At 38.9% G+C, this 72,089-nt stretch overlaps 1 protein-coding gene and 1 pseudogene across 1 annotated transcript; both read right to left on the bottom strand.

The window, feature by feature from the left end:
* Nucleotides 1–30,451: 30,451 nt before the first annotated feature.
* ZNF112 (zinc finger protein 112) lies at nucleotides 30,452–71,624 on the bottom strand. The gene is given in 6 exon segments (XM_021681137.2): nucleotides 30,452–32,509; nucleotides 32,511–32,953; nucleotides 44,999–45,094; nucleotides 48,974–49,100; nucleotides 50,698–50,745; nucleotides 71,599–71,624. Coding segments are annotated over 5 exon segments (2,739 nt in total). The 5' UTR covers nucleotides 50,713–50,745; nucleotides 71,599–71,624.
* LOC110572752 lies at nucleotides 53,504–54,149 on the bottom strand (annotated as a pseudogene).
* Nucleotides 71,625–72,089: the final 465 nt, after the last annotated feature.

Here is a 72,089-nt window from a genome sequence, read left to right as displayed (position 1 = left end):
ATAAAGTGCTAAGCAGTGGTAAGACTGTGTAGCTTCAGGAAGCGGGGAGTAGGAGGATCTTAAGCTCTCCTTGTCCCACAGATACATCTAGATAACACCCACATCAGTGTAAATAACCCAGAAAATGACTCTTAGACTGGCAGAACAGACTCTCTACAGTTAAATGTAGAGAAGAGGACACATCAAGAAGGGTAGGAAGGGTGAAGATGTGGATAGGAACCAAACTGACCTGCAGGGCTGTACACGAGAGAGGATGCCTCAAGTAGAGAGAAGGGAGAGAAGCAGATCACATCAGGCACCCTAGGCATGGGGTAAGACAAATGGGAAGACAAATCCCAGTAACATTTGGCTTTGAAAACCAGAGTGGCTTAACCTCGTGAGTTCTTACAATCAGTGGGCTTTAATACCTGGAGCTTTAAAAATAAGTGGGGCTTGGCTCTGGGAGAACTGGAGGGTGACAGGTAGCAGAGCCTCCCCCCGCGCCCCCCCCCCGACTTAAAAAGAGCATAACAAACAGCCCCACTGAGATACAGCATAGAAGCAGAAGTTTGAAAAATGCCTGGGGTACATGGGAAGGAGATTTATTTATTAATCTCAGAACATGTGCTAGAGGGGCAGGGATTTTTAGGAGACTTCTGCAAGATCAAAAGAACTGGCAGGCACAATTTCCCTCCACTCCCCCAGTCTAGATACATAGACACCTGCAGGAACCGGTGCAGTGTGAACACTCTCCACCTAGCTTGCTAACAGTGTGCTCCACCACCACGTCTCCTGCAGATGACCCCCTCTAGCCCACCCTCAGCAGTATCCCAAAGTGGTTACAGGTCCCCCAAAGCGGCTACAGGTCCCCCAAAGCAGACCTGTGCAAACCTGGCTAACATCATGTGCCCTGCACTCTCCTGCACACACCCTCAGCAGGAGTCCATCCAAAGTGGTGACACAAACATGGCAGTCTGCAAGTAGCCACAACAGAGGCTGGTACCACTCCAAAGTAACTCCTTTTCCAGGGATAAGGAAAGATAAGCACACACATCCGTCCAACTGTGGCCCTAGCAATGGGCTGGGGGGCAAATATTTGGTCTGGCTGCAGGCCCTGCCAACCAATGAAAGCTTCTCAGGACACAACACAGGGAGAGTGCCTTGCAGTTCAGTACTACTGCATCTCTGGCAAATGCCTGATCTGACCCAACTCAAGCCCAAGGTGGCCTCAGACTTCTCACTAACAACACAAGGACCAAACCCTGCCCATAGCCAGGAAATAGAGGCACTGCACATGACTGGACTGAAGGCAAATGTAGCTCAGCCACAACAGTCGGGTGCACACAACACAGAGGGGACACACTTGAAGTGCCAGGTTCTGGTGGATAGGGGGGTATCGCACTGCAGGGCACTAAAGGACCTCTTCTTCATATGGTCACTACTTTCAAGATCGAGAGACATAGCTGACTTTCCTAACCCATAGAAACAGGCACAGAGAGTTAGACAAAATGAGGAGACAGAGGAATATGTCCCAAATGAATTAGGCCACAAAACAAGTCTCAGCAAATTCAAAAAGACTGACGTCATACCTTACATCTTTTCCAACCACAACACTGTGAGACTAGAAATCAACCACAAGAAAAAATTTGGAAAGAACACAAATACATGGTGGTTAAATAACATGCTACTAAACAATGAATGGGTCAACCAAGAAATCAAAGAGGAAATCATTAAGGAGGGCACGTGATGTGATGAGCACTGGGTGTTATATGCAACTGATGAATTACTGAACACTACATCTGAAACTAATGATGTTCTATATGTTGGCTAATTGAGTATAAAAGAGACCCAAACCCCAGGCACCACTCTCACATCTTGAGAGTATACTCTCACTTTAATAAACTTTCCTATTTGTGTTGCTCAAAAAAAAAAAAAAAAAAAAAGAGGAAATAAAAAAATACATGGAGACAAATGAAAATGAAAACACAATAGTCCCAAATTTTGGCGATGCAGGAAAAGCTGTTCCAAGACAGAAGTTTAGCAATACAGGCTGAACTCCAGATGCAAGAAAAATCTCAAATAAACAACCTAACCTTATACCTAAAGGAACTAGAAAAAGAACAAACCAAACCTCAAATCAGTAGCAGGAAGGAAATAAAGATTAGACCATGTATCATATGATCTCACTGATATGAGGAAGTCTTAATCTCAGGAAACAAACAGGGTTGCTGGAGTGGTGGGGGGTGGGAGGGATGGAGTGGTTGGGTGATCGACATTGGGGAGGGTATGTGCTATGGTGAGCACTGTGAATTGTGTAAGACGGATGAATCACAGACCTGCACCTCTGAAACAAATAATACATTATATGTTAAAAAAAAAAAAGAAAGAAAAAAAAGAAGATGGTAGGAAGGGAAAAATGAAGGGTGGGAAGTTGGAGGGGGAGACGAACCATGAGAGACTATGGACTCTGAGAAACAGACTGAGAGTTCTAGAGGGGAGGGGGGAGGGGGAATAGGTTAGCCTGGTGATGGGTATTAAAGAGGGCATGTATTGAATGGAGCACTGGGTGTTATACGCAATGAATCATGGAACACTACATCAAAAACTAATGATGTAATTTATGGTGATTAACATAATAAAATAAAATTTAAAAAAAGAAAGATATGGCCACAGTGATCACACCTTTAAATAATAAATATTTACTTCAAAGAAAATAAAAAGATTAGAGCAGAAGTGAATGAAATAGAAACAAACAGTAGAACAGATCAATGAAACCAGGAGCTGGTTCTTTGAAAAGATCAACAGAATTGATAATCCTTTAGCCAGACTCATGAGAGAGAGAGAGAGAGAGAGAGGACTCAAACAAAATCAGAAATGAAAGAGGAGAAATAACAACTGATGCCACAGAAATACAAACAATTATAAGAGAATATTATGAAAAATTATATGCCAACAAATTGGACAACCTAGAAGAAATGGATAAATTCCCTGAAAAATATAACCTCCCAAAACTGAATCAAGAATAAATAGAACATTTGAACAGACCAACTACCAGCAATGAAATAGAATCAGTAATCAAAAAAGTCCCACCAAACAAAAGTACAGGACCAGGCAGCTTCACAGGTGAATTCTACCAAACATTGAGAGAAGAGTTAGTACCTATTCTTCTCAAACTATTCCAAAAAATAGAAGAGAAAGGGAAGCTTCCAAATTCATTCTATGAGGCCAGCATTACCCTGATACCAAAACCAGATAAAGACATCACAAAAAAACCCTACAGACCAGTATCTCTGATGAACATAGATGCAAAAAATCCTCAAAAAATATTAGCAAACTGAATCAAACAATACATTAAAAAATCATTCACCACAAGCAAGTGGGATTTATTCCTGAGATGTGAGGGTAGTTCAGTATTCACAAATCAACATCCCATCAACAAGAGAAAGGATAAAAACCAAATGATCATTTCAGTAGATGTAGAAAAAGCATTTGACAAAGTACAACATCCATTCATGACTAAAAGTCTTAAAGTAGGTTTAGAGGGAACATACCTCAACATAATAAAGGCCATGACAAACCCACAGTTAAGATCATACTCAATGGTGAAAAATAGAGAGCTTTTCCCCTAAGGTCAGGAACAAGACAAGGACATCCACCCTCACCACTTTTAATCAACACAGTACTGGAAGCCTTTGCCACAGCAATCAGACAAGAAAAAGAAATGACAAGCATCCAGATCAGCAAGGAAAAAGTAAAACTTTCACTATTTGCAGATGACTTGGCACTATATATAGAAAATCCTGAAGCCTCCACCAAAAAACTACTAGAACTGATAAATGAACTCAGTGAGGTCATAGGATCCAAAATCAATATAAAGAAATCTGTTGCATTTCTATACACTAATAATGAAGTGGCAGAAAGAGAAATTAAGAAAACAATCCTATTTTACAAGATTTTTAAAAATACCTAGGAAGAAATTTAACCAAGGAAGTGAAAGAAGACCTGTACTCTGAAAACTATAAAACACTGATTAAAGAAATTGAAGATGACACACAAACAAATGGAAAGATATTCCATGCTCATGGACTGGGAGAATGAGTATTGTTAAAATGTCCATAGTACCCAAAGCAGCCTACAGATTATTGCAATCCCTATCAAAATACCAACAGCATTTTTCACAGAACTAGAACAAATAATCCTAAAATTTGTATGGAACCACAAAAGACCCCAAACAGCCAAGGCAATACTGAAAAAGAACAAAACTGGAAGCATCACAATCCCATATTAAAAGATACACTACAAAGCTATAGTAATCAAAACAGTACAATACTGACAAAAATAAACATAGATCAATGGAACAAAATAGCCCAGAAATAAACACATGAAAAGATGCTCAACATCACTTATCATCAGGGAATGTAAATCAAAACCACAATGAGATATCACCTCACACCTGTCAGAATGGCTAAAATCAAAAACACAAGAAACAAAAAATGTTGGCAAAGATGTGGAGAAAAAGGAACTCTCCTGCACTGTTGGTGGGAATGTAAACTCAAGCAGCCACCATGGAAAACAGGATGGAGGGTCCTCAAGAAATTAAAAACAGAATTACCATATGACCCAGTAATTCCAGCACAGGTTATTTCCCAAAGAGTACAAAAACACTAATTCAAAAACATATGTGCAACCCTATGTTTACTGCAGCATTATTTACAATAGCCAAGTTATGGAAGCAGCCCAATTGTCCATCCACAGATGAATGGATAAAGAAGATGTGAGAGATATATATATTCTCATATATATATGTATATATACACATACATATATATATGGAAGATGTGAGACATATATATATAGTCTCCATATATATGTATATATATATGGAATATTACTCACCCACAAAAAAAAAGAAAGAAATCTTGCCATTTGCAACAACATGGGTGGAGCTAGAAAGAATGATGTTATGTGAAATAAGTCATTCAGAGAAAGCCAAATAGACAAATACCATATGATTTCACTCATATGTGGAATTTAAGAAACGAAACAGAAAAAAGAGACAAACAAAAAAAGCAGACTCTTGGGGCACCTGGGTGGCTCAGTCGGTTAAGCAGCTGCCTTTGGCTCAGGTCATGATCCCAGGGTTCTGGGATCGAGCCCCACATTGGGCTCCTTGCTCAGAAGACAGCCTGCTTCTCCCTCTCCCTTTGCCTGCTTGCCGCTCCCCTCTGCTCGTGCTCTCTCTCAGTTTCAAATAAATAAATAAAATCTTTAAAAAAAATAAGCAGACTCTTTAACCTTAGAGAAAAACTCATGGTGACCAGAGGGGAGGTGGATGGAGGATGGGTGAAATAGGTGAAGGGAATTACAAGAACACTTACCATGATGAGCACTGAGTAATGTATAGAATTGGTGAATCACTATACTGTATACCTGAAACTTATATAAAACTGTACATTGATTGTACTGGAATTAAAGCAATAAAATAAATACTTAAAAAATAAAATATAAGCTTTTGGGGCAAAAAAAGACTGTAGCTTCAGCAGTGAATAATGTCTCTGCTCTCATAGAGCTTATATCTTAGTGCACAACATGTACACCTAATCATATTTTCTAGATTTATAAACACTTGTAAGTCAGCAACCATGCACTCTTTTTTTAAAAAGATTTTACTTATTTATTTATTTGAGAGAGAGAGCACGAGAGAGAGAGAACAAGCATGAGTGAGGGTCAGAGGGAGAGGGAGAAGCAGGCTCCCCGCTGAGCAGAGAGCTTGATGTGGGGCTCAGTCTCAAGATGCTGGGATCATGACCTGAGCTGAAGGTAGACGCTTAACTGACTGAGCCACCTAGGCACCCCAAGTTTCACTTAAGTTTCACTTAAGAATTACTTGATGAAATAGTAAACTTATAAATTTTATTGCATCTCAATCCTTGAGTATATGTTCTTGTAATATTCTGTGGTAAAATTTATGTTTACTTACTTATCAGATGAGCATAAAGCACTGCTGCATACAATGATTGTTCATAGGAAAAGCAGTTGTGCCATTCTTTGAGGTATGAGGTGAATTAGGCATCTTTTCCCATTGGACACCCCTCTCTTGAAAGAACTAACAAACTACAGTTGCTCACACCTAGGTATTTGGCAGAACTTTTGGAAATGAACAAAACAAGACTGTCACTTGAGAAAAAATTACTGACAGCATTTGTTGTCAATGACAAAATTTATGAAGTAAAGCAAATATCAGAACTTTGAAAAAATTGCACCATTGAGAGTTTGACAAGTTCCCATTACTTAAAGACTTAAGGTCTTTAGAAACAAAACTTTTCTGATAATATGAGTGGTGATATTGATGATTGTAATTTTTTAAAATATTGTAAAATCAAATGTGTCAGTATCTGAAAGTTATGCAAAACTCAGCCATTTAATATTTTCTAAATGAGCAATGCATAATGTCCCAAAAGCACGAATGTATAAAAGACTCAAAGTACAAGGGGTGCCTGGGTGGCTCAGTCGTTGAGCATCTGCCTTCCGCTCAGGTCGTGATCCCAGGGTCCTGGGATCGAGCTCTGCATCGGGCTCCCTGTTTGGTGGTGGTGGCGGGGGGGCCTGCTTCTCCCTCTCCCACTCCCCCTGCTGTGTTCCCTCTCTCACTGTGTCTCTGTCAAATAAATAGATAAATAAAATCTTTAAAAAAAAAAAAGACACAAAGTACAAGACAGACTAAAGGATTTTAATGTAACAGAGTACCAAAAGTACACTGATATGGTTTCAGATTCTACATTGCAATAAACTTTAAGAAACTATCATCTGTCAGTCTCTACACTGGGCACGGAGGCTACTTAAAAAAAAAAAAGAAGAAACTATCACTTGTGGAACTTTGGTGTAGTATCAAAGAAGATACTGTAGTGTATTAAAGTATTTTCCGGGGTGCCTGGATGGCTCAGCTGGTTAAGTGGCTGGCTCTTGATTTTGGCTTAGGTCATGATCTTAGGGTCATGACACTGAGCCCCTGGTCCGGCTCCACGCTCAGTGGGGAGTCTCCTTGAGATTCTCTCCCTCTGCTCCTCCCCCCACTTTCTCTCTAAAATTATTTAAGTTTGAAAAAGATAAAGTAATTATTTTCCAACTGTAACTGTGGGAGGCTGGATTGTCTTATCTTCTGTGTTCTATCTGTTGTGATAATATTGTTTTGGTTGAAATAATGACAATCCAGCTGTTTTTCTTAAAGGCAGAAAAATTAAAGAGATTTACAAAAATTTAAAACATTACCACCTTTCTCATTAAATTTGTTTTTGGAAATACTGTTTCCTCATAAATGCTGTTACTTATGGTCTCATGTTATAAGTTTGGTTTTTTTAAAAAATAAATTAATAAAGTAAAAGCTTAAGTACTAATTCCTAAATAGCAAAATACATTTCACAGCACCACTCTAAATGTAATTTGTTATTGTTGACCTTAAAAATAAAACAGCTAATTGAACATAATAAATAAATTTACAAAATAATAAGTTATTTTACTAGGAAAAATGGGTTTATTTGGGAATAGCAGACAAGTGCAATTTGGGACATGGAAGCTATGGTAAAACCATAGTCAAGAGCAACAAACAAAGGAGAGGCACGTTATTTCATAGAGAAGGAGGAAATTGGGAGGGGTTTTGAATGAAAGTCCATTGGAGAAAGGCAACAGTTCAGAGTGATGAGGTTTCTCATTGGCTAAGGTGTTGGGGCAATTTCTTGTAGGAGATGCAATGTACCTCTTTTCCTTTTGGGGCCTTAACTGATTCTTTCCTGTTGAAGATTCTTCTGTAAGGGTCTGTAGTTGACAATTCTTTCTGTGATTGACCTCAATTGGTATAGGAGGTGAGAGTTCCCCTTTCTGGTCTCCCCACTCCATTTTAAATGAGGTTTCCCTTTATTATTTTTCACAGTATAAAGAAAGCCCTTAGACTGGAACTTAAAAACTAAGGCTTACTTAACTGGCATTACTCATGACCAAGTACACATTCCGCATGTTCTCCAACTTACGTGAATATCTTTGTAGCAGAAGAATGCTAAGTCCTACTCACATGGGGCCCTGCTGCCAGGAGCCAAGGGGTCACTGCCTCCACTTCCACGCAGTCCTTCTTGAGAAATCAGGGCTGGGGAAGGAAAGGAGGCTGTGAAATATCACTATCGCCGGAACAAACCACACTGGCCATTCCAACACTATTAGCAAGGCACTATTCTCAACTTATTTTACAGATGAGGAAACAAAGGCACAGAGAGATTAAGTAACTCTTCCCAATGTTGTACTGTTATATGGCTGCTAGATGGGCGAGGCGGCGGGGAGTGGAATGCAGAGATAATTGCAACCCTAGCTGCACCACCCCAGGGAGGCAAGAACCTTCCCAAACGCGAGAAGGCTCCGTCTAAGTGAACTACAACTGTTCTCCCCATACCTCAAGCATCAGCTCTCCCTACCCCCCCCCCCCCCCGCCCCCGCCAACTGACTACTGAGTTGTTGCTGACTCAACAGCAGGTTTACAAAGTGAAGCAGGATACCGACTGACAACCACCGGGAGGGAAAACACAGCCACAACTTCGCCCACCTGAGCCGGAAGTGCCCGCCCCCACCATCGGCTCTAGATCAACATTTCCCAGAATTTCCCAGGACCGGCTTCTCGGGAACGGAAGTGCCTGAGACTACATGGAGTTCCGGGACTACATTTCCCAGAATGCCTAGGAGGACACCATCCACAGCCCCGCCCTTGCGGAATAGAAGTGCCTCCCACTACCCCGAGCTTCTGAACTCCACTTTCCAGAGTGTCCGGAGAGAGCAAGTCCACGGGTCCCGCTTCCCAGGGGCACAAGTGCTTGGGGCCACTGGGAGCGCCTGGACTCTGCTTCTTGCAATGCCCAAGGGCAGCAATGACTACAGTTCAGACACTCTGGCAGAGATGTGGATTACCACACCGAGTATTTGGGATTAAATTTCCCAGAATCCTGGAGGGGAAAATATTCCATAGACCTGTGTTTCTGGAGCCGAAACGTCTCCAAAAACCCAGAGCTCTGGTGGACTGAGCGCCACAGACACGCTTGCCTGGCGCAGAAGTGCTTCCTGCCAGGTGGCCCTTTGGTATTTTAAATACAGGTATCCCTTGTTTCCTAAAGTTCGCTTTGCCCCACTTTGCTTTTATAAAAGACTTACATTAGTACTGGCTTTGCTACCCAGAAGAAATCCAAAGAGTATTTTCACTTTTACGAAAAAAGCCATTACCATACTAATGTAAGTCTTTCATAAAAACTCAGTAGTTCCAATGTTCAGAAAGTGGGGGATACTCTTCTGTCATGCCATTTGGTTTAGGAAAGGTTTCGAAGGAACGCTGTACTTTTAGGTTGTGGGAACCTGTAATCAGGTTCATTTTGGATGAATTCTGCGCCTCCGGTCAAGCCCAGTCTTTCCTTTTTCTTGCTTTTTTTTTTTTTTTAAAGATTTTATTTATTTGAGAGAGAGAGAATGAGAGACAGAGAGCATGAGAGGGAGGAGGGTCAGAGGGAGAAGCAGACTCCCCGCCGAGCAGGGAGCCCGATGCGGGACTCGATCCTGTGACTCCAGGATCATGACCTGAGCCGAAGGCAGTCGCTTAACCAACTGAGCCACCCAGGTGCCCCCTTTTTCTTGCTTTTTAAAAAAATTATACATGTAACTATACTAATCAGCAATGGTCAAGAAAATATCTTGGATAGGAGAGAAAAGTAAAGTTTGAAATACATAAAGTAAAGACCATCATAAAATGGAAGCCATGTGTAGGTTAAAAATGGAGATCTTGAAGGAGGATTGGCCTGAACTGCACTGGACAACAAATTTAAGGAACACAATGTCAATCTTACTTGGACTGGACTTTCTTTTTTCCATGTGTAGCTGGATGCATCTGGAACTCTAACACTGTTAGCTGGCATGAGTTGTGGATTCCAAGGTACAAGAAATGACAAAAATGCAAACGTTAATCAGGTCATGTAGAAGCAGCAAAAACTTCTCGAATTTCCTTGGTTTTAATTGCTCACTCTAAAGAAATGTGGTCTCTTTAGATGAATGAAAGCTGCACTGGCAGAGGATTGGAGAAAGCATTGCAGTATCTAAGGGAGTAAATCCTGTATAAAACCTTGAAAATGGGGGCGCCTGGGTGGCTCAGTTGTTAAGCATCTGCCTTCAGCTCAGGTCATGATCCCAGGATCCTGGGATCGAGCCCCGAATCGGGTCTCCGCTCGGCGGGAAGCTTGCTTTTCCCTGTCCCACTCCCCGTGCTTGTGTTCCCTCTCTCGCTGTGTCTCTATCAAATAAATAAAATCTTTAAAAAAACAAAAAACCGTGAAAATGTTTCTTCTTTGTGTTCATCTTTAGGTATCACATCACCTACTTCTTTTTTTAAGATTTTATTTATTTTTGTGAGAGAGAGAAAGAGAGAGGGCATGAAGCCGGGGGAGGGGAAGAGGGAGAAGCGGACTCCCTGCTGAGCAGAGAGTCCAATGTGGGACTCGATCCCAATACCCTGGGATCATGACCCGAGCTGAAGGCAAACACTTAAGCGACTTAGCCACCCAGGCGCCCTAACATCACCTACTTCTAACCTATCCTTAATAACAAATAAAATAAATCAATAACATACCTTATTATTCCACAAACCAATTGAAATCAGTGGTCATGATTTATTCTGTGAGATATGGACTGAAGTCCAGAAAAATTTTAGAACAACCACCATTAAGAGAAAACACACACACACACAACCCAGAAAGATTGTCTTGTCTGCTTTTCTCTTTTTTTTTTTTTTTTTAAGATTTTATTTATTTATTTGACAGAGAGAGTTAGCGAGAGCAGGAACACAAGCAGGGGAAGTGGGAGAAGGAGAAGCAGGCTTCCCGCCGAGCAGGGAGCCCGATGCGGGGCTCGATCCCAGGACTGTGGGATCACGACCTGAGCCGAAGGCAGACGCTTTTAACCACTGAGCCACCCAGGCGCCCCTTGTCTGCTTTCCTCTTGCACAAAAATGCAATATTCTTCTATTATGAAAGCTTTAAAAAAACACATTGTGGAAAAAGTAATTAAATGTCCATAAATTCATCTTCCATATTCAACAATTATTGACACGTTGCCGCACTTCCTATATCTCACTTTGTTTTCTTTTTGTTACCAAACTAAATTAAATACAAATCCATGACATTTTATCAATTTTTTGTCATATATTTCTCAAAAATATAAGGACACTTCCTTACACAACCATAACACACTGAATGAAAATTAACCATACTTCCTTAACATTAATTTCAAATAATCCTTATTTGAAGTTCCAAATTCTCTCTTAAGTCCTTACACTTGGTTTGCTTGAATCCATATCAAAACCTGTCCATTCATTGCATGATTATTGTGTATGTCTGATGAGTCTGTTGTAATCTAGAACTGACCTCTGTCCCTCCTTTTTGTAATCCTCTTGACCTGCTGAAGAAGCATATCAGTTGTCATGTAGGATTCCCATATACTGGATTTGTCTGACAGTTTCCTGACGCATCTGTCATTTAACTTTCCCTTCAATTGTTTTATGTAGAGGTCTCCAAAGCAGTACACACTGAGAGTCACAGTGAAAGGGAAGTAGACCTTCAGCCCAGTTCCAAGTCATCTCTATCCACAAGAGTGTTTTCAGCTGATCCTGGATTTCTGATGGCCTCACAGCTAACTGGCAGCAGCAAATAAAATTTTCTGTGGAAGAAAGACATTATCATCCTTGGTTACAAATTATGACTACGTTTAAAACTACAACATAAATAATGGGCAAAATAAACTTTAAGGCAAAGGCACTATGCTGGAATTACTAATGGATTCATCATAATGAAAAAGAGATTCAATCTTCCAAGAACATAACACCAATGTGTACTTTTATACATGTAATAAGTGCCCTCAAATATTTTTTAAATAATTGGCATAACTACAAGGTGAAATATTCTCCAATTACCTAATGGAATAAACACAGGCATAAAAACAGTAAAAACACTAAGTATATGAAAGATTTGGCACTATCAGGAAATCTGATCTAATACTTTTATGCAGAATAGTATCTTCGGCTTGCATCTAGTTGGGCATATATAGGATGTTTATAAAATTTGACCATATGCTGGACCATAAAGCAATAGCAGAAAATTTCAAAACACTTTAATGATATAAGTATATTCTTTGGCCAAAATTCAATAAAGCTAAAAATCAGTAAAAAAATCCTTACTAGACAATTAGAGTGTGTCTGAAGATTTAAGAAAATCAGTCTTAACCGTGGATTCTTCATCCATGAGAGCTCAGTGGATGGACTCAGTGAAATCTGGAATATATTTTAAACTGAGTGGTAATAAAAATAACACATATAAACATTTATGGAATGCAACCAAAGCCATACTTTGAAGGAAATATAAATAATTAAATATGTATATTGGAAAAGAATAAATGCTGAAAGCCAGTAAGACACATATCCATCTCAAAAAATTTTAAAAAAGATAGCAGTGGACTTCTAGTTCTGAACAAGATGGACTAATCACATTCTACCCTATTCCTCCTGCTATTTACAAGTAAAACTCCTACACAAAAAAATAGGGCAACTAATTAAATCCTGAAAAGTGGAAAGAAGATGGCAGGTAAACTAAGACATCAGAACTTGAGGCATAATCTGAAGGTGAGCTCCCTGATGTGTGTGTGTGTGCCTTACAGGACAGAGCCCTTTTAACTAAATCCCTTCTCTTATAATGCCACCAAAAAAAAGCCAAACTTCTCCCCCACCTCATTCAGCCTGGCTCTCTGGGAGGCTGTGGGCAGAGCCTTATTGTCCATTCCTGCCCTGCACTAATGAGGGGCTACCTCTCTCTCCAGACCAGGAGCTACTATCCCTGTCCCTTGCACGGAGTGAATGTCAGCAAAGAGGCAGGACCACACCCCACCCCAACTAGAGAATGGGAGACAGATTTCAGAGAGGAGGAAGCTGAAAAAAAGGAACTCAACATATCTCAGCAAAAATGAATAAATAAGCAAATAAAGCAAATATGGCAAAATCTTTATTGTTGTGGAATCAGATGGGAACAGAGAAGTCCATTTTACTACTCTTGTTGAGTATTTGAAAAATTTACAGCAAAACTCAAAAGCAATCATAGCCCAATCAGTTCAGATTCTGCTATTTTTGTGAAATAAAGCGGTGAGCGTGTGAGTCTGTTTTTGGTTTTTGGTTTTTTCATTTCTGCAATTAGGATGTGTCCACTTTATCAGAATAGGAACACTACTTTTAGGAGAAATAATGGAAATCCCAAATTACCTGGAACTTAGGTAACATATCCTATTTTTTGAAAAAAAGCAGTGTAATAACAAAGCATAGCTGAGGAAGAAGGAAAAACCCATGACATCACTGTTGCCTGCTCTACCTGGATTAGATAGGTGGGGTCTACAGGGCCCCAGGATTAAAACATTTAACTAGCTGTGACTATTGGGTCTCTCTCACCTGCATGATTTCTTCACACATCATGTTGTTTTCCTTTTTCTCAATTTTCTGAATGCAATGACATCACCTAGGTCCTAAATAACTTGAATAGGAGGCCAGAGAACTGCTTCCTTGGGGATATCTCAGGGAAAACTCCTGTTACCAAGGAGTGGGAACTTCTCCTGTTCTCATTTTCTAGAACTCTACTATTGTTATGGTAGTCCTTTAGCCTGAGAAGAAACTTTAACTTAGTTGAAATCTTAAATCTTGGTTTTCAAAAGTCTCTCTCCACCAAAAATGTGATTTGTTTTGCCCATTTGTTCTGGAAACACTGACTACATACATACTGCATTTAAGGCAGATTGTCTAGCCTGGAGAAGCTTGAGTTACTGAGCTATTAACTTCCTAGAAATGTGAGTTATGGAGACAAGAGTGTAAACTGTACTTAATGTACAATTAAGTGCACAAATTTCTCTTTTTTTGACAGTTTCCTGACAAATCTGTCATTTAACTTTCCCCTCAATTGTTGTTTTATGTAGAGGCCTCCAAAGCGATACACACTGAGAGTCACAGTGAAAGGGATGTAGACCTTCAGCCCAGAGATTGCTGTCTGCTCCCCAAACCCACTTATTCCTTTGGGGCTAGACCACATCTCCCAGGTGCCCTTATAGTTAGATGTGGCCACATGACTGGGTTCAGGCTAGTGGAATGTGAAGGGAAGTCTTGGACACCATTTGTAAGCCTGGTCCAGGGAAACCCCAATGCTTGATCCTCTTTGTTCTTCCCACGTTTGCCAACAGAATGAAAAGGGCACTGAGAAGGCTAGAGCCACAAGGATGACAGGGCCTGGGTCTCTGACTCATCACAGGGGAGCTCCCCATTAACCAGTTGCTCTCCACTGGACAATGAGCCAGAAATAAAATCCTACTGTGTTAAGCCCCTGAGATGTGGGGTTGATTTACAAAAGTTGGCCTATCCCCACTAATACAGGTAGACAATAAAGGAGGTAGCTTTTGTTTGTTTTTTATATTTATTTTTATTTTTGGAAGATATCCAGAAGTAGAAACAGGCTAGATCATGAGTGTGGCAGAGGCCATGCTAAGAAAGCAAGGACTTTCAGTGATTCTGAAGTTTTTGGGGTGTTTGGAGTCAGAGATCCCTTTCTAGCAGCTGATGAAAGTTATAGACCCTCTTCCTCCCCAAATAAACATGCTCAGACAATTTTACAGATAATTTTGGAAGATTCTCTGACTCTCTGAAGCCCATGCATGGAGACTTAGATGGTCCATGGAATCCAGGTTGCTTTGGGTGATGAAGAACCACCTTTTAAAAAAATGATGTATAATTGACATACTATATTAGCTTCATGTGTACAACATGATTCAATATTTGTATATATTGCAAAATTATCAATAAGTTAGTTAGTTTAGTTTAGTTAGTTTTAGTTATTGTATTTTTTGGTTCTAGGGTTTCTATAGGAGTCCAAATTCTCGGTGAAACTTTCCATCTTTTCATCTGCCTTCTTGAATGTTTTAATCAATATTATTTTTAAGTTTATCAGATAACTCTAGTATTTAGATCACCCAAATTGTTTTTGTTCATCTGGTCCTGATTCCTGGCAAACCTGATGATTTTTTGAATATATTTTGTATGAACAATTATGAAGGTTCTAGGTGATTTTATCATGTTTCATAAATAATTAATTTTCTGGGGGAAGGTGGGAAAAGCAGATCACCTTTATTTGATGGGAAATGGATATCCATTGTTCATGAGGACGTGGGGAATGTGGATGCTCTTATGCACTTTTTGGAAAGAGGGTGTTCAGGAAACATCAAATTTAAAATATATATCTTTGGGCCCAATAATCTTTCTTTTAAAAATTTCTCCCACAAAAATGGAAAGAAAATAATTAATATTGGCCTAGTAACTCACCACGTCTCCCTGAACTATCTTAGGAATGGTGACATCAATCAGACCACCATGTAAAAATGCTAATAGTATTTACTAGCATGAAGATAATCAATAAATTTAAATTCTAATTTAAAAGTAAGGTTTTAACTGGGTATACCTGGTCTATCCAAATTGCCAATTGCAAATAAACTCAGAATTTATGTATATATGGAATATGGTTTGCTGAAGAAATAAAGTGCATAATGGAATCTCTTTATCCTTACATGAATGGTCAGATATAAAAATCTAAGAGTTCCCAAACCAGTTTCCTGTGAACTGACATGCATCACACACATTGTTGATGTTCAGCTGTTACTATGAAGCCAAATGCTACCTAGTGCCTAATTACAAGCTGTGCTTCATCATTTCAGGCTGCTCAAAAAAGGAATGCTACATCTGGACCTGATTTGGGCAAATATTGACACACATTTTTAGTGTTCATCTGTTATTCCCCAAAATGCTTTCCAGTGCAAGAACCAGGACTTGTGAGGAAAGTGTGTGTTTAATGGTTTTGAGGCCCTCCTAAAGGAAAGCTGCATTTGGATGTGATATTTGTGAATATGCTTTGATTCATTAATATCATTGTGTAAGAATTACGATTCATGTGAGTCTGCTATGACACTTGATTACTTTGTGTGACTGCAGGAGTTAACAGGAGAATTTAAAGAATATAAATTTTGTGCTTTTCAATTTTCCATTGACTTTTTGGAAGAGTGAAAAACATTCATCAGTAAGAAATAAGTAAGAATTGATACATAAGCATAGTAGAATACAGTGTAGCTAATAAAAGGATATAGTGGATTAATTTGTTGATAGGGTAAATGCTTGTAACATATTGATGAATTTTTTATAAGTTAGAAAGTAGTATGCATGCTATAATTGTAGTTTTGAAAAATATACAGAAGCATTTTCCTATGTAACACGAGGCATAGATCAAAGTATTCACAGTATGTATCTGAGTGGTGAGTTCGTGAGTTTGAATTTTCAAATATTTTCACTTACACGTTGAGTTTTTCTATACAATTTTATTTGCAATGTCCAGGCATTCATTTCAAGGCAGTTTATTGAGGTGTAATTTACATATGATATTTATTCTTTTTAGTATACAGTTCTATGAGTTTTGACTAACATGTGTCACTGAAATCAAGATATGAGACGCTTCCATCAGTCCCAAAAGTTCCCTCATGCCCTTATACTCACCCCCTTTCCCATCCCCAGACAAGCCATGATGTGTTACTAGTTTCTGCTATTTTGCCTTTTCCAGAATGTCATATAAATGGAACCACACGATATGTAGCCTTTGAGTCTGGCTTCTTTCCCTTAACATAATCTGAGATTCACTCATGCTGTTGTACCAACAGTTTGTTCTTTTAACTGCCCAGTAGTATTGCATTGTATGTATATAACAGTTTGCTTTTCCACTCTCCAGTTAAGGGATATTTGGGTTGTTTTGAGGTTTTGCAGCTATAATAATGTTGCCATACACTTTTGCCTATTTGCTTGAACCTGTTTTCATGGTATTGCTGTATTGTATGCAATGTATATGTTCTTTATAAGAAACTGCCCCACTGCATTTCAAAGTGGCTGTAGTATTTTGCATTTCTACAGCTATGTCTGAGAGCTCCACTTGCTCTGTATCCTTTTCTGCACCTGATATTGTCCAGTTTTCTCATTTGGGTCATTCTAATAGGTGTGTAGTTCTATCTCATTATGGTTTTAACTTGAATTTCCCTAATGACTAGTGATGTTGATCATAGTAGAATATGTTTATTTGACATCCACATATGTTCTTTGGTGAAGTGCTTGTTCAAAACTTTTGCCCTTTTTTAAAAAATGAGCTGTTTGCTTTCTTAGTATTGAATTTTGAGAATTCTTTATATATTCTGAATACAAGTCCATTTTATCATGTTTTGAAAATATTTTTTCCCAATCTGTAGATTCTCTATTTTCAAAACAGTGTCTTTTGAAAAGCAGAGGTTTTAAATTTTGACGAAGTACAGCTTACCAATTTTCTTCTATGGATCATACCAGGAACTCCTTGACTAACTCAATGTGGTAAAGAAAACTACCCTACATTTTCTAGACTTTTTATTGTTTAGGATTTACATTTAGGTCTAAGACCCATTTTGAGTTAATTTTTCATATGTTATGATGTATAGGTTGAGATTCATTCTTTTGCACATGGATGTTTAATTATTCCTGCATACTTTGTTGAAAGACTATTTCTCCCATTGAATTGCTTTGGCACATTTGCCAAAAATCAATTGACCACATATATGTGGGTCTATTTCTGGACTCTATTATGTTCTACTGTTTTTTTTTTAATTATTATTATTTTTTTAAGATTTTATTTATTTGTGAGAGAGAGAATGAGAGACAGAGAGCATGAGAGGGAGGAGGGTCAGAGGGAGAAGCAGACTCCCTGCTGAGCAGGGAGCCTGATGTGGGACTCGATCCCGGGACTCCAGGATCATGACCTGAGCCGAAGGCAGTCACTTAACCGACTGAGCCACCCAGGTGCCCTATGTTCTACTGTTTTATGTGTCTATCCTTTCCCCGATACCACACTGTCTTGATTATAGAGCATTATAGTAAGTCTTGAGATCAGATAGTGTGAGTCTTCCAATAGTGTTTTATTTTTTATTTTTATTTATTATTTTATTTTTTTTTTATTTTTTTTTTAAAGATTTTTTTTATTTATTTATTTGAGACAGAGAGAATGAGAGAGAGAGAGCACATGAGAGGGGGGAGGGTCAGAGGCAGAAGCAGGCTCCCTGCCGAGCAGGGAGCCCGATGCGGGACTCGATCCAGGGACTCCAGGATCATGACCTGAGCCGAAGGCAGTCGCTTAACCAACTGAGCCACCCAGGCGCCCCTATTTTTTATTTTTTATGCCATTCTTATTCCTTTGCTTCTTGCAGATTTTAGAAATAGCTTGTCAATTTCTGCAAAAATTCCCGTGGGGATATTGAGTGGGACTGTGTTGCATTTATAGATCAATTTAGGATAAATGGCTTAACAAAATTGAGTCTTCCATTCCATGAGAAGCTCTTATCTATTTGTTTGAGTGGTCTTTTAAATTTTTCATCAGTATTTTGTAATATGCAGCATAGCGATCACACACACTCATGTCCCCCACCGCCCCACACATATACTATATTTGGTGCTATTGTCAATGGTACTGCTTTTTTCTTTCTTGATTTCAATTTCCAATTGTTCAGAACAAGTAGTGATTTTTGTATATTAGTCTTGTATCCAGTGACTTTGCTAAACCAGTTTATAAGTTCTACTAGCTTTTTTGTTAATTCCTTGAACTTTTCTGCATAATCTTGGCATCTGCAATTAGAGTTTTATTTCTTCCTTTCCTATCTTTTTTTCCCTCATCTTAGTGTGCTGGCTACTACCTCCCATTATGATGTTGACATGGAGTGGTGAGAGTAGAAATCCTTGCCTTGCTTCCAAACTTCAGGTGAAAGTATCCAATCTTTTTTTCCTTTTTCCTTCTAGCAGTTTGTATTTTATTTATTTTTTACATTAACTAACTGGAATTAAAATAAAAACTTTAAAAAAGCATTCAATCTTTCGCCATTAAAAATGATGTTATCAGTATTTTTGCCAATGTTCTTTATCAGCTTGAGGAAGTTTCCCTTTAATTCCTAGGTTTGGGGGTTTTTTTTAAAAGTCATGAATTGATGTTCAATTTTGTCGAATGCTTCTTCTCCTTCTAACTGAATTAGACAGTTTGACTTCTGTATATTGAAACAATGCATTTTCAGAATCTATACCACTTGTGATGAATTATCATTTTTAGAAATTGCTAAATATGATATTTTGTTGGGAATTTCCATGTCTATGTTCATGAAGGATATTAGTCAATAGTTTCTGTTCTTATGATGTTACTGTTGGATTTTGTTATCAGGGTAATGCTAGCTTCATAAAATGACTTAGGTTTCATGTCTAATTTTTTTGAAGATTTTGGTTAGAATGAAAATCATTTTTTCCTGAAATATTTGGCTAGAATTTGCCAATGAAGCCATTTGCCACTAGGTTTTCTTTGCTGGATTTTTTTTTTAATTTAAATTCAATTTAATTAACATATACCGTATTATTAGTTTCAGAGGTAGAATTTAGTGATTCATCAGTTGCATACAACACCCAGTGCTAGATGGTTTTATTCTATACATTCAATTTGTTTAGCAGATATAGGACTATCCAAGCTGTCCACTTCTTGTGTATGCTTTGGTAATTTGTGTCTTTCAAGGAATTCACACATTTTGTTGAAATTGTTAATTTTATAGGCATAAACGTGTTCCTAATGTTCTCATGAAGTTGTTCCTAGTATTTACAGGGACCTGGACACCTGCAAGCCATGTAATGGGTTAACATTCTGGAACTGCTGCTCCTGGTGGTTGGCAACAGGTATCACTTGCTTGATACAGTTTAATTCCATTTGAACTAGAGAACATACTTTGCATGGTTTTACTTTTAAATTTGGTAATGGTTTGCTTTATGGCCCAGAATATGATTTATCTTGGCAAACGTTCCAAATGCCCTTGAAAGTAATGTATATTCAACCACTGTTGGACGAAGTGTTCTCTAAATGGCAAATAAGTCAAGCTGGGTGGTAATGTTGTTCCTCTCCTATATCCTTACTGATTTTCTGTCATCTTGTTTTGTCAATTACTAAGGGAACTATTTAGTTTTCCAAATATACTTAAGGTTTTCTCAGTTTTTGCTTCATGAATCTTGAAACTCTGTTGTTAGGTGCATACACATTTAGAATTGTATGTTACCGAGGAGAGGAAAGATGGCGGAGGAGTAGGGGACCCTATTTCAACTGGTCCCCGGAATTGAGCTGGATATCTACCAGACCACTCTGAGCACCCACGAAATCAGCCTGAAATGTAAGAAGATCTGGATCTCTTAAAACAGAATATCGCACGTGGTTGGTTTCCAGGTACGAATTGGGGAGCCGTGATTCCGCGGCCAGATACTGAAGGATAAACAGCAGCGGGAGGGAGCCTGTCCGTGGGGATCCTACACCGCCAGTGAGCGACAGCCTCATGCTCTGGGGGCGGAGCACAGACTCGCAGACCAGTAGCTGCGGGGAAGGGACTTTAGGGCAGCCCCCAGGGCGGAAACCCGGAGCAGTGGGGTCGTGCCCGGGCATGCTTACTGGGAGCGGCTGGCGGTTTTAGAAGCACAAAGGGCAGAGACATGCCCTGACCTGGAGGCAGGACTGGGAGCGCTGCGGAGGGGCACACAACACAGGCCGCTGCAGTTTATAGCAGCACGGACAGAAACGGAGACAGTGTGGCCTGGAGAGCTCACCAAAGAACAGACTGTGATCTCTCTGCTCTGAGGCAGAGGGTTGGAAATGGTCTCTTCTGCTCTGATTCGTGGAAGAGATGCGGAAAGCTGCCAGGGAAAGCCGCCAGAGGACAAGAGCCCCCAAAACTGATTCCCACTGAGCCCATCCCCCACCACAGGGGGGCAGGGCAACTCTGCCCAAACAGGGTTGCCTGAGTAACAGCGTGGCAGGCCCCTCCCCCAGAAGACAGGTTGGGAAAACAAGAGGCCAGCAACCCTAAGGTCCCTAGAAAACAGGTGCATCTTGCTTGGGTTCTGGTCAATAATTTGGACTCTATACATTCCCTCAACCACCCATCAACAGAATGACTAGGAGGAGGAACCCCCAAAATAGAAAAGACTCAGAGACTATGACTTATGCTGCAGATTTACAAATGGATGCACATATAACCAAGATGTCGGAGATGGAATTCAGGCTAGCAATTGTGAAGACAGTAGTTAGAATGGAGAAATCAATTAATGGCAACATAGAGTCTCTAAGGGAACAAATGAGAGCTAAATTGGCAGAACTTAAAAATGCTATCAATGAAATCCAATCCAATCTAGATAATCTAACAGCTAGGGTAAGTGAGGCAGAAGAACAAACAAGTGACCTGGAAGACAATATAATAGATAAAAAGGGAAAAGAGGAGGCCAGGGAAAAACAACTCAGAATCCATGAAAACAGAATCAGAGAAATAAGTGACACCATGAAGCAGTCCAATGTCAGAATAATTGGAATCCCGGAGGGAGTAGAGAGAGAGAGGACTAGAAGATGTATTTGAGCAAATCGTAGCTGAGAACTTCCCTAATCTGGGGAATGAAACAAACATCCGCGTCCTAGAGGCAGAGAGGACCCCTCCCAAGATCAAGGAAAACAGGCCAACACCCCTGCATGTAATAGTAAAACTTGAAAAACTTAGAACCAAGGAAACCATCTTAAGGGCAGTTAGGGGGAAGAGATCCTGACATACAGAGGGAGGAACATCAGAATAACGTCAGACCTATCCACAGAGACCTGGCAAGCCAGAAAGGCCTGGCAAGACATACTCAGGGTACTAAATGAGAAGAACATGCAGCCAAGAATACTTTATCTGGCAAGGCTGTCATTTAGAAGGGATGGAGAGATGCAGAGCTTCCAAGACTGGCAGAAACTGAAAGGATATGTGACCACTAAGCCGGCCCTGCAAGAAATATTAAGGGGGGGTTCTATAAAAGGAGAAAGACCCCAAGAGTGATATACAACAGAAATTTACAGGGACAATCTATAAAAACAACATCTTCACAGGCAACATGATGACAATTAATTCATATCTTTCAATAATCACTCTCAACGTGAATGGCCTAAATGCTCCCATAAAACGGCACAGGGTTGCAGATTGGATAAAAAGACAGGACCCATCCATATGCTGTCTACAAGAGACTCATTTTGAACCTAAAGATACATCCAGACTGAAAGTGAAGGGATGGAGATCCATCTTCCATGCCAGCGGACCTCAAAAGAAAGCTGGGGTAGCAATTCTTATATCAGACAAATTAGATTTTAAACTAAAGTCTGTAATAAGAGACACAGAAGGACACTATATCATTCTTTCTTTTCTTTTTTTTTTTTTTCAGACAGAGAGAACGAGAGAGAGAGAGCACATGAGAGGGGGGAGGGTCAGAGGGAGAAGCAGGTTCCTTGCTGAGCAGGGAGCCCGATGCGGGACTCGATCCCGGGACTCCAGGATCATGACCTGAGCCAAAGGCAGTCGCTTAACCAACTGAGCCACCCAGGCGCCCCGGACACTATATCATTCTTAAAGGGTCTATCCAACAAGAAGATCTAAAAATTGTAAATATCTATGCCCCCAACATGGGAGCAGCCATCTACATAAGCCAACTGTTAACCAAAATAAAGAGTCATATTGATAACAATATGTTAATTGTAGGAGACCTCAATACTCCACTCTCAGCAATGGACAGATCATCTAAGCAGAAAATCAACAAGGAAACAAGAGCTTTGAATGATACACCGGACCAGATGGACCTCATAGATATATACAGAACATTCCACCCTAAAACAACAGAATATTCATTCTTCTCGAGCGCACATGGAATTTTCTCCAGAATAGACCACATACTGGGTCACAAATCAGGTCTCAACAGATACCAAAAGATCGAGATTATTCCCTGCATATTCTCAGACCACAATGCTTTAAAACTGGAACTCAATCACAAGAAAAAATTTGGTAGAAATTCAAACACTTGGAAGCTAAAGACCACTCTGCTCAAGAATGTTTGGGTCAACCAGGAAATCAAAGAAGAACTTAAACAATTCATGGAAATCAATGAGAACGAAAACACATCGGTCCAAAACCTATGGGATACTGCAAAGGCGGTCCTAAGGGGGAAATACATAGCCAACCAAGCCTCACTCAAAAAAATAGAAAAATCCCGAATTCACCAACTAACTCTACACCTTAAAGAACTAGAGAAAAAGCAACAAACGATGCCTAAGCCACGCATTAGAAGAGAAATAATTAAAATTACAGCAGAAATCAATGAATTAGAAACCAGAAACACAGTAGATCAGATCAACAAAACTAGAAGTTGGTTCTTTGAAAGAATTAATAAGATCTGGCCACTGGCCAGACTTATCCAAAGGAAAAGAGAAAGGACCCAAATTAATAAAATTATGAATGAAAGGGGAGAGATCACGACTAACACCAAGGAAAAAGAAACAATTATTAGAAATTATTATCAACGGGGCGCCTGGGTGGCTCAGTCGTTAAGTGTCTGCCTTCGGCTCAGGTCATGATCTCGGGGTCCTGGGATCGAGCCCCACATCGGGCTCCCTGCTCCGTGGGAAGCCTGCTTCTCCCTCTCCCACTCCCCCTGCTTGTGTTCCCTCTCTCGCTGTGTCTCTCTCTGTCAAATAAATAAATAAAATCTTAAAAAAAAAGAAAAATTATTATCAACAACTATATGCCAATAAACTGAGCAATCTGGATGAAATGGAGGCCTTCCTGGAAACCTATAAGCTGTCAAGACTGAAACAGGAAGAAATTGACAACCTGAATAGGCCAATAACCAGTAACGAGATTGAAGCAGTGATCAAAAACCTCCCAAAAAACAAGAGTCCAGGGCCTGATGGATTCCCTGGGGAATTCTACCAAACATTCAAAGAAGAAATAATACCTATTCTACTGAAGCTGTTTCAAAAAATAGAAACAGAAGGAAAACTTCCAAACTCATTCTATGAGGCCAGCATTACCTTAATCCCCAAACCAGGCAAAAACCCCATCAAAAAGGAGAATTTCAGACCAATATCTCTGATGAATATGGATTCTAAAATCCTCAACAAAATCCTAGCTAATAGGATCCAACAATACATTAAAAGGATCATCCACCACGACCAAGTGGGATTTATCCCGGGGATGCAAGGGTGGTTCAACATTCGCAAATCAATCAATGTGATAGAACACATTAATAAGAGGAGGGAGAACCATATGGTCCTCTCAATTGATGCAGAAAAAGCATTTGACAAAATACAACATCCTTTCCTGATTAAAACTCTTCAGAGTATAGGGATAGAGGGAACATTCCTCAAATTCATAAAATCCATCTATGAAATACTCACAGCGAATATCATCCTCAATGGGGAAAAGCTGAAAGCTTTCCCTCAAAATCAGGAACACGTCAAGGATGCCCACTCTTGCCACTATTGTTCAACATAGTACTAGAAGTCCTGGAAACAGCAATTAGACAACAAAAAGAAATAAAATGTATTCAAATTGGCAAAGAAGAAGTCAAACTCTCTCTTTTAGCAGACAACATGATACTTTATGTGGAAAACCCAAAAGACTCCACCCCCAAATTACTAGAACTCATCCAGCAATTCAGTAATCTGGCAGGATAAAAAATCAATGCACAGAAATCAGTTGCTTTCTTATATACTAACAATGCAACTGTAGAAAGAGAAATTAGAGAAACGATTCCATTTACAATAGCACCAAAAACCATAAGATACCTCGGAATAAACCTAACCAAAGAGGTAAAGGATCTATACTCTAGGAACTACAGAACACTCATGAAAGAAATTGAAGGAGACACAAAAAGATGGAAAAATATCCCATGCTCATGGATCAGAATAAATATTGTTAAAATGTCTATGCTACTCAGAGCAATCTATACCTTCAGTGCCAACCTGATCAAAATTCCAATGACATTTTTCAAAGTGCTGGAACAAACAACCCTAAAATTTGGATGGAATCAGAAAAGACCCTGAATCGCCAAGGAAATGTTGAAAAAGAAAAACAAAGCTGGGGGCATCATGTTGCCCAATTTCAAGCTATATTACAAAGCTGTGATCACCAAGACAGCATGGTACTGGCACAAAAACCGACATATAGACCAATGGAACAAAAGAAAGAACCCAGATATGGACCCTCAACTCTATGGTCAAATAATCTTTGACAAAGCAGGAAAAAACATGCAATGGAAAAAAGACAGTCTCTTCAATAAGTGGTGCTGGGAAAATTGGACAGCCACATGCAGAAGAATGAAACTCGACCATTCTCTAACACCATACACAAAGATAAACTCAAAATGGATGAAAGACCTCAATGTGAGACAGGAATCCATCAAAATCCTAGAGGAGTACATAGGCAGTAACCTCTTTGACATTGCCCACAGCAACTTCTTTCAAGACACATCTCCAAAAGCTAGTGAAACAAAAGCAAAAATGAACTTTTGGGACTTCATCAAGATAAAAATCTTCTGCACAGCAAAGGAAACAGTCAACAAAACAAAGAGGCAACCCACAGAATGGGAGAAGATATTTGCAAATGACACTACAGATAAAGGGCTGGTATCCAAGATCTATAAAGAACTTCTCAAACTCAACACCCAAAAAACAAATAATCAAGTCAAAAAGTGGGCAGAAGATATGAAAAGACACTTCTCTGAAGAAGACATACAAATGGCTAACAGACACATGAAAAAATGTTCATCATCATTAGCCATCAGGGAAATTCAAATCAAAACCACATTGAGATACCACCTTACACCAGTCAGAATGGCAAAAATGGACAGGGAAAGAAACAACAAATGTTGGAGAGGTTGTGGAGAAAGGGGAACCCTCTTACACTGTTGGTGGAAATGCAAGTTGGTACAGCCACTTTGGAAAACAGTGTGGAGGTTCCTTAAAAAGTTAAAAATAGAGCTACCCTATGACCCAGCAATTGCACTCCTGGGTATTGACCCCAAAGACACATATGTAGTGAAAAGAAGGGCCATATGCACCCCAATGTTCATAGCAGCAATGTCCGCAATAGCCAAACTGTGGCAAGAGCCGAGATGCCCTTCAACAGATGAATGGATAAAGAAGATGTGGTCCATATATACAATGGAATATTACTCAGCCATCAGAAAGGACGAATACCCAACTTTTACATCAACATGGATGGGACTGGAGGAGATTATGCTAAGTGAAATAAATCAAGCAGAGAAAGTCAATTATATGGTTTTGCTTATTTGTGGAACATAAGGAATAGCATGGAGGACATTAGGAGAAGGAAGGGAAAAATGAAAGGAGGGAAATCAGAGGGAGAGATGAACAATGAGAGACTATGGACTCTGAGAAACAAACAGGGTTTTAGAGGGGAGGGGGGTGGGGGGATGGGTTAGCCCGGTGATGGGTATTAAGGAGGGCACGTACTGCATGGAGCACTGGGTGTTATACAAAAACAATGGATCGTGGATCACTACATCAAAAACTAATGATGTATTGTATGGTGACTAACATAATAAAATAAAAAAAAAATAGAATTGTATGTTACCTGCTGTACCCTTGGTAATATTCCTTGTATGAATTCTTTGTTGATATGAATATAGATAGTCCCAGCTTTCTTTTGATTAGTTTTAGCACAGCATACCTTTTTTCATCCTTAGTCTTTTAACCTACTTACCACTTTATATTTGAAAAGTTTCTTACAGAAAACATATAGCGTATGTTAGGTTTTGCTTTTTTATCCAATCTGACAATCTGTTTTAAATGGTGTGTTTAGAACATCTACATTTAATTATTGATATCACAGGATTTGAACCTGCCATCTTGCTAATGTTTACTATTTCGACCATGTGTTATTTGTTCAATTTTCTCGCTTTTGGATTGAGTTTTTTTTTTTAATAATTCCATTTTGTCTCTACTACAGGCTTATTAGTTATATATCAGTTTAAAATTTTTTAATGGTTGCTCTGGGGCTTATAAAATGCACCTATAATTTTTCACAGTCTACCTTCTAATATTATGCCAATTCATGTAGTGTAGAACAGTATACTTCCAATTTCTCTCTGCTCTGTTTTATGGTATTGTTACATTTTACTTCTTATATATGCTATAAACTCACAAAACTTTGCTCACATTTTTGCTTTAATGAATATTTTCAAGTGATTAAAAATAAGAAAAACTATTTTATATTTGGCTCAATTTTAAGCATTTTCAAAGTTCGTTCATTAATTCTCTTTCCATTTTTTTCTCTCCCTCCCTTCCTTTCCTTCCTTCCTCCCTTCCTCCCTCCTTCCTTCCTTTCCTTTCTTCCTTCCTTTCTTGCCTTCTTTCTTTTTCTTTCTTCCCTCTTTTGATCCAAATTTGCTTCTGGTATAGTATTCTCTGTAGAAATTCCTTTAATATTTCTTATAGTACTGTTCTGCTGGTAGTAAATTCTATTAGCTTTTATTCATCTGAAAATCTTTATTTGGCATACTTTTTTGAAAAACATTTTCATTGGGTAGGAATATTTGATTAACGGCATTTTGTTTCAGAATGTTAAAAGATATCACTCCATTGACTCCTGGCTTGAATGGTTTTTGATGAGAAGTCTGCTTTTTCTCATATCTGTTCCTTGTATTATGTGTCCTTTTTCTCTGCCATCAATATTTCCTTTGCCTTGTTCATTTTCAGCTATTTGGCAATAACAGATCAAGTTTTTGTTTGTTTTTAAATCCTGTTTGGGTACTCTGAGGTTCTTGGATCTGGTAGAGGTCTTTTATTATTTTTGGAAAATTCTCAGCTATTATCTCTGCAAACATTTTTCCTCTCATTCTTCCTTTCCTCTCTTCCTAGATTCCCAAGTACATATATTAGACCATAAAAAAAGTTTTCCCACAGTTCTCTGATACTGTATTCTGTGTTCTTCACACTTTTTGTTTTAGTTTGGATGATTTCAATTGACCTATATTCAAGTTCTGACGCTTTTCTCAGCTCTGTTGAGCCTACTCATGAGTCCTTCAAAAGCATCCTTTGTGATAAATTTTCTTTTCTAGCATTTCCTATTTGATTCTTTAATTTCCACTGAAATTCCCCCATCTGTTCATGTATATTGTCTGCCATTCTCACAAAAACACTCAACACATCAATCAGTTATGTAAAATTCTGATATTTCCAAAATATGCTCATCTCAATGTGTGACTTATTAGTCTGCTGTTGCTTGGCAGAGGATTGTTCTTTTCATCTTGTAATTTTTTGATTGCATGCCAAATAACAATTATGAAACAGTGGAGACTGAAGTAAATACTATTTTTGTCTGCAACTGGGCACTGCTATTCTGCTAGGATGTTAGGGTGAACCAATCTGGTCAGGAATTATGTTGGAATTAAATTCTGTTGTTGCAAAAGTTATCTTCAGTACACTTCAAATTTTTCTAATGTTACCTTGTGCTTAGGGTAGGGGCTGGAGTGCTGGAGGATTTTTCTCCATGTTCCTCCTTCACCCTCTGCTTTTGGCCATCCCTGTGCACCTGAGTGCCACAGGATTCTCTGTCCATGTTCTTACCATTTTCCTAATGTAGCAGGCTATTACTTAACGCTACGAGCAAGCTAGCCTATTTATGGGAAAGAGGGATATTCTTTATTGTCTTGGTTTAGTCTCAGTTTTGAGTGGAGATTGGAGGGGACAGAGATCATATGCATTTGGGGGAGCTAGGACTACATAACCGTAAAAATGAGACAGAAACTCTCTTCCCTCAGCTGTGAGCAAAAGAGGTGATACCACCATCTTGTGACCAATCTAAAGAGAAGAGTTCACACAAAACGACAGAAGTGAAAGAATTCAAGAAAAGCAATACAAAGTCTCCTTGGCTAACTCAGACCCAAGTCTTACCCTACCTGTATCTTTTCATTTATATGAACTGAGAAATATGTTTGGTTTAAGCAACTCTAAGTTACATTTCTTGTTACTTACAACTAAAAGTACCCTAAATGGGGGCGCCTGGGTGGCTCAGTCATTAAGCGTCTGCCTTCAGCTCAGGTCATGATCCCAGGGTCCTGGGATCGAGCCCCACATAGATATAGATATAGATAGTATTTCCATACATATGTATGTATGTAAAATGTGCATACTCACCTGGAAGTACTATACATACTATATATAGTATACATACACTATATATACATGTACATACATAGTAGGACTCTTCTCTAACAAACTTGTGTATTTTTCAATCCCACCAACAGGATGCATTGTTTTTGGAAGATAGAGACTAGCAAGTAAAAGACAAGCCTATCTTAATAACCAATACATTTGATAAGATGTTTAGAAAAATTTAAGATTTTTCCCTTATTTGTGTGAGTGGGAGAAGGATAGGGATGGAGAACTTGATAAAATTAAAGCCCTCCAAAAGCATCACAGATTCTGCCTAATGAGGTTTGAATTGGACAAAGGCTTTAACTTTTAGAAATTAGTCAGATCCAAAGAACTTTGACGTCAATATGGAGACTAAAGAACCAAAGTATTGTAATTTTGACATTTATTAAGAAAGTATTTTTTCATTAGTAACCATTTCTGACACTTTGCAAATATTACAGTAAAACTCTGCCTTAACACACAGGGTAGGAATAAAAAGTCAATTATGTAAAATGCAGTGTAACCAAAAACATTGTTTATCAGTTTGTACTGTCATTTAAAGTGCACATATGTGTACACACACACACACACACACACAGCGCTAAACTTAAACTGATGGTATACTGTATAGAAAGAGATCACATGGTAAGAATTCAGCTCATCCTCTTTAAGACAGGACAAATGGGAAGCAAATGGGAACCAATCCCCACAGGGTTACAGCCAAATTCATGTAATTTCAGACTGCAATATTGCTTGACATCCTACATTTCAAGGAATATTTTCCCATTTGAAGTGCTTGTATTAAGGTTACTTGCAGGATTCCTCCTCCAAATACATTTTTAAATGTTTTTTTTGGGGGGGGGGAAATGAGCTTAATAAATTTTTTAAATATGATACTTTTATACATTTTTAGCCATTAGGCAAAAAGTACTGAGCACCTACACTGAGTTATGCAATGTCATGGTTTGGTAAACTCAGCAATGAATGAAGCCCCTTCCCTCACTAAGCTTACATTAGACTGGTCATGGATTTAGGCACACTCATATTGTACTTTCGTTACTCTTATCTTTTATAAGCCCTAGTACAATGATAGTTAAAGTCATGTGCAATGCCTGTTAAAGTGGTGACAAAATCCCTTATGGAAACTCTCTTGTTAGATGTCTCTGCTGTGTGGTCTGACTATTGTGAATGTTGAGGTTGTGTAGAAACATTACATTTTCATTAAAGAAATTTTTTCTACTATAATAACTCTAGTGAATGGAAAATTTCAGTTCCTAATTGAGGACTTCAAAACAAATAGAACTGTTTTATAGAACTTCATTTCTGTATGGATTCTCTGATGAAGGATAATCCTTACCATACTCTTCACTTTTATAGAATTTATCACCACTATGGACTCTCTGATGAATAAGTAGACCTGAGCTCCAACGGAAACCCTTACCACATGCATCACATTTGTATGGTTTCTCTCCTGTGTGGACTCTCTGATGAGCCTGAAGGTTTGATCTCTGACTGAAACCCTTTCCACACACCTCACATTTGTATGGTTTTTCCCCAGTGTGGACTCTGTGATGAGCTTGAAGACTTGAAAATCCACTGAAACCCTTACCACACTGTTCACATTTATAGGGCCTCCCTTCTGTGTGGACCCTCTGATGTGCTTGAAGGCGTGAACTCTCACTGAAGCCCTTTGTGCATACCTCACATTTGTATGGTTTCCCTCCAGTGTGGACCCTCCGATGTGCTTCAAGGCGTGAACTCTGACTAAAGCCTTTCCCACACATCTCACATTTGTATGGTTTCACTCTAGTGTGGACTCTCTGATGACCTTGAAGATATGCTCTCTGACTGAAGCCCTTCCCACATACCTCACATATATATGGTCTCTCTCCAGTGTGGACACTCTGATGGCTTTGAAGGTATGATCTCTGACTGAAGCTCTTACCACACTCATCACATTGGTATGGCTTTTCTCCTGTGTGGACTCTCTGATGGGCCAGAAGAGTTGAGGCCTTACTGAAGCCCTTACCACATTCTCCACATTTATAGGGTTTCTCTCCTGTGTGAACTCTCTGATGAATTTGGAGATTAAAGCTCCAACTGAAGCCCTTCCCACACTCCTCACATTTGAATGGTTTTTCGCCAGTGTGGACCCTTTGATGGCCTTGAAGGTGTGAACTCCGACTGAAGCCCTTCCCACACTCCTCACATTTGTATGGTTTCTCTCCAGTGTGAACTCTCTGATGTCCTTGAAGGTATGAATTGCGACTGAAGCCCTTCCCACACTCTTCACATTTGTATGGTTTTTCTCCAGTGTGGACTCTCTGGTGGGCTTGAAGGTATGAACTCCGACTGAATCCCTTGTCACACTCCTCACATTTATAAGGTTTCTCTCCTGTGTGGACTCTCTGATGAACATTAAGTACTGACATATGACTGAAGCCTTTACCACATGCATTGCATTTGTATGGCTTCTCTCCAGTGTGGACTCTCTGACGATCTTTAAGTTTTGAACTCCAGTTGAAGCCATTCCCACAGTCCTTGTAAGCTTTCTCTCCAATATGAATTTTCTGATGACCTTGAAGATACGAATTTTGGCTGAAGCTGTTACCACATGCATAATGTTTATATGGTTGTTCCCTAGTGTGGACTATCTGAAGGTCCTGAAAATGTGAGGCCAGACTGAAGTCATTACCACATTCCTCAGAATTATAAGGAATCTCTTCCATGTGAACTCTATGCTGGATGTTAAGACTTGAGCTACAAATAAAACCCTTCTCATATTCCACATCTGTATATAGTTTCTCTTCAGTGTGGATTTTCTGGTGGACTTGAAGACAAGAACTCTGATTAAAGACATTCCCATTCTCCTCATATTCATAGGGTTTCTCCACAGTACAAACCCTAAAAATACTATTAAGGTCTAAGCTGTGACTGAAGTCTTTCTCATAAATATTGCATCTATAGGACGTCTCCCCTGTGTGAGTAAGTTCACAAGTGTTAAGAGAGGAGCACTTACTGAAGTTCTCACCATATCCACATCTACGTGGCTTCTCCTCTTTACATTCTCTCTGATGGGACTGCAGATGTGAACTCTCAAAAACACAACCATCTCCTCTATGAACACTTTGATGAATATGAAGAGCTGAACTATAACTACAGCCCTTTCTACATGGACTGTAGGAATGGGTCTTCCCTTCTAAGTGTAACTGCTGATAAACTTCTGATCTGGAGTCATCACTGAAGGCTCTTCTGTATTCATTACAGGGGTAGGGCTTTTGCCCTGTTTGAATTAAGTCTTGATTAAGCAATGAAACCTTCATGATGTTCCCTCCACAGTCATGGCAGCTGTAGTTTTTTTTCTGTTCTGTGTATTCCCACATTATCATTATGATGTGATATCCAACTGGTGCTGTCACACTTACAGAAATTATTTTTCATCAAAATTTGCTGACATCTACACTGATAATTATGTGACTCTGTCAGATACATTTTCCTCCAAGAATGCTGGGCTCTCCAAGATGGAAATTCTTGACTTTTTAGGCAATTGGAAACATCCTCTATATGAGTCAATATACAGTTCTCATCTTCAGAAATATGAATTGGCACTCCTGCCCAAAGCTGGCAGGGGAAATCACCTTGTTTTTGAAATTGAGAAATATTCCCTTGAAAATTTTTCATGGAATCTTGACACCTGGTTAACCCGCCTGCACCTTGTTGCCAGGTCTGCCGGGAAGAAAGCTCTTTGGGAGAAATGTAGCCTAATCCCACTTCTTGATTACTCTCCATAATGTGTTGACTCTTGGTTCCTATAATGATAAAGAGAATTTAGACATGTGCACAAGTGAATGTTTTTGTTCAGAGATTTCAAGATTTTGCACTTAGGTCATGAAATGAAACTTCAATGAACTACAGGAAAATTCATGTTACTACTTCTAAGAATACTTAGAAAGTGGCTCTTCTTTGGTTATATCAGGAATATAAGGAGGATCCACATAATTCAGGCTATCTGTATGCCTCAAAATCAGGGCTTTGCAACACAACCTGGAAATATCAAACATGGTGGCCCCGTTCAAAAGGCCCAGTAAAACCATATAAGTATTATCATGGGTTTATCATGGGTTGCCTGGAGATCCCAAGGACAAAATAGAAGGGGGTATTCTTAAACTGGAAAGAATATGATTCAAGCAGACAAATACTTTTTGTCCTGATAATAATTTTTGCTTTTTTCTCTGGCATGTGGGTATGGCAGTATTTTAATTTGTGTTAGGAGATAGTGTTAAATGCAGTTCAGAGAAGGGTCAACACAGAGGCATTATATGGTCTCTCTCTAATAAGCTATTTATCTTCATGAGAATAATAAACTCTTCTAAGTCACTGTATGCCATATCAGTTTCTTTAAAAAAAAGTCTGATATTAGTTTCTTTAAAAAAAAAAGATATTTCATTGGGCGCCTGGGTGGCTCAGATGGTTAAGCGTCTGCCTTCGGCTCAGGTCATGATCCCGGGGTCCTGGGATCGAGTCCCGCATCGGGCTCCCTGCTAGGCGGGGAGCCTGCTTCTCCCTCTGCCTCTGCCTCTCTCTCTCTCTCTCTCTCTGACTCTCATGAATAAATAAATAAAACATCAAAAAAAAAAAAGATATTTCACAATTAGCAAAGGCCATTGTATAGATCAGAATGTGAAACATTGTGACAGAATTCAACTCCAAAGACAGAAAAAAAAAATGGAGGGAGGGAGGAGGTGGAGAGAGGAACAGCCAAGTTCCCTGGCACCTTTAGGTGTCTTTTAAGGCAAATCATCAAAAACCAAAACTCAATGAACACTGACTTTCGCTTGTGTCATTTTACTGGAAAAATAATGTTTAGGGAATTAGAAGCACCAGGAGAGTTGAAGACAGGCACATTTGGGTGGAAATGGTCTGTCACTTAGATATTATCGCTCAGCTTATAAGCAGACAGCAAATCTTCATATCCTGGTAAGAAGTATCCTCCCTGCAGACACTGGATTCAGCAGGGTTGATGTAATAACATGTACTTTTCTTTTCTTTTTTTTCTTTAAAGATTTTACTTATTTGACAGAGAGAGAAAGGGTGGGGGCAGCACACGCAGGGGGAGAAGCAGGCAGAGGGAGAAGGAGGCTCCCCACTGAGCAGGAAGCCTGATGCGGGACTCGACCCCGGGACCCAGGACTCATGACTGAGCCACCCAGATGCCCCAACACGTACTTTTCTAACACTTGGCAGCACATTAATTCTCTACAGCATCCAGAAAAGAAAGCAGTAAAACAGGATTCTTTTCATACATGAATACTATCCTCAAACATAATCATTCTTCCTTTTCTATTTGTGTTTGTCTGTCTGTCCACACTGGAATGTATTATCTACAAGGATGAGCACTTTGTTTCCAGCAAATAGGAGTTACTCAATAAGCACATAATGAATAGATCACAGGGCGAGTCATTCTCACTCTCAGAACTAAAAGGGCATGTATATGTGTTGTTCATGGGAAAGAAACTGGTGATGGCAATTTTGCCACAAAGTTGAAAAGCTGTATAAAAGGCAGGGCTACACTTAGGGGATCACCTGCTGATGAGAAAAGCAAAGGTCACAGGAATCTCTTGTGGATTGAGTCTTTAATTTTTAAAATAAAATAGTGTATTTTTTCTTGCATAAAATCTTACAGGTAATCCCCCATTATCCCCAACTTAAAAAAAAAAAAGAAAAAAGAAAATGCCACACTGATGACTGGGTGGCATTAGGTTCTGGGGCACTGCAATGACTGCAGGTAACACTGTATGTCACATCCATTCGTACTCCTCTCGGTACTTTAAAAAAAATGCTAGTGAGGTGCGTGGATGGCTCAGTCAATTAAGTGTCCAACTCTTGATTTCAGCTCAGGTATTGATCTCAGGCTGTGAGATCAAGCCCCACATCAGACTCTGTGCTGGGCATGGAGCCTGCTTAAGATTCTCTCTCTCGGGGCACCTGGGTGGCTCAGTCGGTTAAGCGGCTGCCTTCGGCTCAGGTCATGATCCCAGGGTCCTGGGATCGAGTCCCACATCGGGCTCACTGCTCAGCGGGGAGCCTGCTTCTCCCTCTGCCTGTTCCCCTGCTTGTGCTCTCTCTCTGTCTCAAATAAATAAATTAAAAAAAAAAAAAGATTCTCTCTCTCTCCCCTTGCCCTTTCCCCCAACCAAAAAAATAAAAAAACACACACACTTAGTGATGGCTTTTAAAGCCAAGCTTCCAGTTATTACATTAATATTTTATCACCTAAAGATGAAGTGAAGGAACATACTACAGGAGGCAGATAAAATAAATAGCTTATGCATGAGAAGTGTGGCATCCAGCTAGAGTTCATCATAATGCTTACAGTTTTGTTTGGTATCATCAGAAACACTCAGTATACATCCATAAAGATACAGTTTAATATGTTCTATCTTTTGGGGCTGACATGGTGGCTTGAGGACATGACGGCGGCTTGCTAGTTAAAACCCAGTTTTTTTGGGGGCGCCTGGGTGGCTCAGTCGGTTAAGCGGCTGCCTTCGGCTCGGGTCATGATCCCAGAGTCCTGGGATCGAGCCCCGCATCGGGCTCCCTGCTCGGCGGGGAGCCTGCTTCTCCCTCTCCCTCTGCCTGCCTCTGCGTACTTGTTCTCTCTCTCTATCTCTCTGTCAAATAAATAAAAATAAAATCTTTAAAAAAAAAAAAAAAACCAGTTTTTTACAAAGCTGTTTCACTAGAAATTTGTACATCATTTATGACATGACCCCTCTCAAATATTTAAGAGATTAAAGTTTCCTTTTGACCAGTGGCTTTACAATGTTAAAGCAATACAGGAAGGGGGAAAAAAGGTCATTTCACTTAGTTTCAGGCTCTATGGAAAAAATCACATACTTAACAGTAACCTGAACTTCCTTTAGCCAGTGGTGCATACCAAAACACTTTGTCATTTCCTTTCCTTCTCTCAACATTTAAGTTCTATCTTAGTATCAAAGGCAGGGTGCTGATGAGAAACTGTGTTAAGTCAAATTCAAAAATGAACTTATTTGATGGAGAAAATATGCACTGCAAAAGAGCACTAAAAGACTTCATTTCAAGAGGGAAAGCTGAGAATTTATTTCATCTTCTTAGTGATCCTGCTTTAGAGTTGGAGAAAGTCAATCATTCCAGCATCCTCTATGAATGAATTTAACAACGAAAGTGTTATAGGTGTTGTAAGTACCAAAGAATTCCTTTAAATTTAATAGTTAGCTAGTTAGTAATAGCTAATAATGAATTAAGAGGAAAAAAACCCTCAATTTATATTTTCTTTTTCTCTCCTCTTTTAATAGAGACTAGTCAAGAATATCAATTCAGGGGGCACCTGGGTGGCTCAGTTGTTAAGTGTCTGCCTTCGGCTCAGGTCATGATCCCAGGGTTCTGGGATCGAGCCCCGCAACGGGCTCCCTGCTCAGCGGGAAGCCTGCTTCTCCCTCTCCCTCTGCTTGCTGCTCCCCCTGCTTGTGCTCTCTCACTGTCTGTGTCAAATAAATAAAATGTTTAAAATAAATAAATCAATCAATTAATTAATTAAAAGAATATCAATTCAGGTGACCCAGGCTGAGAAAGACCCTACATTCTTACTGACCCCCCCCTTTTTTTTAGTGTAGTGTTCAATGATTCATTAGTTGTGTATAACACCCAGAACTCATCACATCACATGCCCTCCTTAATGCCCATCACCCAGTTACCCCATCCCCCCACCCACCTCCCTTTCTACAACCCTTAGTTTGTTTCCTGGAGTGTTACTGACCTTTTAGATAGTAAGAGAAAAGAAGGCACTTTGAGGGCAGTAGTGGATACAGATAAATACTTACACAGCTGGTTACTCTCCTCACCACTTCTGAGACTTAGCTCTGTGAGAGTATATTTAACCTTTGGAGGATTTTTTGTGTCTCCACTGCTTTTCCTCACAATTGAATGACTCTATTTTTCTGTTTTGGAAGGTTATTAGTTATGGATTCAATTTCCTTAACAGATTGTCAATTTCTTCTTGTGTAAACTTTGGCAAATTAGGCTTTTCATGGAATTGGTCCATTTCATCTAGGCTTAGAGTTTGTCCACAGTATTCCTTTACTACCCTTTTAATGACCATAGGACCTGGGTGATGTCCACTCTTCCATGTCTGATATTAGTAATTTGTATCCTCTCTGTTTTCTTCTTAGTTGGCCTGGCTAAACGCTTACCGATTTTAATTTTTCAAAGAACCAGCTTTTGTTTTCATTTTTTTTCTCTATTGGTTTCCTGTTTTCAATTTGATTTCTGCTCTAATTCTTATTATTTCTTTGCTTCTGCTGACTTTGGATTTAATTTGCTCTTCTTTTTCTAGTTTTCTAAGGTAGGAGCTTAGATGGTTGATTTTAGATCTTTCTTCTCTTCTAATATATCCCTTCAGTGCTTTAAATTTCCCTCCTTAGATCCAATTTCTATTTAAAGGCTCCTTCCAGCTCTGATCGTCTGAATTGATGCTATTCTTATGGGCCTCCCTTAAATATGAGTGCTTCATGCCTCTTCCCTGTCATGTAGGTCATTAGCCATCAGGGAAATTCAAATCAAAACCACACTGAGATACCACCTTACACCAGTCAGAATGGCAAAAATGGACAGGGAAAGAAGCAACAAATGTTGGAGAGGTTGTGGAGAAGGGGAACCCTCTTACACTGTTGGTGGAAATGCAAGTTGGTACAGCCACTTTGGAAAACAGTGTGGAGGTTCCTTAAAAAGTTAAAAATAGAGCTACCCTATGACCCAGCAATTGCACTCCTGGGTATTTACCCCAAAGACACAGATGTAGTGAAAAGAAGGGCCATATGCACCCCAATGTTCATAGCAGCAATGTCCGCAATAGCCAAACTGTGGCAAGAGCCGAGATGCCCTTCAACAGATGAATGGGTAAATAAGATGTGGTCCATATATACAATGGAATATTACTCAGCCATCAGAAAGGACGAATACCCAACTTTTACATCAACATGGATGGGACTGGAGGAGATTATGCTAAGTGAAATAAGTCAAGCAGAGAAAGTCAGTTATCATATTGTTTCACTTATTTGTGGAACATAAGGAATAGCATGGAGGACATTAAGCGAAGGAAGGGAAAAATGAAGGCGGGGAAATCGGAGGGAGAGATGAACCATGAGAGACTATGGACTCTGAGAAACAAACAGGGTTTTAGAGGGGAGGGGAGAGGGGGGGATTGGTTAGCCCGGTATTAAGGGGTACCATGATGGGTATTAAGGAGAGCACGTACTGCATGGAGCACTGGGTGTTATACGAAAACAATGGATCATGGATCACCACATCAAAAACTAATGATGTATTGTATGGTGACTAACATAACATAATAATATTAAAATAAAATAAATTTCCCTCCTAGCACTGCTTTCTCTGCATCCCTCAAATTTTGATAAGTTGTGCTTTAATTTTCATTTAGTTCAAAATATCTTTAAATTTCTCTCGAGATTCTACTTTAATCCATGTGTTATTTAGATGTGTGTTGTTGAATCTCCATATATTTTAAGATTTTCCAGTTATTTAGTTTATTGATTTCTAGTAAAATTCAATTGTGGTCTGAGAGCAGACATTGTATGATTTCTATTCTTTAAAATTTTGTAAGGTATGTCTTATGGCCCAGAGTGTGGTCTAACTTGGTGAATATCCCAAGTGAGCTTGAGAAAAATTCTACCTAATTATTCATGTTAAAAATGGCTCCAACAACCCCACTCCATGACACAAGACTATAATTTTAGAATCACAGTTTTAATTCAGTCTGCAGGGGTAAACATATAATGTATGAAAACAAGAACAGGTTATATAGAATGGGAGCAGAGGGGCAAAATGCAGAAAACAAAGACGACCCTTTATATTAAATTGACTGGCCTATCACAGCTTGAGATCTGATATCAGAACCACTACTAACAATCAAAAAAGTTATAAGAAAAAATAGACTAAACATATATGTAATTTAAAAAACAGATTTGTATATTTTATTAGCAACATGTCATTTTCTCCACATCTTCCTTATGTCTGAAGTTAGTTAAGGCAAACATGGTAAGTTTTCTACTAAAAAGTAAATTTTGGCAGGGAATTGTAATTCCAAATACACATCTGTTTGGCACCTGTAAGACATCACTAAATATTTATGAAAGATTGTGTTAAAACTTAGGGTTTAGGGGCATCTGGGTGGCTCAGTCAGTTAAGCATCTGACTTTGGCTCAGATCATGATCTCAGGGTGCTAGGATCGATCCCCACATTGGGCTCTGCGCTCAGGGGGGAGTCTGCTTCTCCCTCTCTTCTCTGCCCCTCACCCTGCTCGTGTGCTCTCTCTCTCAATAAATAAAATCTTTAAAAAAAAAACTTGAGGTTTAGTTAAGGTTAACATATAAATTTAAATTACGGTTGCAGCAATTATTAACACAGTGATGTTTGATATCCTAGTAAGCCATAAGGGAATTAAAATTACTGAAGGAAAAAGCTGAGAACAGCTGAGACCCACTGATAGGAATGGGAAGTTTCTTTGTTCGGTGCCAGATAATAATAAACTAAAGAAAGCAGAATTAAAGATGAGGAATTCTTAGGGACTGTCTCTAAGAAAAACAACTTCTCAGCTGTTCTTTTTCACTGTGGGGAGTGACAATCAGGTTGGGACAGAGAAGGAGATCAGAGTGCAAGAAAATATCTATGAGAGATTATTTAAAGATAATGCTAAAGAAATCTGGCCCACAGTAATCTCATGATATTTTATTTTTATGTTTAAATTTTATTTATTTATTTATTTATTTATTTATTTATTTATTTATTTATTTATTTATTCGACAGAGAGAGAGACAGTGAGAGAGGGAACACAAGCAGGGGGAGTGGGAGAGGGAGAAGCAGACTTCCTGCCGAGGAGGGAGCCCTGTTCAGGGCTCAATCCCAGGACCCTGGGATCATGACCTGAGCCGAAGGCAGACGCTTAACCGACTGAGCCACCCAGGTGCCCCTTTTTTTTAAGTTTTTTATTTTTATTTTTGATTATGTTATGTTAGTCACCATACAGTACTTCATTAGTTTTTGATGTAGGGTTCCATGATTCATTGTTTGCATATAACACCCAGTGCTCCATGCAGAACGTGCCCTCTTTAATACCCATCACCAGGATAACCCATCCCCCCACCCCCCTCCCCTCTGAAACCCTCAGTTTGTTTCCCGGAGTCCATAGTCTCTCATGGTTCGTCACCCCCTCTGATTCTACTTTAACAATTATTTATTTAATGGTTAACCTGGAGGGAGTAAAGATGAGGAAATACATACTCATCTTTGAATACATTTTGAATACATACTCATTTTATAAGTCTTGTTTTTCTCACCCTGAATCCTCCTTGCCTGATAAGAAAAAGGGAATCTAGGGAATCTGTGTGTATGCCAATTTGGATAAGATGGATGGTCTGTAACTTAGAAAATCTTGCAAGGAAATGAATAGTTTAGAAACTGTTATTTATTGACATCTTTCTCTTTCCTATTGTAAATGGAGAGATTTCTTCTATGAGGGACCTGCCAAGAGAGTGGTTTTGAGAATACTAATTTTAGGGCGCCTGGGTGGCTCAGATGGTTAAGCGTCTGCCTTTGGCTCAGGTCATGATCCCAGGGTCCTGGGATCGAGTCCCACATCGGGCTCCCGGCTCAGTGGGGAGCCTGCTTCTCCCTCTGACCCTCGCCCCTCTCATGCTGTTTCTCTCTCGCTCTCTCTCTAAAAAATAAATAAAATCTTTAAAAAAAAAAAAAAGAATACTAATTTTAAAAATGTTTCTTTACCCAAATCAATTAAATCAGTTGCTATAGGCTGCAAGAAAGCCAATAGGGGATAATTATGTCTCTTTGGGTTATTATTCCAAAGTTAAACTTTGTATGGGACGGGTTTTCTCTTTGAATCTCTGAATCACCAGGTAATTTATTCCACAGAAATAAAATCACTAGTACGTAAGGACATTTAGATTGGGGTTTTATTGCTGTACTTTCTGTATTAGTAAAAAAGGGGGGATAAACTAATGCCCATCAATTAAAAAATGGTTAAATGATGCATGTTATAGCCACATATTATAATATTATATAGCCATGATTTAAAAAAAAAAGTTATAATCTCTGACTAGGTTGGATTTCCCCAAGGTATCATGCAAGAGAAAAATCAGTTTATTAAAACTAGTTAATTAAATTAAATAAAAAATTAGTATATTAAAAATACAAAGAATGTGTTGTATCTAAAGAATGTATTGTATCATGTGTGACCTTGAATCTTAACTAAGATGGCAGCAAAACATTATAGAAATGAAATAGTTTGCTTTGAAAATTTTTACTGACTCTTACCTACCCAGGAGCACCCTTAGCTACACAGTTGTCAGAGTCTTGTGGACTCCAAAAATATTACTAAAATGTTTGGACTCACGTAAATGTCTAACTTGAATATTCTACTTCAAAAAGAAAATTATAGGCCACTGGGTCTTATGTGCAACTAATGAATAATTGAAAACACTACACCAAAAATGAATGATGGCTAACTGAATTTAAAGTAAAAAAATAAATAAATAAGAAAAAATAAGAAAATTACAGGCCAATATCCCTGATGAACATAGATGCAAAAATCCTTAACAAAATATTATCAAACTGAATTCAACAATACATTAAAAGGATCATACACCATAATCAAGTGGGATTTATTCCAGGAAGGCAAGGATGGTTTGACATCCTCAAATCAGTCAGTATGATACACCACATTAACAAAATAAAGGATAAAAATTATATGATCATCTTAATAGATGCAGAACAAGCATCTGATAAAATTCAACATCCATTCATTATAAAAATTCTCAACAAAGTGAGTATAAAGGGAATGTACCTCAACATAATAAAGGCCATATATGAAAAGCCCATAGATAATATGATACGGTGAAACAAAACTCAGGAACAAGGCAAGGATGTCCACTCTCACCCATTTTATACAGATTTAGAGAAATTAGGCAAGAAAAAGAAATAAAAGGCATCCAAATTAGAAAGGAAGAAGTAAAACTGTCACTATTTGTAGATGACATATTATATATAGAAGCCTAAAGACTATACACACACACACACACACACACACACACAAACTGTTAGAATAAATGAATTCAGTAAAGTTGCAGAATAAAATATCAATATATAAAAATCTGGGCATTTCTTTAAACTAATAACAAACTATCAGAAAGAGAAATTAAGAAAACAATCCCATTTACAATTGCATCACAAAGAATAAAACATCTACGAATAAATTTAACCAAGGAAGTGAAAGACCTATATGTTGGGAAAATTACAAGGCACAAAATTAATGAAAACAAGAATTAATGAAAGAAATTGAAGAAGACACAAATAAATGGAAATATATTCATGCTCATGGATTGGAAGAATTAATATTGTTAAAATGTCCATACTACCCAAAGCAATCTACAAATCCAATGCAATCCCTATCAAAATTCCAATGGCATTTTCTGCAGAAATAGAACAAACAACCCTAAAATTTGTATGACAAAAGAACCCAAATAGCCAAAGCAATCTTGAGAAAGAACAAAGCTAGAGGCATCATACTCCCTTATTTCAAATAATATTACAACACAACAATAATTAAAATAGTGATGAGCACTGGGTGTTATACACAACTGATAAATTATTGAACACTACATCTGAAACTAATGATGTACTATATGTTGGCTAATTGAATTTAAATAAATAAATAATAAATAGTATGGTATTGGCATAAAAAAGGCACATAGATCAATGGAACAGAATAGAGCCCAGAAATAAACCCATGTTTATATGGTCAATTAATTTACAACAAAGGAGCAAGAATATACAATGGGGAAAAGAAGTCTCCTCAACAAATGGTCTTGGGAAAACTGGACAGCCACATGCAAAAGAATGAAACTGGACCACTTTCTTACACCATACACAAAAATTAACTCAAAATGGATTAAAGACTTGAACGTAAGACTAAAACCATAAAACTCCTAGAAGAAAAGACAGGCAGTAAGCTCCTTGACATCAGTCTTGGTGATTTTTTTTTATCTGACACCAAAAAGAAAAGCAACAAAAGCAAAAATAAAAGGTGGGACTGCATCAAACTAAAACGTTTCTGCACAGCAAAGTAAACCATCACCAAAATAAAAAGGCAACCTACTGAATGGAAGAAAATAACTGTAAATCATATAGCTGATAAAGGGCTAATATACAAAAATAGGAATAACTCCTACAACTCAATAGCAAAAAAACCCCCAAACGATCCAAATAGAAAATGGGCAGAAGATCTGAATAGATATTTTTCAAAGAAGACATACAGATGGCCAACAGACCAAGAAAAGATATTCAACGTCACTTATAATCAGGGAAATGCAAATCAAAACCATAATGAGATATCACCTCACACCTGTTACAATGGCCAGTATCAAAAAGACTAAAGAGAAAAAGTGTTGGCCAGGATGCAGAGTAAAGGGAACCCTCATGCACTGTCGATGGGAATGGAAATTTGTGCAACCACTACAGAAAACAGTATGGAAGTTTCTCAAAAAATTAAAAAGAGAACGACCATATGATCTAGTAATGCCACTTCTGGGTACTTATCTGAAGAAAATGAAAATGCTAATTCAAAAAGATATACACACCCCCATGTTCACTGCAGCATTATTTACAATAGCCAAGATATGGACACAACCACCTAAGTGTCAATCAATAGATGAATGGATAAAGAAATATATATATATATACACACACACACACACACACACAGGTATAGGTATATATACATCTATACCTATCTACCTATAGGTATATATAGATATATACATACCTAGATATACATATTACTATATCTATATATAGCAATATTACTCGGCCACAAGAATGTAATCTTGCCATTTGCAACAACATGGATGGACCTTGAGGGCGTTATGCTAAGTGAAACAAGTCACACAGAGAAAGACAAACACTGTATGATCTCTCTCATATGTAGATTAAAATACAACAAGATACCAAGCTTACAGATACAGAGAACAGATTGGTGGTTTTGAGAGGAGGGGGTTGGGTGTGGGAGAAATAGGTGAACTGATGGTTTTGGTGTTGTTGGTTTTTTTTTAAGCTTAAAGAAGTTGAATAAGAATTTTAAGAAAACTGTTAGCTAGGTCAAGAGACTCTTCAGGTGTTAGAGGATAAGAGGATGAAAAGAGAGGGCAGAATGGGAAGAAAAAGAGCCAGGCATCTGAATAAGGAAGTTAATGTAAGAGTGTCTCAGTTGAAATTGCTTTTCAACTTCCATGCGAAGGACCAGTTATGATGTTGGCACTGATCACTTTGATATTGACTTTAGTTGACTGGCTATTCTTCATCTTTTAAGGATAATGGCTACCTATCTATGCTCAAGGACACCTACACAATTAGAATTAGTACAGGCCTTCATCAGAAAACAAACAGCATTCTAGAGTATATTTCGATTGTGCGGATTTATTCGATGCCTACCAGCTGTCCCACGGAGGACTGAAGACAGTGAGGACCATGCATCTATTAACCAATTCATTCATTCAAGGCAAAGAGAAAAGCAAGTCAAGGAACCTAAAGCAGAAGCATAATTATGTTGGGTCTGAAGGGCAGCAATGGGGCAGTGCAGAACAGAATGAATGGGTGGAAATAAACAATTACAGATAAATATGGAAAGCCAGAGGTGGTTGAGACAGACACCATAGGGCCTGACATGTTCTGACTCGTCTGAGGAGAGGCTCCCTAGCTGCTGTGTTACTTACCACAGGATGGTTCTTACCTAAATATCCATCTCTCTGGGTTTCTGTCTCCATCATCAGAAGCTTTTCTTCTCTCTCCAGCTGGAATATAAGCTCTGGCTTGAAGGGCTGATTCCCTGCAGAAAGGCAAGGAGAGCAGAAGTTTTAAGTTTTGATGAAGTCCAATTGATCTTTTTTTTTTTTTCTTTTCTGAATCATGCTTTTGGTGTCTAAGAACTGTTTGCCTAACTCAAGGTCAAGAAGATTTCCTCCTGTGTTTCTTTCTAGAAGTTTCATACTTTTACATTTTCCATTAGGTCTATTATCCACTTTGAATCAATTTCTTAGTGAGATGCGAGTCATGGGTATAGATGCATACAGAAGTCTAAATGTTTCATCACCCTCTGTTGAAAAGACTATACTTTCTCCAGTCAATTGCTGTGGTACCTGTAATACATCTAAAATAGTTTCAGAATGGCTCCTTCCATCTCATTACAATAAGCAAATCCACTAGAAATTGTTCAGGATTGCAGTTTGTTTTCCCATCCTCCTCCCACTGTACCTAACACTAAGGGGATATAGTTATGTGCTGTGTTCCTTAGCTATTTCCGTAAGTTCTTTCTTTCTTTTCTCTCTTCAGTGTGATTATCGTATTAGTTTCAAATATAATTAATTTCATTTTTCTTTTAGTTTCAGATTATCATCCCTTTGCATTCTTACTTTTTTCTTTCAAGATTTTATTTAAATTCTAGTTTGTTAACATATCGTGTAGTATTAGTTTCAGGGATAGAATTTAGTGATTCATCAGTTGCATATAACACTCAGTGCTCATTACAACAAGTGCCCTCCTTAATGCCCATCACCCAGTTACCCCTCTTACTTTTTTCTTCTTATTTAATTTGTATGTGTTGAAATAATGGATTTTCAAAAGTCCAAACCAGACAGAAAGGCACATTCAAAGGAGTGTGACACATAACTTCCACACTCTTACTCCCACCCATTATACGAGACTAACTTCATGAATCTTTAATTAATCCTTCTTGGGTTTCTTCTTATAAAGACAAGCAGATATACGTAGGTTTCCTTATTTCCCTTCTTTCTTACATGGACTGTAGTATACTATTAATGCTCTTTTGCACTTTGCTATCTTTAGGGAAAATTCCTAGAAGCGAACTGCTGGGAATATTGCTGGATAATTGTCAAATTCTCCTCCGTCAGGACTGTTTCATTTTGCTTTCCTACTTTCAGTGCATGAGAGTGCTTTATTTCCCACAACTTTGCCCAAGAAAGTTCAGTGCTGAGTGTTTGAATTTTTGCTCATCTCATGGGTGAGAAATGGTATTCCAGGATAATTTTACTTAACCTCTCCCTTATGTTTAACGAAATTGAACATCTACTCATGTGTGCATATATGTATATGAATATACGCACATGCACATGCACGCATGCACACACACACTCCTACCTACTAGTTCTATCCCCTGGGACCAAGAAACAAAGCCACCACAGGAGCAGTGACAGTACCTAGCATTCAGACCTTGTTGTTAAATACCATTCTCCAAGAAACAGATGATTCCAGAGCTGGGGTATAAAGTAAAAGATGAACACAGAACAGCATCTATGCCATAAAGTAAGGAAATGCTAAAAAAAAAATAGTGGATGAGTAATATTCCATTGTATATATGGACCACATCTTTATCCATTTATCGAATGGATAAAGGGCATCTCGGCTCTTTCCACAGTTTGGTTATTGTGGACATTGCTGGAACACTACATTAAAAACTAATGATGGTGACTAACATAGTATAATATAATAATATTATAAAATAAAATAAAAAATGGTGGAGGCATATTACAAAAAACCAAATTTGGAACAATTTTAGCATCAAAATAATTATGGTAATATTAGAAGCCATTTTTTAAAAAAAGAGTTCACAAGTCCCTACAAATAAATAAATAAATGATTAAGGCATGTGGGATTCTTGCTTACTGTAGAATGCCAAGAGCTGATTGCTAATGCAATCAGGAGGTACTAAAGAGGTACTAAGGTAGAAAATAATTTTGTAACAATCATGGTAAAGACCAGGTAAGGCAAGTGATAATCACTGGATGCTAAATCTATAGGAAAATATTTGTGTGGTCTTAAAAAACGTTGCAATAAACAAAGCAATAATTTTATAGTGGAGAAACTGGACATCTTGACTGAGTGGTCAAAATCGGCACCACCAATGAGGGACAGATGGTGTACCTCTACATGTGATATTCTCAAAAGGACTACCAATGTCGAGTTCCAGCCAGAATGGATCCTCTGAATCTAAGTATAAGGAAGTATTAGGAATGTTATCTGAAAAATGGGGGCGGGGGCAGGGGGGAAATAACAGTATTCTTCCAAAATGTCTACTGTTATAAAAGACAAAGAAATTGCTGTGGAAATGCTCCAAATTAAAGGAGGCTAAAGAGACATGACAGTCAGACTAAACTCAAGACTAGACCTTACTCTGGAGAAAGAAAAATATGCTTTTAGGAATATATCTGGATCTACTGATAAAATCAGTAAAATACTTAGATAAAAGTATTATATTTGCACTGGGAATATGTAAGAGAATATTCTTATTTCTACAAAATACATTGTTCAGTGAAGAATAAAGCTTGCTCAAAGAGAGGTCTGGTCTTTGTCCTCAGCTCTTGGGAAGTGATCTCTAAGTCCTTGGGATTTCCTGTCTGGTAAGAGTGTCTTTCTCACGTGGAGGCTTTGGACAACACCAGATTGCTTACCAATGTGATTTATGGTGGGGCCCTTGGGCTACCTGCTGTCAGCTTGATTTCCAGAGGGGCTAGAAACTAAGGTCAGACACACAGGTGTCCAACCACATCTATATGGCCAAACCACAGTAAAAGCTCTGGACACCAAGGCTCATGTGAGCCTCCCTGGTTGGCAATACTCCATGTATACTATGACCTGTCTTTGCTGGGAAGAGTTAGTACTATCTACGACTCCTCTGAGAGAGACAACTACAAGTTGGTGCTGGAAATACCCTGGATTCTGCCCCAGGTGCCTCTTCCCTTGGCTGATTTTAACTTGTACCCTTTTCATGTAATAAAGGGTAACCATGAGTATATCAGCTTTCAGTGCCTTCTGACAGTCCTTCTAGTGAATTATTGAGGCCGAGGGTTATCTTGGGGACCCCTGAGCTTACAATTGGTGTCAGAGTAAGAGCAGTCTTGGGGACTTCCAAACTCTGCATATACACTGAAGTATTTAGAGATAAACGGCCATGGTGTATATAAATTACCCTCAAATGGTTCAGAAAAAAATATTATGAATATACATATGTTTTCATATATACACACAAATATATATGGAGAGAGAAAGAACATGGTCATAAATAAAATAAATGGGTAAAAATATTATTATAAGTGAATCTAGGTAAAAGCTATAGGGGTGAGGGGCGCCTGGGTGGCTCAGTTGGTTAAGCGACTGCCTTCGGCTCAGGTCATGATCTTGGGAGTCCCTGGATTGAGTCCCGCATCGGGCTCCCTGCTCGGCAGGGAGTCTGCTTCTCCCTCTGACCCTCCCCCCTCTCATGTGCTCTCTCTCATTCTCAAATAAAGAAATAAAATCTTTAAAAAAAAAAAATCTATAGGGGTGTTCTTATTCTTTACTTTTGCAAATGTTCTGTAAGTTTGAAGTTATTTACAAAAACACTGTTAAAGGAAAAACCCAAATACCTCTGAAAAATCAAGTTAATAAATAGTTATTGTTACTGGCACCCTGAAAAAACAAAAACAAAAACTAGGGCAACTCACTAAACTGACTTCATGACAAACAACAGCACTGGGCCACAATTTGCCCAGTTACATAGTTCAAAGGACAGAAACATCTTGTCGGTGTTGTACAGGGATTATTAGGACTCTTATTTGCCCAAGCTCAGGGGATGATTTCAAGAGTCTCAGAGCTTCAAACACCCAAGACACCCCAGGGGGATGACTTTCAGTCACCAAGCACCTATCCTCACCCACAGAGACCAGGTTCCTGAAGTTTTCCAGCATCACGTCTCGGTACAGCTTCCTCTGGGTGGAATCCAGCAGCCCCAGCTCCTCCTCACTGAAGACCACGGCCACGTCCTTGAACGTCACCGTCTCCTACAACACCAAACACATGCAGGCTATGTTTATGGAAAAGGGGCAGCACTGAGAAAGTGTCAGGGAGGGGAAGCTGTTCTAGAATCTGGGGGACGGAGTCAAAGTAGCTGCCTTCTACACCACTCACTCAATCCACCAAAAGGGCTGCAAGAAAAGAAATCCTTGCAGATTATATTGCTGCCAAACAAACAAACAAACAAACAAACAAATAAATAGCTGCCTTTTGTTAGCGCTCCTACAGGTAAGTCCCTGGAACTCTGCTGCATCATAGGCTGCTATAATTTTAAATTTTACTAAGAACGCCACTTGCCCCCAGAAAAGCTTTAGTTCCAATAGTGTGCGATGGATTCTCTGTTCTCTCTTTTTCACATGCACACATTTCACTTATTTAATTTGCCAAACTTAAAGGCTTTTGGTCACTCTTACTGTTGAAGTACGTAGTTCATCCTCTGTGTCCCATCTGCAGTGTGCAGCGGTGGTGTTGGGCACAGTCCAGAGCCTGGCTCCCTGTACTCACACTGGAATGCTCTGCCTCGTGCTAGCTATGTGCCCTTGGAGAAGTTCTTCATTCTCTCATCCTCATGCTGATACCTATATACCATAGGGTACTGATAATAACATGAGTGACTATAGGTAAAGCACTTTGGAGCAGTGCCTGGCACAGAGTACCCAATAAATGTTAGCTATTATGATTATTACTAGGATCATGTCTGCCATCCCACTGCAGCGCCGTATAGTAAGTCAATGATTTAGGATGTGATTAACTCATCCAAATAATGCGCACTTAGCTTTAGATTATCTATCATAAACAACGCTGCAACAAAAATCCTTTCGCATTGACCCTGGATTATGTCCTTAAATTCCAAAAAGTAGAAATAGTAATGCTGAATGACAACTTTCAGCATTTTGATTCAATGACAGGTGTTCCCTCCAAAGAAGATTTTTCCAGCTTATTCTTCTTCGAAGTATAAATCACGAAATCTCTATACCCTGGCCAACACCAGATATGAATACTTAAAAAAAAAAATCTGTGATAATCTCAGAAATAAATTTGGGAAGTAAAAACCAGTTATTTTGAAAATTTTTCACAAAGTTGATTAGTAATGAAGACCATTCTCTTTTCGTGTATTTGCTGGTCATCTTTTGTTCTTGTTGTATTCAAAATATTCATTTTGGGGACGTTAAGTCCTTTCTTCCAAATATGTTGCAAATATTTTTCATTCTACTTGGCTTCTTGCTTGTAACTTTTTACTGTAGGGAAATGTAAATGTTTTGTATGAAGACCTTTGTTCTGGCTGGAGATCCAAATGGCACAATGTCAGGCCTTGGTCTCTGAATGAAAACTCTGGTTTGGTTTTGGATTTTGTTTTGTTTTGCCCTTCTTTCCTCCAGTATCTTTTTCCTGATACTCTTTATCCAGAAGGGAAAGGCTTTGGAGTGGGCTGGACACTTGTCTGCTGTAGGAACTTGAGCAGGAGTTGAACTTCCACAAATCTCTTACCTTCATGTTAACAGTGCAGATTATTCTAAATCTAAAAGGTGTCCACCTAAGAAGTGAAATAAAATGTTCAGTGACAGAAATAAAAATCCAGCTCACCTGGAACTTGATCATTTTCTCCTCCTTTTCCTAGGGAAAGGCAGAGACCTGAGAAGGCAATACAAGGTAATAAGAAAGAAGCCATGAGAAAAAGGGAAATATATCTTTGTGTAGAATAGACAAAGGTGTCCCTTGCCCCAGCAGATGCTGCCACACACATCTTGGCAGGCCGGGTGTGGGCTGGATTCCAGCTACCATGAGGTTATCCTGGCAGGATGCCCTCATGCATGGGACAGTTTGCTCACAGACCTCTCTGCTCCTAAGGAACTTACTCTGATCCTGGGAAGTGTGGAAAAGGAGAGGCAGTGGAATGTACTGGTTAAAAGTGGACTCTGGGCACAAAATTCAGTTTCCAAATCTGGCATTGTTGTGTATTTGCTGTACATTTGCTATATGTTGGCGCTGCTACAGAATAAACATCTGTAATATATAATGTAGAGGACATATATAAGAGTACAACATATACTACATAATATGCACATATATTTAACCATGATTAATTAATTAACCTCTCTAGGTTTCATTTCTGTAATCTGAAGCATTAGGACCATAACAGAACCAACATTATCAGATTGCTATCAGGATTACATGTGAATAGCAGAAAAATGTTGTAATTATACCAATGTTTTCTAGACATTAAAAATAGAGCTACTCTACGACCCAGCAATTGCACTACTAGGTATTTACCCCAAAGATACAGATGTAGTGAAAAGAAGGGGCACATGCACTCCAATTTTCATAGCAGCAATGTCCACAATAGCCAAACTGTGGAAGGAGTCCTTCAACAGATGAATGGATAAAGAAGATGTGGTTCATATATACAATGGAATATTACTCAGCCATCAGAAAGGATGAATACCTACCATTTGCATCGACCTGGATGGAACTGGAGTGGATTATGCTAAGTGAAATAAGTCAAGCAGAGAAAGACAATTATCATATGGTTTCACTTATTTGTGGAACATAAGGAATAGCACAGAGGACCACAGGGGAAGAGAGGGAAAACTGAATGGGAAGAAATCAGAGAGGGAGACAAACTATGAGAGACTCTGGACTCCAGGAAACAAACTGAGGGTTACAGAAGGGAGGGGGTGGGGAGATGGGGTAACCGGGTGATGGGTACTAAGGAGGGCACGTGTTGTGATGAGCACTGGGTGTTATATGCAACTAATGAATCGTTGAACACTACATCAAAAACTAATGATGTACTATACAGTGGCTAACAGAACATAATAAAAAAAAAATCAGATACTATTCTCCATCATAAAACCGTCCTTATGAATGTGTCTTGTAAGACATCTGGGTGGCAAAGATGGCCTCTTACTTAATAATCTGTTGCCCCCATAACAACGTTTGTTTAGACATTGAGACCACCCTTCTGAAAAGTTTAATGACGGATGGATATTCTTTTTTAAAATTAATTTATTTTTATTTTATTTTATTATTTATTTCTTTTCATTTGAGTATAGTTGACACACAATGTTACATTAGTTTCAGGTGTACAACACAGTGATTCCACAAGTTTATACATTATTCTATGTTCACCACAAGTGTAGCAACCATCTGTCTCCATATTCTTCTTGAAGCCAGAGGAGGCTCAGATAGCATATCCCTCTTCCTACATGGATATAATGAAAGATTAAAGAAGCCTGTGATGCCACTCTATTTCTCTTATTTGTGTAAAGCATTGGCTCAGCACTTGATGCTTGCAAGGACTTGGGAACCAGAAGTTTAATTTCTTGGGCAAGGTTATTTATTGTTTTCAACAGGTATTTACTGTTATTTACTGTTTTTAAGCAACTTCAAGATCATTTGTGGAAGAGAAAGAACTCAAGAAGGGCTGATGGTGGCCTGTGAATAAGGTAGAGCCTTTTTGCACCACCTTAGAGAGAGGTTTCCTCCTCCAGTAGAGTCCCTTAGAGAGAGGTTTCCTCCTCCAGTAGAGTCCCCCTCTCCTCCTGAGTCCCTGCCCACATAGCCCACAGCTGAAGAATCCACAGAATGTATGTACAACTACCAAGAACAAGTATTGACTTGGCTTCGTAGTTAGCAGTGAAAGAGTTGAGTTTTCTTTCACTTACCCAATATTTATAGATCACCTTCTGAGAGGGATATAGTTCCTAGATCTCTAGTTGCTCAGAGCCTAAGTGTGGGAAACCAATTAGAAAATGAGCTATTGGGTGCCTGGGTGGCTCAGTTGGTTAAGCGACTGCCTTCAGCTCAGGTCATGATCCTGGAGTCCCGGGATCGAGTCCCACGTCGGGCTCCCTGCTCAGCAGGGAGTCTGCTTCTCCCTCTGACCCTCCTCCCTCTCATGCTGTCTCTCATTCTCTCTCTCGCAAATAAATAAAATCTTAAAAAAAAAAAAGAAAATGAGCTCTTACACACTGACAGATGCCAGAGTAGAGTGTAAACAGGGTCCTTTGGGGGAACATGGAAAGGGTCCCCAGACCTAGACTGGATAAGGGAGAGAGTTAGATGGACTCAATGAGGAAAATGAGGCCTGATGTTAGCCCTGGAGGATGACAGTGCCATATCAGCCACTCAGAGCTCAACAGGGTACTCAAACAGAACAGTACTCAAATAGACGAGTACTCAAACAGACAGTACCTGGGGCAAATGAGAAGCCGAAATGTGGTGAGAAGTCAAGAGCCAAATCACATGCTTTAGAGGAATTGCCTCATTTAACCCTCTCAACAACCCAAAGGATTAAGATAATTTTTACTGTTGAGAATATTGAAGCATCGAGAGGTTTTAGTTTTGGTTTTGGTTTTAATGGCAGCACCAGGGCTTCTTAAGCTGTGCCTTAGTACAGGTACTGGGGTTTGGCCATGATGCTCTTGATATAAAGTCCAGATGTTCTGTCAGTTCTTGAGCAAGGACACCAGGAAATTGACAGCTAAGTGGATGTTGTACACAAGCTCATCATCTGTCATCTTCACATGGCTAATGACCACTGCCAGACACAACACCTTCTTCATCTGGAATTTGACTGTGGACTTCACTTCATCCACTTTGGCCACCATGTTCTCATTGTGGGTCAACAAGGAAGGGAACTTGCCAGGCTTATTCAGGCCTGGGCCCAGAATTCGTGGATCTGCTTGATCAGGGACTCTGAAGCCAAAAGGGCATCATACTTCTTGGCCAACTTCTTGACTAATTTTTTATTCTTACTGAGTCTTCGGTGCCTCCATGCCCGTGCGGGGAATATCCACAGCCTTGGCCTCATCACAGTACTGCTGATGCCCTAAATCACACATGGAGAACTTAGGGCAAGGAGTAGACTTAAGCCTGATGGTGCCCAAGGAGCGTTTGTCCTTCTGAGGGTCATAGTTTTTCAGGCTGATTTGCAGCTCCACAGTCTCCGAAAACTTCCAGTGCTTGTGCTGGTTGCTGTGCAGGACTTCCCTCAATGCTTTGTACAGCTTGTCCCAGGAGACTTCGCTGCTCATGCTGCTGCATACTGCAGTAACTGGAAAAGCTGAAGCATTGAGATTTTAAGTTATTTATTCATGATTATCCATTCAGTCAGCAGAGCAGCCAGGATTATCATCCCAGAGTCCATGTTCTTAATTACTAGGATGGTGGCTTTCAATCTACCAGTTCACTGGTTATCGTTGGGAAGTTAATAAAAAAATGAAAACAAAACCAATGCCCAGGACTCAGTCCAGGGCCTATAAATTGGTATCTGTGGAGGAAGAGTTTCCATGAAAATGAATCCCCTTCCCCTCAGGTGACTATATTTTGCAGAAAGGGTTGCAAACATAGATTCTGAGATTAATAGAGGCAGTTTGCAAGCTGAGCCTAGGCAATCAACCATTAGATCATTCAGGCTCTCAATGAGTATAGGGGATGACTGGAGAACACATAAGCCAGGAGCAGAACAGGGTCTGGGACTCGGGCCTTGTGACTCCCAGCTCCCCACTGCTCCCCATTATAAGGTGCTCCTGGAGTTGTCTCTAAGGGTTGTGGATGTTTCTTCAGGCACATACTCAGCATGAATACAGGCTTCCAGTTTAGACTTGCCTGATCAGATTTCTCAAGCAATAGGAGTTACTAATCACCCAAGGGACTTTAAGAATTCAGAATACAAAGCAATTCATGTTAAACAGGCATTTAAACAGTGGTCATCCCACAGAATGTTCTTGTTTCTTTATATGTTAGAGTTAGTCTGATTATATCCCTTTCTTGGTTAAAACATGTGCATGGCTGCCCAGTGCCTTTAGAATAAAGTCTAGATTCTTAGCAAGCCATCCATAGAGGAATCTTCCATGTCTGCTCTCCCCTGTAAACTCCAGCTGTGTAAATCACTTGATCTCACAGGAAAGCCTCCAGGATTTTGTATGTGAAGAAAGGATTTACAAAAATGAGTATGGGCAGTAGTTTGCCCCCATGCATCCTAGATCTTCTTAGCTTTTTACATCAGCTTATATGTCCCCTGTTCTAAGATACCTTTTAACAGGCTTTGCTACAGCCGTATCAACTCCTAAAACCCATTTTGCCAGTCTAATAAAAGCAGAGTGTTTTGGCCAAGAGCCTAGGCTATAGAATCAGGTTACCAAGCTTTAATCAAGATTCTGCCACTTACTAGCAGAGTAAACTTTGCAAGTTAATTAACCTCTTGATGCTTCTGTTTCTTCATCTGTAAAATGGAAGATAAAAGTAGGGTTATTATGAAGAACAAATGAGCTAATGCATCCAAGCATTAGAAAGTCAGTGTAGTTCATAATAAGCACCCAAAAAATGTTAGCTGTTATTACTATTATCCTCGTTGTTGTCACCATGAAATAAATACAGAAGCCACATATCAGCCCTAGTTTGCTTTTAAGAATATTTATTTTACGTCAGTAATTACCAATAGGCATATACCACCTTTTGAACATTCTGAAAAAGTGGGTGGCTTCAGCATCCTACTCAATCTGATTGAGATAAAGGGCAGGAAATACTTATATTGTTTGTTTCTCCCACATCCATTTTCAGAAAATTTGAATATAACCTCACTGAGCTGAAGGTCCCTGTTCCTTGATCCCTGTTGGAAAGCTAGACAAACCACAAACAGGTACTGAATAACTCCTCTCTGCCGAAACCTATACTTGGCAATAAGCACAGAGAACTTGACGTAGTCCCTACTACATAGAAACCTGCACCTGACTGGGAGAGACAGAGCAGAAACACCAGTGAACTCAAAGACAGGTCAACAGAAATGATCAGAACTGAAGCTCATGAAAATTAGGTGCATTCTGTTGTTTATTTCATGTTGTGTTCTGGAAATGTTAATAGTATTGTTCAGATCTTTTGTATTCTTACTGAACAAGCCTGCTTGTTCTATCGGTTACTGAGAGGAGTACTGAAATCTCCATATGAAATTGTGGATTTCTCCATTTCTTCTTTTAGTTCTGCCCAGTTTTCTTCATGTAGTTTGAAGCTATGTTGTTTTGTGAATACACATTTAGGACTATTATGTCTACTTGATGAACTGACCCTTGGTGTAAGTGCCCCTCTTTATCCCTGGTAACAGTCCTTGGTCTGAAGTCTACTTTGTCTAATATTACTATAGCCATTCCAGCTTTCTCTTGACCAGTGTTTCCACAGCACACCTTTTTTGGGTAATCCCTTTAACTTTTAACCTATGTCCTTATATGTAAAGTAGGCTCTCTAGACAGCATATACTTGGTTCTTGTTTTTAATCCAATTTTATAATCTCTTAATCAATGTATTTAGACCATTAGCATTTAATGTAATTTTTTATATGGTTGGATTTAAGTCTACCATTTTACCCTGTTTTTCCTCCCTGATTTTTTTTTATTTAAATTCAATTAGCCAACATATAGCATATTATTAGTTTCAGACGTAGAGTTCAATAATTCATCAGCTGCATATAACACTCAGTGCTCATCACATCATGTGCCCTCCTTAAATGTCCATTACCCAATTACCCCATCCCCTCCAGCAACTCTGTTTGTTTCCTATAGTTAAGAGTCTGGATGTTATACTTAACTAATGAATCACTGAACACTGCATCAAGGACTAATTATGTACTATACAGTGGCTAACTGGACATAATAAAAATAAATAAATAAGTAAAATGAGAAGATACTAATAAATCAAAATATTGGGAGGTTTAGAGTAAAAAAAAAAAAGAGTCTCTCATGGTTTATCTCCCTCTCTGATTACTTCCCATTCAGTTCTCCCTCCCTTCCCCTATGACCCTGTGCTGTTTCTTATATTCCATATATGAGTGAAACCATATGATAATTGTCTCTGATTGACTTATTTCATTCAACATAATACCCTCCAGCTCCATCCACATCGATGTAAATGGTAAATATTCATCCTTTCTGATGGCTGAGTAATATTCCATTGTGTATATGTATATATAGAGGTGCCCCTGTACCACAACATTTTAATTTTTTTATTCTTTATTTAAATTCAATTTAGTTAACACATACTGTATGTTTAGTTTCAGGGGGTAGAATTTAGTGATTCATCAGCTGCATACAACACCCAGTGCTCATTACAAGTACATACCTGTCATGTCAAAACAAGAAGAAAAAAATAGACTTTAAATGTTGCACTTTTAAGACACATTGGAAGTGAGATATTTTGTTATTGAATTAGACAGCAAAGCCTTTTGCTTATTATGCAGTGACAACATAGCTGTGCTAAAAGAAAACAATACATGTCAATATTATCAGAGTGAGTATTCATCACAAATATCTTCAATTTGTGGTAAAGCAGTGGTCAGAAAAATTAGAAAATTTAAAATGTCTCATCAGAGCATAATTTCTTCACAAAAAAATAAGTAATGAAAATGAAGCTACAACCAAAGTAAGTTTATATTTAGATATTCAGCTTCTATTTCTAACCCAAGCAAAGAAAAGTAATTTACTGATGATGAGTTAATTAAATCTTGTTTGATTGTAGCAGCCAAAGAAATGTGTCCAGAGAAAACAAACTTAAGATTATTAGACCGGGGGCAAGAATAGTTGCTTGAAGAGTTGAAGACAATGGAAACATTATAGTCAATTAAAATACAAGGAAAATGATCCTGATATATTTGGCTCTTGATAATTCAACACATATTACTGACATTGCTCAGTAGTTGTTCATTCAAGGCATCAATGTCAAGTTTGAAGTGACTAAATAATTAGCCTCTAGGGAGGGATAGTCTGTGTGGAACAATTACAGTTAAAAATATGTTCTAAGTTGAAAAAATATTAACTCAAAATAACCTTAAGTGTAACCTAAAAGGATGTGTTAAAACTGATTACAAATTTAAAAGCTTATACAAATGTGTTTAAAGACTATGGTCATTCATTGTATTATTCAAAGCAGGTGCTTTGCAGAAAATATTGTAATCTATTATGTGCTACTGAGCCAGTAGTGTGAACAGTGAACTTCATTCAGTCTCATAGACTTAACCATCATCAGTTTAATGAATTCTGTCAGAAATAGCACTGGGTGTTATAAGAAAACAACGGATCGTGGATCACCACATCAAAAATTAATGATGTATTGTATGGTGACTAACATTATATATATATATAAATGAATGAATGAATAAATGAAAGAAAGAAATAGAAACCGAATATCCTAACTTGCCTCACCATACAGCAGTTCAATGGCTGAGCAGCAGTAAAATTTTTTTATGACTTTTTAAAAAAGTCTCAGAGCCGGGACTGAAATTTTCCTGAATGAGAAAAATTGACCCCAGCCATGCTGAATGGCTTTGGAAATTAGCTTTGGCTAGACTTGATGATGTTAATGAATCCAACCTATAAGTAGAAGTATGGTAGTAATCAAGTCATTTTGATAGCAACTGATTTTGTTTAAATCACAAGTAATGCCAAACTGCTTTATATATTTCAACCCTGTCAAAAGTTAAAATGAGCACAATCTCCATTCCCACATAAATTTGTAATATTTGTATTTTCTGAGCTTAAAGTACATCATCCCAGCAGTGTTTTCAGATCTTGATGCAAGTGCAAAGGAACTTTCCATATTTCAAAATTGGTTTAACTATATAATTGAGGAGTTTCCTCCTAACCTTCCGTTAGAAGTAATCTGCAATGTAATGACATACTAAAAGGCAAATGTCAAGAGAAGAACCTAAGAGAATTCTATAAATGCATTCGATATTAGTTTCCTATTGCTAGCACAAGTTACCACAAACTTGGTGCCTTAAAACAGTACAATTTATTCTTTTTTAGTTATGGAGGTCAGAAGTCTAAGATCAGTTTTTGGGCTAAGGTCAAGATGTCAGCATGGCTGGTCCCTTCTAGGGGAGAATCCATTTCCTTGCTTTTTCCAACTCCTACAGGCACCTGCATTCCTTGGTCCATGGTCACATCACTCCAATCTCTGCTTCTGTCATCCCATTGCCTTCTCCTGACACTGATCTCCCGCCTTCCTCCTATAGGGACTGTTGTGATTACAGCGTGCCCACTTGGATAATCTTGCCATCCCAAGATCCATAACTTAATCACATCTGCAAAGTCTCTTCTACCATGTAAAGTAACACGGGTTTTAGGAATTAGGATGTGGACATCTTTGGGGAGCCACTATTCAGGCTTCCAGTTGCATCTTCCAGTTCATTATTATGCACAATTAAAATTACAAACTTGTGGACTGATATCAGTATTTAGTAGTACTTATTTGTTTAAAAGGTCATTTTTCAGTAAGTGATAAAATGTATAAAATCTCATTACAGAGCAGCATAAACAGAAAAACATTTGCAGTCAACTTTGATGACAGGGGAATACTAACCTTGAAAGTCAGTTAAGTTAAATGTTATCCCCCAAAATATTTCTATTCTCATTAGTACACCTGTATTACCAAAAAAAAAAATTGTACTCAATCATTGTATTTTGGATTTTGTTAATAAAAATGCTGTGGATATTTCTCTCTTGTTAATACACAGACCTAAATAATATTCTTGAATCTGCTGCTTGACTGGAAAAGCTGAAAATATTTACAATCTGGGCCTTAATAGAAAAAGATTGTGAGCCCTGGACAAATTCAATTAAACCCAGAGTTCTTCAAAAAGATCAATGAAATTAAACTTCTTGCCAGACCAACAAAGAACAAAAGAGAAAAGACACAAATTATCAAAATCAAGAATGAAAGAAGGGATATCATTATAGACTCAACAGACATTAGAAGAATAATAAGGGAATGTTACAAGAAACTTTGCATTCATCAATTCAATATGGTAGATGAAGTTATTTAATTCCTTAAAAGACACAAAATACAAAATATTGAGAGAAACCAAAATTAAAAACTTTTGCTCTACAAAAGATGCTGTTAAGAGCATGAAAAGAGGAGTGCCTGGGTGGTGCAGTCTGTTGGGCACCCGACTCTTGGTTTTGGCTCAGGTCATGATCTCAGGGTCATGAGACTGCGCCCTGTCAGGCTCCACACTCAGTGTGGAGTCTGCTTGCGATTCTCCCTCTTCCTCTCCCCTACCCTGAGTGCTCTCTCTTTCTCAAATAAATAAATCTTTTTTTAAAAAGAACATGAGGGGTGCCTGGGTGGCTCAGTCGTTAAGTGTCTGCCTTCAGCTCAGGTCATGATCCCAGGGTCCTGGGATCGAGCCCTGCATCAGGCTCCCTGCTCAGCGGGAAGTCTGCTTCTCCCTCTCCCACTCCCCCTGCTTTTGTTCCCTCTCTCTCACTGTGTCTCTATAAAATCTTTACAAAAAATAAAAAATTTAAAAAGACCATGAAAAGACAAGCTACAGGCAGAGAAGAAATATCTGCAAATCACATATTTAACAAAGGACTTGTATCCACAATATATAAATAACTCTCAAAAATCAACAAGGAAAACACAACCCAATTACCCAAATTAAAACTGAGCAAAACGTATAGACAAAACACTTCAGCAAAGAAGATATAAGGATGGTAAATAAGCTAAAGAAAAGCTGTATCTGCTGAATATCACTGGTCATTAGGGAAATGTAAATTAAAGTCACAATGATATTGCAATACATACTTATTAGAATGGCTAAAATTAAAAATAAAATACAGACAATGCTAAGTGATGATAGAGATGTGGAGCAACTGGAACTCTCTCTCTCATACATCATTAGTGGAAATACAGGATGGTAGATATACTGGAGAGCAGTTGGGTAGTTTCTTATAATGTAAAACATACACTTTCCATAGGACCCAACATTCCCATTCCTGGTTATATACACTAGAGAAATAAGCACCAAAACCTTTACACAAATGTTTCTAGCAGCTTATTCATAATTGCCAAGAACTGGAAACAAACCAAATATCCTTCAGTGGATGAATGGGTAAACTACAGTATATACATTTATGGAAATGTAGTATTAACCAGCAATAAAAACAGATGAAGTATTGATACATACAATGTCAAAGGCATTATGCTGAGTGAAAGAATCCAGCCTCAAAAGTTTACATATGGCAAAAAAAGGTTACATACGATGAGTTCATTTATATGACATTCTCAAAAAGACAAACCTATATAGGGTTATAGTGGTTGCTGGTAGTTACAGATATGGTGAAGGGTGATAATAAAGGGAATATAGGAGGGAAGTTTTTGGGGCTAATGGGACTGCTTTGCATCTGATGATGGTGGTGATTATACAAATCCATACCTGCATTAAAATTAATAAAATTGCACCCCAAAAAGAAATAGTAAATTTTACTATAAAATCGTTGTTTTTTAAAAACCCATTTCCTCATCTGTAAAATAAGGGTAATAGGCTTGTTATGAAAACTAATTTAGTATACATAAACTATTAGAAACACTGCCTCCAGGCATAACAGTCTACAAATATTTGCTATTATCATTTCTACCAATGTGTTTCTTAGGAAATATGGGTTTTTTTAAAATGAACCCTAACCCTAAACCTAACCCTAACCATAACCCTGACACACATTGTTACTGAGTTGCAGGCATACAACATAACGATTCTTAGGAAATGTGTTTTAGGTCATCAAAATAATTGCCCACCAACTTTTCAATACTCTGAAATAGTTGGTGGATTCGATAGCTCACTGATATTAATGAATATCTCCATGGGTTATTTCTATTCCATTTTGCTACCTAATTCCAATTTCAGGAAATCTGCACTGCAAATGCTTGATACCAGCTGTCTGTTGAGTAGCTATTCTAAACACAAATCCTTGCCAATCTTATACTGAGAACTGGACACAGTTATGGAGAAAAATATGACATGGTCCCAGAAACACAAGAACTTCAAGTGTATGGGAAGAGAGGGATAACATACAAAGAACAAGAAGACATAGGTAAGTCAAATTCTATATGGGAAAACAAAATTCATCACCATCCCTCTCCAAAGTGCAATACTCTTATGTCCCGGAGCCTTCTCAAGTAAGTAACATTCTCCAAGCTGCAAAGAATGAAAACCTTAGGGTAGCTGCTAACATCTCCCTTTCTTGGTCTTGGATATATATAAAAAAAATGTTTGATAATCAATTTTTGGCAATTATGACAATCAACCAACCACTATCATACTGACTCAATGTTGGGAATTTGTGTTAAAATACTGAAACAAAAAGATTGGGGAGGGTGGGGGTTAGGGTGGGGGTGGTTAATACAAGACTGACAAATGTTAACAAGGATTAAATGTGGGTGATGGTTCCACTGGGGTTCAGCATTTTACTCTTATTACATCTATGTTTATAAATTTCCACAGTAAAAACTTAAGAGGGAAATAAAACCTATACCTATTTTGTAAAACTTAAGTAAAAAAATCCAAATATATACATATACATATATATGTGTATATATATATATGTGTTACACATATACAGAAAAACATTAAAACATTAATATGTTATCTCTACAACCTGTGGTTATAGACAATTAAACTCTTCTGTTTATACTTTTTATATCTTCTTAATTCTCTACAACATGCAATCTATAATCATTTCTATAATCAGAGTATGAACTATAAATTTCTTTCTAGGATTTAGCCTATTTTAATTAAAGTATAGTTGATATATTAGTTTCAGGTATGACACAATGATTCGACAATTCTATACATTATGCAGTGCTCCCCATGATAAGTATCGTTACCATCTGTCACACACAAATTTAATACAGTATTCTTGATTCTATTCTGTACTTTTCATCCCTGTGACTTATTTATTTTATAACAGGAAAGTTTGTACCTCTTCATTCCCTTCACCTATTTCACCCATTGCCCCCACCCCTTTCCCTTCTAGCAAACACCAGTTTGTTCTCTGTATTTATGAGTCTGTTTCTGTTTTGTTGTTAATTGTTGTTTCCTTTTGTTTTTTAGATTCCACATATACGTGAAATCATATGGTATTTGTCTTTCTCGGATTTTTTTTTTTTTAAGATTTTATTTATTTATTTGACAGAGAGAGAGACAGCGAAAGAGGGAACACAAGCAGGGAGAGTGGGAAAGGGAGAAGCAGGCTTCCCGCCGAGCCGGGAGCCCTATGTGGGACTCGATCCCGGGACTCCAGGACCATGACCTGAGCCGAAGGCAGTCGCTTAACCAACTGAGCCACCCAGGCACCCCGTCTTTCTCGGATTTATTTCACTTAGAACTATAAATATTATTTCAAATACAATACAATTATATTGCAGATAACTGAAAATATCTTAGCAAAAACTGAAAACTCATTGACATAGCTTTCATGGCCTTCTACAAAAATCTAAAACATGACTTCTCAACCTGATAATAAACACGGTAAGAACTAAAGCAATAGATCGAAACCTAAATTTAAATCCCAGCTCAGCCTACTAGCTGTGTGAACCTAGCATAAACAACTTATGCACTCTGTGTCTCCCTTTTCTCATCTACAACATGGGAATAACAGTATCCAGGAGACCCCAGAGGGCTCCTGTTAGGATTGAATATGTTAATTCATATAAAACTCCTAGAATAATATTTAGCACTAAATGTTTAAACATAATCGTTAGGAGACAGGAAGATGGCGGCAGAGTAGAAGTACCCCAGGCTTGCTTCATCCCACAAATACAACTAGATAACTATCAGATGATCCTAAATACCCCAGAAATTGACCTGAAGACTGACAGAACTCTCCAACCAAACAAAGAGAAGAGGCTACACTGAAGAAGGTAGGAAATGTGGAGATGTGGTTTAGGGGAGAAACAGATCCTGGTTGCTGTGGAGGGGAGGGAACCATGGTCACAGAGAAGGGTGAGACAGAGAAATGCACAAGAACATTTCCCCATTGCCATTGTCTTGGAAAGTGAGAGGGGCTGAATGTTGTGAGTTCTTATATTCAGTGGGGCTTAAAGCCCAGATCTTTTTGGTGGGTTGGTTTGTTTTGCTTTGTTTTGTTTTTGCATTGCACTTTTTAATTGCACAGGCAGTTTTAAATAAATGGAGAAAGCAACTTCCAAAAGCTACACTAGCAGGGAAATATTCCATCAAGTATTTACATAGTGAGCTTCCATAGTTTTACAAAAAATTCCTGATTTTACTTGAACTGTACATGAAGGAAAGGAGCCCCCTCAGGTAGGTGTTCTCTCTGCTTGCAAAAGCAAACTAAAGGACCTAAAACTGGAGGCAAGCCTGGGATGCCAAAAAAGGGGTTAAAGAAATGATAAAGGGCCATTCATAAATTCCATGTCTAAGACACTTATCCAGTGATCCTTACATAAGAACTTTAGGGCAAACTACTGCCCTTATGATACAGGTACAACCTCAAAAGCTATAATTCTGAATTATAATATCTCTGAGTACCTTGGATTTCTGGATGACAAAAGATAATACTGGGGGTGACCCATAAAGTTTGAACAAATACTTTAGAAGAATTCCCTAGGACTGTGCATCCTTTACTTTGAAAGCCTGGAGTTTTGTTTTGTTTTGTTTTTTAAAGATTTTATTTATTTATTTGACACAGAGAGAGAAAGCACAAGTAGGCAGAGAGGCAGGCAGAGAGAGAGGGAGAAGCAGGCTTCCTGCTGAGCAGGGAGCCCGATGCGGGGCTCAATCCCAGGACCCAGGGATCATGACCTGAGCCGAAGGCAGCCGCTTTAACCGACTGAGCCACCCAGGTGCCCCGAAAGCCTGGAGTTTTAAAGGTCAGCAGGCTTGGCTGGGATAAAGCCCAGCAGCACTGTGCTACTCTTGAGGAAAAGGCATGTAAATAAGCCAGGGGCATAGAGCATGAAAACCGTGATCTGAAGAGCACTTGGGGCACACAGTAGGGAGATTATTTGCTCTTCTCAGAGCATGTCCCTGAGAGGCAACATTCATGGAGACACTTGTCTGGGAACAAAGGAGCTGGCTGGTGCCATTTCCCTCCCTCACCCCTCAGCATAAACAGAGCCACCTGTGGGAAACAGTGTAATGCAGACACTGGCCCCCTAACTTGCTTACACCAAGCCCCACCCCACTGTGCTCCAGTGGAACTGCCTTTCTCAGTCATGCTTACCTCAGTGACAGCACAGCAGGCCCCTCCCCTAGAAAACCAACACAAAACCTGCCCATACCACATCTCTTGACCAGAGTTTTACAGGGCTTCAGTTCTGGTGGAGGTGGTGAAAACACCATGTCTCCTGACCAGAGAGTTTTACAGGGCCTCAGTTCTGGTGGAGGTGATAAAAAGTCTCATTTCATAAGCAGACCGAGCACCCAGATCAAACTTGCCACATTCAGGCCAGGGACCTATCACTGCCCACAGTAGGCAAGGAGAGCATCTGCAGACAATTGGCCTGAAGGATAGAGCAGCTAGAACGCAACAGCAGAGTGCATGCAGCACACACTGGAGACATTTCCTGAAGTGTCAGGCCCTGGGCACTACATGACCTCTTCTTCATAAGGCCATTACTTTCAGGAGCAAAGATTTTTCTTTTTTTCTTTTTTTTTTTTTAAGATTTTATTTATTTATTTGAGACAGAGAGAATGAGAGAGAGAGAGCACATGAGAGGGGGGAGGGTCAGAGGGAGAAGCAGGCTCCCTGCCGAGCAGGGAGCCTGATGCGGGACTCGATCCAGGGACTCCAGGATCATGACCTGAGCTGAAAGCAGTCGCTTAACCAACTGAGCCACCCAGGCACCCAGGAGCAAAGATTTTTCTAACACAGAGAAGCAGGCAGAGACTTAGACAAAGTGAGAAGATAGAAGAATTTATCCCAAATGAAAGAACAAGATAAGACCACAGCCAGAGATCTAAGTGAAACAGATATAACTAACATGCCTGATGGAGAATTTAAAGCAATGATCATAAGCATACTCACTGGACTTGAGAAAGAATGATACATCAGTGAGACCCTTAACACAGAGATAAGAGTTAAAAAAAGAATCAGAGATGAAGAGTGCAATAAACAAGATTAGAAATACCCTTAATGCAATCAACAAGAGGCTGGAAGAAGAACGAATTAATGACCTAGAAGACAAAGTAATGAAAAGCTATGAAACTATTAAAAAGCAGAGAAATGATTATGCAAAACGAGGATATACTTAGGGAACTCAGTGACTCCATCAAACATAATAACATTCATATTATTGGAGTCCCAGAAGAAGAAGAGAAAAAAAAGGGGGGGGAGAAAGTTTATTTGAAGAAATAATAGCTGAAACTTCCCTAATCTGGGGAAGGAAACAGACATCCAGATCCCGCAGGCACAAAGAACTCCCAACAAAATCAACAAAAGCAGGCCAACGCCAAGACATATTGCAATTAAATTTACAAAATATAGTGATAAGAAAAAAACTTAAAAGCAGTGAGACAAAAGAAGTCAGTAACTTACAAGGGAAAATCCATGAGGCTAGCAGGAGATTTCTCAACAGAAAATGCAAGCCAGAAGGGAGTGGCATGATATATTCAAAATGCTCAATGGGAAAAACTGCAGCCAAGAATATTCTATCCAGCAAGGCTATCACTCAGAATAGAAGGAGAGATAAAGAGCTTCCCAGACAAACAAAAACTAAAAGAGTTGTGACCACTAAGTCAGTCCAGCAAGAAATATTAAAGAGAACTCTCTGAATGGAAAGGAGAGACCAAAAGTGACCATATGAATGTAGGAAAAACAAAAGCAGTAAAAATGAGTATTTCTGTAAAAATATCAGTCAAGGAACTCACACATACAAAAAAAAAGGATATAAAATATGGTCATAGTTAAAGCATGGGGAGGAGAGGAGAAAAGAATGTGTTCAAACTTAACCATCTAGTTAATATAGACTGCTATATGCAGAAGAGGTTATATACAAAACTAATGGCAACCATATATCAAAAACCACCAATAAACATGCAAAAAATAAAGAGAAAGAAATCCAAATATATCACTAAGGAAAATCAGCAAACCATGAAAGAGAGAAAGACAAGAAAGGATCAGAGAAAATCTCCAGAAACAATCACAAAATAAGTAATAAAATGTCAATAAATACATATCTATCCATAATTACTTTGAATGTAAATGGATTAAACGCACCAATAAAAAAAACTCAGGGTGTCAGAATGGATTAAAAAAAAAAAGACCCATCTATATGCTGCCTAGAAGAGACTCATTTTCGACCTAATAACACCTGTAGCTGGACAGTGAGGCACGGAGAAATATTTACCATGCAAATGGATGTCAAAAGAAAACTGGAGTAGCAATACTTATATCAGACAAACTAGACTTTAAAACAAAGACTGTAACAAGAAACAAAGAAGGACACTATATAATAAAGGGGACAATCCAACAAGAAGATATTAACAATTGTAAATATTTATACCCCCAACATGGGAGCACTCAAATATATAAAATAATTAATAACAAACATAAAGGAACTATATGATAATAATACAATATTAGTAGGGGACTTTAACACCCCACTTATATCAATAGACAGATCATCTAAGCAGAAAATCAACAAGGAAACAATGGCTTGAATGACACACTGGACCAGATGAACTCAATAAGTATATTCAGAACATTCCATCCTAAAATGGCAGAATACATATTCTTTACAAATGCACATGGAATATTCTCCAGAATAGATCATATATTAGGTCACAAATCAGCCCTCAACAAATACAAAAACACTGAGATTATACTATGCATATTTTCTGACCACAACACTATGAGACTTGAAGTCAACCACAAGAAAAAATCTGGAGAGACCACAAATACATGGAGGTTAAACATCCTACTAAACAATGAATGGGTCAACCAGGAAATAAAGAAGTTAAAAAATACATGGAGACAAAAGTGAAAACATGATGGTCCAAAACCTTTAGGATGCATCAAAAGCAGTCCTAAGAGGGAAGTATATAGCAATAAAGGCCTACCTCAAGGAGCAAGAAAAATCTCAAATAAACAACCTAAACTTACATCTAAAGGAGCTAGAAAAAGAACAACAAAGCCTAAAGCCAGCAGAAGGAAGAAAATAATAAAGATTATAGCAGACACTTCTCAAAAGAAGACATACAAATGGCTAACAGACACATGAAAAAATGTTCATTATCATTAGCCATCAGGGAAATTCAAATCAAAACCACACTGAGATATCACCTTACAACAGTTAGAATGGCAAAAATTGACAAGGCAAGAAACAACAAATGTTGGAGAGGTTGTGGAGAGAGGGGAACCCTCTTACACTGTTGGTGGGAATGCAAGTTTGTACAGCTGCTTCGGTAAACAGTGTGGAGATTCCTAAAAAAATTAAAAATAGAGCTACCCTATGACCCAACAATTGCACTATTGGGTATTTACCCCAAAGACACAGAGGTAGTGAAAAGAAGGGCCATATGCACCCCAATGTTCATGGCAGCAGTGTCCGCGATAGCCAAACTGTGGAAAGAGCCAAGATGCCCTTCAACAGATGAATGGGTAAAGAAGATGTGGTCCATATATACAATGGAATATTACTCAGCCATCAGAAAGGATGAATACCCAACTTTTACATAAACATGGATGAGACTGGAGGAGATTATGCTAAGTGAAATAAGTCAAGAAGGGAAAGTCAATTATCATATGGTTTCACTTATTTGTGGAACATAAGGAATAGCATGGAGGACATTAGGAGAAGGAAGGGAAAAATGAAGGGGAGGAAATCGGAAGGAGAGATGAACCATGAGAGACTATGGACTCTGAGAAACAAACTGAGGGTTTTAGAGGCGAGGGGGGTGAATGAAACAGCAGAAAGAGAAATCAACGAATCGATCCCATTTGCAACTGCACCAAACACCATAAAATACCTAGGAAAAAATCTAACCAAAGAGGTGAAAGACCTGTACTCTGAAAACTAGAAAAAAACTGATGAAAGAAATTGAAGAGGAAACAAAGAAATGGAAAGACACTCCATGTTCATGGACTGGAAGAACAAATATTGTTAAAATTTCTACACTACCCAAAGCAATCTATGCATTTAATGCAATCCTGATTAAAATGCCAACAGTATTTTTCACAGAGCTAGAACAAACAATCCTAAAATTTATATGGAACCACAAAAAAACCCCAAATAGCCAAAGCAACCTTGAAGAAGAAAGCAAAGCTGGAGACATCACAATTCCAGACTTCAAGTTATATTACAAAACTATAGACATCAAAACAGTATGCTACGGCACAAAAATAGACACACATATCAATGGAACACACCAGAAAACCCAGAATTGGACCCACAACTATATGGTCAATTAACCTTAGACAAAACACGAAAATATATCCAATGGAAAAAAAAAAACAGTCTTTTCAACAAATGGTGTTGGGAAAACTGGACAGCACCATGCAAAAGAATGAAACTGGACCGCTTTCTTACACCATACACAAAAATAAATCTAAAATGGATCTAAGACCTAAATGTGAGTCAGGAAACCATCAAAATTCTAGAGGAGAACAGGAGCAGTAATCTCTTTGACATTGGCCATAGCAACTGCTTTCTAGATATGTCTCCTGAGGCAAGGGAAACAAGAACAAAAATAAACTATTGGGATTACATCAAAATAAAAAGCTTCTGCACAGTGAAGGAAACAATCAACAAAACTAAAAGGCAACCTATGGAATGGGAGAAGATATTTGCAAATGACATATCTGATAAAGGGTTAGTATCCAAATATATAAAGAACTTACACAAATCAACACCCCCCAAAATAATACAATTAAAAAATGGGCAGAAGACATGAACAGACCTGTCTCCACATAAGACGTCCAGATGGCCAACAGACACATGGAAAGATGCTCAACATCACTTATCATCAGGGAAATGCAAATCAAAACTTACAATGAGATATCACCTCACATCTGTCAGAATAGCTAAAATCAACAACACAAGAGACAATTGTTGGCGAGGAAGTGGAGAAAGGGGAACCCTCTTACACTGTTGGTGGAAAAGCACTCTAGTGTAACCAATGTGGAAAATATATGGAGATTCCTCAAAAAGTTAAAAATAGAACTACCCTATGATCTAGCAATTGCACTACTAGATATTTACACAAAGGATACAAATATAGTGGTTCAAAGGGGACCATGCACCCCGATCGATGTTTATGGCAGCATTTATCTACAATAGCCAAATTATGGAAACAGCCCAAGTGCTCAAGGACTGATGAATGGATAAGGAAGATATGGAATATATACACAATGGAGTATTACTCAGCCATAAAAAAGAATGAAACATTGCCATTTGCAACGATATGGATGGAGCTAGAGAGTACTCTGCTAAGTGCAGTAAGTCAGGCAGAGAAAGATAAATACCATATGATTTCCCTCATATGTGGAATTAAAGAAACAAAACAAACCAGCAAAGGAAAAAAGAGGGAAAGGCAAACCAAGAAACAGACTCTCAACTATATAGAACAAACTGACGGTTACCAGAATGGAGGTTGGTGGAGGGATGGGTGACACAGGAGGTGGGGATTAAGGAGTGCACTTGTGATGAGCACCGGGTGATGTATAGAAGTGTTGAATCACTATATTGTACACCTGAAACTAATATTACGCTCTATGTTAACTAACTGAAATTTAAATAAAAGCTTTAAAAAGGTAAGTATAATTGTTATTATTCATGCCCAAGTACTCCCCCATCCCTTTCTGTATTTATTTATTCAACAAAAGTCAGGGCATCTTCGCGGTAGAAGAATTTGCAGATGAGTTAAGGAAATACCTTCTCCCCTGAGAGGAGATAACATAAGAGGAAGAGAGATGCTAAGACCTACTCAGGCGAGGCTCTGCTTCCAGAAGCCAAAGCACCATTCCCTCCTCCCAGCGGCTTTTTTCAAGAAGTCCGGGCTGGGGAAGGACAGGAGGCTGAGAGAAATCACAGCTTCATTAGAACCCCCGCATAAATTACAGTGGACATCCCAGACAACACCCAGGAATGACCCTCTACAAAAACTTAAATGTAGATTAAAAAAAAAAATTGGAATCTGGGTGCAGCCTCCCCTCCTTCAGGACACTGCAGCAGGAGCTCTGACCCCATCCCAGGTTCATAGATGCTTTCAGGGAACTAAGCGCTTCTCCAGAAATTACAAAGTACTGCTATTAAGAGACGTATTTTTTGTTTGTTTTTTTTTTTTACCCCAAGCCAGACTTTAAGTCTTTCTCTTCTACATCCTCATTTAACTCTCAAAATAACTCTATTAGGTAGACACTAATACCAACTTAAAGAGGAATGAGGCAGAGACACGAATTCTCCGAATATTATACGGCTGGGAAGCGGCAGCACTGGCTGGTGGTCGGGGAAATGCAGAACCCAGGAATCCCTCACTCCCAGCGACCTGGGAACCTGGCCCGGGCCCCGAGCCCGGTCTGCACCCAGCGCCCCGCACTCCACAGAGCTCATTCAGAGGGAACACAAACCCCGCCCTTCGCCGCAGGCGGATTCTCTTCCCCAGGGTCGAGCGCCTGATGACCACCCGCCCACCGCAAAGTGAGGCCAGGTCAGTGCGGCCGCCAGGAGGGCGCCGGGGGTGGGTGGGCTCACCTTTCGCAGAGGAATGAAGGCCGCGGCCTCGCGTACCTGGAGCGGAAGCGACTCTGCCTACATAGAGCTCCTGGACTACGCTTCCCAGAATTCCCGACGGGAGCAGGAATGCAGACTCGGCCTCCTGCAGCGGAAGTTATCCTGCGGCACTGTGTTCTTGGACTACATTTCCCAGAATTCCCAGGCCCCCTCGTCGTCTTCCTCGGGCGGAAGTGTTGGCTGTCGCACCGAGAGGCTGGATTGTATTTAAAGCGTGCGGGTCCGGCGCGAATTCCGTAACGCAGAAATGCTGCCAAGTATACAGAACTCTTTTATGTACTTCTGTATTTTCTCCAGCCAACGATGCATTCAGGGCGTCTTTCCGGAGCTTAATGCGTCTGACCTTGTGGATCTTGTGGACTACAAATCCCGGAATCTCCTGCGGAGTGGTCCTTTCCTGAAGGCTCTTCTCTTTTTTGGGACAGTCAGTATTTAGATAGTCGGTATTCTCT

The sequence above is a fragment of the Neomonachus schauinslandi genome, chromosome 16 (genome assembly GCF_002201575.2).
Source record: "Neomonachus schauinslandi chromosome 16, ASM220157v2, whole genome shotgun sequence".
NCBI classification, from domain to species: Eukaryota; Metazoa; Chordata; class Mammalia; order Carnivora; family Phocidae; genus Neomonachus; species Neomonachus schauinslandi.
Note: the sequence above shows the minus strand (reverse complement) of the source record. Positions and strands in the feature narration are given on the sequence as shown.